The 65,800-nt window shown below is 37.9% G+C and overlaps 1 long non-coding RNA gene across 1 annotated transcript; it reads right to left on the bottom strand.

The window, feature by feature from the left end:
- Positions 1-9,364: 9,364 nt before the first annotated feature.
- LOC108012258 (uncharacterized) lies at positions 9,365-39,714 on the bottom strand. Its single transcript, XR_005014247.3, has 3 exons — positions 39,258-39,714; positions 22,717-22,751; positions 9,365-11,244 (listed from the first exon to the last, which is right to left on the bottom strand). It is a non-coding gene; the product is annotated as an uncharacterized lncRNA (long non-coding RNA).
- Positions 39,715-65,800: the final 26,086 nt, after the last annotated feature.

The following is a 65,800-nucleotide window of genomic DNA, read 5'->3' on the forward strand; positions in this document are numbered from 1 at the left end:
GGCTGGATGATTATAGCCACCTCCACAGACTGGAATATCGGAATAAAATGGGAACTGCGGGCCCGAACCTTTTGGCCCATTAGCCCAGCCTTGACCGCCGGCGATGTGGAGTGCTTCAACTGGTTGACAGACTGACTAGAGATAGTCGTATATCTATGGCGGCCCAGTGTTCGCCCCCCAGATAATTAGCATATTTTGCGCCGATATGGGTCAGCCTTAGCCGTGCCTCACTGTGCCCGCTCTGAAAACTGGGTTGGGCCGTCAAACAAAGCTCTTTTTTCTGGGCGGGGGTGCAGGGGAATCGCCACTCGAATCGGACAACTTAAACTGAACGATACGATAAATTCGCTTAGAGAGTAGTACATTAAATGGTAGATTTTTGTGTGAAATGAATACAAATTTGGCACTAAAACTAAACCAAAGGTAAGGAATTTTTATTTGAAATATATAAATATTTGACCTAAAAATTATACAATAAATATCTAACATGTGAAAATTATACTAATCTGAAATTTTTATTCCATAAGCTTCATATATATTAAATAAATCTCTTTTAATATATATATATCTCGGACATATTCAAGAAAAAAGACATTCAACCCTCATTTATTAATCTTTTAAACACATTTTATTTTCCATAGAAAGCATATAAGGAAAGTCTATAAGGTCTATAAGGTCTATAATGATAAACGATTGATTGAAAACAATTTATTGACATATCTCACACCAGGAAATTTTTTTATCCGTTGTTGTTATAGAAATAAAATAGTAGCTTTGTTTTACAAGCTGTATGATCATTTTTAGGGGAAGAACAATAGATGTAAGATTATAAAGAGTCCGTTAACGCTTTAACTATTGTTAAAATGCTTACTACATTTTTCTTTCTTTTATTTTATTTTCACCGACATCGTAATATCAATGATTTCACTACAATAATCCCAGAGAATAAGTTAAAATTCATTTTGTAGTCACAAACCAAAAATAGAAACCCATTTAAATTAAGATCTAAAGATTAAGAAATGTATACCTAGACCAGGTTATAATGAATTCACTAGCCACTTTTCCAATAGATGGATCTGACCTGTCCGGCGGATTACTGGAGTAGTTGCTATACGTGTTTTATCCCCGACTTAGTCAGCCGCTTGGGTCGTGTCAATGCGATTGGCATTTAACGAGCTTCATTGCTTATAGGGCTAACATTTTGGCATAAGTACACACCCAGTTTCTATTTTTTCTCCACGTATTTCACTACGTTTTTTCAGTATTTCTGCCAGCACATATATCTGTGTCGCCCATCTCTGCTCTGGTCCCAACTATCCAACTATCCCGGGCTATCTATCTAACTATTGTGAGTACTTGTCATTTAGTTTACTATTTACTGTCACGCTTTTGAGTGCCCCCTCGAATGGAAATGGGAATGGGTCTGCGGCTGAAGGGGCTTGGTTAACTGGGAAGGGCCGTCCGAGAGATATAAGTAGGGGATTGTAGGGAGTTCGGGAGGCTAGAGACGGAGACTGACCTGCGATAAAGCCAAAGCCAGTTGTTTGGCCAGTGAATCAGAGAGTAAAGCTTAGCTTCTGTTGGAGGTTAATCAAAATCCATTAACTTTACATTCAGTCAATATTTGAAAATATCAAAATTCCAATAATGAAATAAGAGAAACAAGGGATATATGTTCAGATATATATAGTATTTATTTAAAAAATTGGTTTTACAAAAAAGTATTTATACTTAATATCTACAATATACATATTTGTATCAAATAAAACTTAGTAAAGATTAGGGTTCTACTTATAAGTACCATATTCTTCTTATTTTAAAACTTTTTTAAATATATAAATTTTAAATTTTACATATATAAACAAAGTAAACAGTTCCTAAAATATTTATATATTATTATTACATTTTAAGGCTATATATTTTAGGAATACATCGATTTTTAATCAAGACAAATAATTTAAGAAGTTGTTTTTTTACATTCAAATGTCAGAACTAAATGTATTTAATAGTAAACTGTTTTGCTATTTTTCTGTTAATTGACTAGAGCTATTATTTTATTAACTTTTCCTTGGCTAGCTTGAAAATTGTCCCATTATTATTCCCCTGGCAATTGCGGCTCCAATCGGAGATGTTTGTCAAACATCAGGCGGCTGTGAAGTGGACTTGGCCCGGGGGCCACCTCCTTCCGTTGGCCAACTACAGTTCCTCCGCCTCCTGGTCCTCCAGCTGCTGTCCCGTCCTACATGTCCGTTCCAGTTGTCCAATGGCCAGTGTCCACTGTCCAATGTCCAGCGATGTCGGTAGTCTGGCGACAAAAACGGCGCGTCAAAAGCAAGCATTTTGCGCGGCACAGTTTTGATTTATGAGCTGAAATTAAATTAACTGCTGCAACAGCAGTGCAGAAGTGAAGGAATTTAAAGCGTTGAAATCAGCAGTGCAATGTTGTTGCTGTTATTATTATTTTTGTTGGCCCGGTCGACATCCTTTTGGCCAACTGACAGTGGCAAATATGCTGCGAAAATTGCGAAAGCAACAAGGAAACCGTTTGCTCGTTTCATTCCCATTTTGCACGATAAAGCAAATATATATATATTTTATTTTATTTTCCCTCCTCCACATTTTTTTTTCGCTTTTTTGAGTTGATAAAATTATCATTGTGGCCTTTGGTGTGTCATTGCAAATTGTGTGTGCTGGCAATATTATTTTTTATTTCTCTGCTTATCGGGCATAGCGAAAAAAAAAGTACAATAAAAATGGCATGCATTTCTCCTATCAGTTTGGTTCAGTTTGGTCAGTCATATCTTCTTTTTTTCCCAGTCATATCGTGTTAAATGATTTTTGTAAATGGTCTTTATAAATTTCTTTTTTTTTTGAGGGTTTAAAAATTCTTTCAGCAAAATTGCACAGGAAGTGCATATTTTTTTTAGAGGTTTTTAGATTATTCCCATCCGATTTTAATGGTTTTTGCAACCTTATCTAACCTTTACTAATGCAGCTGCAATCTTTTCCTTCATTCACCTCTCAAATTGCAATCAAGCAATTCTCCCCGTACTAACCAATCAACAACAAACAATTTCCATTAGCCGGGAGACAACTTTAGCAATTAGCAAATCCAAAGTGGAAATAATTTAGCCGGTGAAAGAGAGGGGTATACCCATATGTAGAGCGTGACAGCAAATCCATCGTTATCTATACTTGGAAATTAATTGAAATTAGAAATAATGCTTGTTAATTTATGACAAGTACTTTCAAGTGTCTCGGATCAGCCGCACCTCAATCGCCCTTTACTTGGTATTAGTCATTCGAAATCGCTTTTCCATATCTTATCGCTGGCAGTGTTTTAGTGCCCTTAACAGCTTCCAATGCTTTTGAATTTTTGAATTTCATTTTTAAGTGTAACCTTACTTTTTAATTTTGTAGATTTCTTTGGGTCTTTTTCTCAAAGATACTTTACAAGTAGTGCAAAAGTCGCTAGCGGTTTGCGCGCGTTTCTTTGGCGTTTTTAGCCGCACTTCTCATGAGTAAAAACCTTATTCAGCTTAAAAATCTTTAACTTAAGTTACCAAGAAATTGTGAATACTTTAAATGAACTTATACTGAAAGCTTAGAAATTTTCAAGTAATTATTTTAATTCTAGTCAATATATTAATATTTTAAAGACGTCCTGGAACTTCTAACTTCTACTTAACTTTTAGAAGTGTAAAGTAAATTATGTTATAAAATAAATATTTCTCCAAATAACTTTTATATGTTTGAAGTAAATTAATTGATGATGATAATGTTATAAAATAAATATTAGTTTTCTTACCAACCAAACAAAAGTGTAATTTCTCTACTTCGAAAACCTGCACTTTGGTAAGGAACTTTCGATTGGGGTCTTCCATTTAATTATTATAATACATTTGGGTAAACATCACTACTGAATTCTGCTCAACATAATCATGATCATTAATAGTAACTCTTACTTTCCCATCGTTTGCAACTTCCTTTTCGTTTCTCCAGCGTTTTCTCATCGTTTTAAAACGCACTTTTTGTTTGTCTTCGCCTTACTTTTTGGGATTTTTGCATTTACTTCGTTGTTTTTTGGTCTTCCAAGAGCACGGTATGAAGTTCCTACGAGTTTATAATGAACGTAGGAACTCTATACCTCGCTGATGGCAAAAACCAGGTAAAAAATATCTCGGAGCGTTTCCCTTTTTCTTTTTCACAAAACTCGAACCGTAAAGAGGCGAACAACGACTCACATACCAGCTTACAAAAATTCCAACTCTTTTTTCTGTAGTATTTCAGTTGTTGTTATTCTGCTGATGGGATTCTCTTCATGGGATTTGTGCTGGGGGAATTTCTAGCTTGATGATGATGACGACGACGGTTATATATGGTTATATATGGTGTGGTCCTCCGTCGTTTCTCGCTTGGCAGCTTTTTCAGTGTTGTTTTTTCGAGGGTTCGGTGTTTTTTTGCTGGATCAACTTTTTGTTTGATTGAATTTAAATAATTTTCAAATCATTATTAATAATCTGGAATTGTGTGTGTTGGGGTTTTATTACTAGTTAAAAATATAATAGCTTCTTTATGCAAAATATGATTTTTGTGGAAAGTTTTGGGTAATTTCCAGGAAATCTATGCAAAGTATAAAAGTGTGTTTACTTGGGATTACTTGGGCTTTTAAGAGGTAATTTGTATATGAAGGAAAGCTCTTCCGCTTTAAGTTCTCTAGTTTCTTTAACTAATTTAGTCTAGTTGTTTATTTCCACTTTTTATAAAAGGAAGTAAAGCAAATATGATATTTTTTCTAGCTGAACAGGATGCCAATAAACTTAGAAGGCTTTTTCTTTAAACAAAAGAATGGTGCCATATTATGCATATTATTTATACTTTTGTTATTAGGAAGGAAGTTTATTTTCTGTTGTTTTCAAAGAAAACCTCCTTTAGTATTTTTTTTTTACATGTTTAAAAATTTGTTTTTCGTTTTTTATCCGCATTTCGTTGATATCATTTTTAAATTTTGAAATTTGTAACCCCTTATTTTTTTTAAATTTATTTAGCGTTGAATTTAGTCGAGTTTCCGTTGATATTTTATATATTTTTTCAAACATATTTGTATTTGGGTTTAACTTTCGGTTTGTTCTTAGTTCAATTTTAATTTGTTCCAAACTCATTTCTAGCAATACTCAATGTGTTTTTTATAGTTGTCGGTTTTGTTTTTACTTTTAAATGCCAAAATTGTTTAACGTTTATTTATGCTTAATTTTCCGTTAGTTATTTCTGTACATTTATTTTTTTCTTTTATTCTTCTTCAACACTTTGTAGGCTTTTTTATTTTTACGAATTTTTTGACAAGTCACGAGAATGCGAAAACACGAAGCGGTTTGCGAGCGTTTGATGCGCGACTTTGGAGGCTCCGAAACCAAATGAAAAAAACGCAGCGAAGTCGCGCAGAAAATAACTCGAAATGCGACGATGTTCGACGCCGACGCCGACGCAGGCAGAGGGCAGCGACTGCGACTGCGGCAGAGACGGCTGACAGCGACGTCGACGGCGGCAGAGCGTAGGTTTTTGATCGCGCGACTTTAAACGCGCGCAGAAACTTCTGCTAAAGTCGCGCGCAGCTAGGTTGGTATGTGTTTTTTTTAAAGTGTATTTGTATGTTTTTTGCCTTGGTGTGAGTGTTGCAGTCGCTGCCCGCGTCGACGCCGACTGCGGCTTATCGCTATCAATCGATAATCGCCAGATTAGAAAACGCGTCGACGTTCACTTGTGCACGTAAGCAGCGCTACAAGTGCAGCACACACACACATAAACGACTGTATCTGACCGATCAAGTAATTCCAGTTTTTTCGTTTTTATAAACTGATGGGTTTTACTGTTAGAAATGCCACAAAAAACATGGTTTATTATGGTTGTTTTTAATAAATCAACAGAGGGTTTTAAAAATTTAAGGAAAGTTGTACTGTTAAATTTCGTATTTTTATACCCGTTTTTTTTTTTAGAGAGCGAAAATCGATTGCGATTCGTCCGCGCTTTACAACCTTCGTTTTTGAAAATCGCTTGGCGACTAAAACAGCAAACTGAAAACAGAAAAGCACGCGGTTTCGTGGTTGGTCGCTGTCGACGTCGCTGCCGTGGTGGGTTTCTTAGGTGGGTGGTGGTTTTCCGCAGTGGTGAATTGCCACTTGTGGCGGCTGCATTGCACACACACACACCAAGGCACCGAATGCATATTTCTGTTGCTTTGTGGCCCTGTCGCTTTGTAGCCCAACATGACGCAAGCAGCGGTGAAAGCCGCTCTGCCGACGTCGACGTCGCTGCTTGCTGCGTGGGCGCCGCACGCGTTTTCAACTCAATTAATATCACCAAAAAGGCAAAAAAAACGAAGAAAAATAAGTTAATAGAAAAAAAAAACGTCTTTTAATTAATGAAACAATTAAAAAGTTTTTGAGCCAAAAAAGGCTTACACCGGAAAAAAATGTGTATTTTAAGGGGCATTTCAAGGCCAACGGCAGCCAGCCAGCAACAACAACAAAGCCACGGAGTTCGATGATCTGTTACGATTGTTTTTGCTTGGCGTCGTCATCGCTTGTTGTTGCTGCTTTCTTGTTGTTTTTGTTGGTCGTTGCCTTCGCTGGAGAACCAGCAACAAAAATAACAGCAAAGGGCAGATTACTGAGAGCTTTCACAAGAATTTGAGACTTAGATGCAGAGAATCGTAAAATAAATAGTAACAGGGTTTGGTATATTTGCTCTTCCAATTTTTAGGGTGGAAAATAAATTAACAATACTTCAGTAAAAAAATGTCTGTATATAAAAAAATTTTATAGTACAGTAACACAAAAACGGGTTAGTTTTGAAATTCTTTTAAGGACTTCAACAGAAAGCGTTTGTACCATTGTTTTTTTTAATTGGTTTTCCAGAACTATTACTGAGCAAAATCAAAAATTCGTATGCAAAAACGATTGTATAAAGAAACTTCTTAGATGAGAACTATTTTCATGGTGCCCACTGTGCCTATGCCTTTCGCAGTAGGCGTCGCTGCCGGCGTCGCAGTCGCCGTGCGTATGTACAGTAGCTTGGCCTCAAGTGTATTTTCACAGATATTTATCTAGATACGCGCGACGAGCTCGCGCTTTTTTGTAGTCCTCGTTGTCGTTGTTGTTGTTTTTCGTATTTACCGTAAAAGTAAACAAGCTATATCCAACAACAACAACAAGAACAACTCGCACACGACTTTGAAGTGCCCACAACAAAAGCAACAAAAGCTATGGCAAATAAAGATCTACAATAGGCAAACTCTTCGTCATCTCGGCAAACGTCCATTTATGATCAGAATACATACTTCCCGTATAGAGTATATGGGGAATGTATCTTTCTATCAGAAGTTCAAAACTATCTTAAAGATACATTTTCGATCTTAGGTTTTAGATGCACTAAGTTGTTGAAAAATAGTTGTCTTTGAATTTAAAGGTAAACATTTTAAATTTTTCTACACTCTAGATAAACATATCTTATGCTATAGTAGTTTTTGAAATTTGAAAAATGTTGTAAGTTTAATACAAGCTTGGTAACTAAAATTATAAGTAAGTATTCAGTTATATAATTTTGTTAGGATCGTAAGGGTGTATAAAGTTCGATTTTTTAAACCAACTTCTTCTTTAGTTATTGGTTTTTTTTGTCGTCGAAGTATTTTTGGCGCCTTTTTAGGCTGTTTTTTTCAGCTGGCTTTATCTGCCTTTTTTCGCATGTTTTTTATAGCTCGGCAGTGTGATTAACACCTAAAAACGCGCTCTTTCATTATCAATTTCTGGCACGTGTTAAGTGCAACAACTGCAAGGTCAAAAATCGCCAGAGAAATGAATTTCGATCGTAAATAATCGTAAAAATGCAAGAGTTTCGGGGCTTTTGTTGCTTTCCGCTTGAAAAAAGCGTAATAAAATGTTAACAATAGAGAGAGCGAAACAACAACCTGTTTCCAAGCAGCTCTGACTTTTGTTATTTTTCGTATTATGTATTTTTATTTTTTATTTCTTTTTGCCATTTTCGCTTGGTTGCGTTGCGTTTTTGAAGGTCAACTTTTGGCTTTATTCCACCTTTTTTCCCTGGCTGTTTAATGAGCTTGAAAGAGTTGATTTTGATGTTTAACGGATCTCTGGCTAAAAATCTTCCGCACTTGCGTGTAGTTTGTATGTTCCCAAAAAACCGAACCAAAGTAAAAAAACATGTCCAACAAATGTTGGACAAGCAATTTTGGCGGCCAGAACAAACACGCCACGAAAAATTAGTGAGAGGGGGAAAAATACAGAAAATTCATAAGAAAAATGTGTCAAAGCCAGCAAAGCCGAAAAATAAAGACAAAGACAAATGCGGCATGTCTTGAGGTACATGAGCAGCGATTAGCGACAATTTCTGTCCAGTCATAGCTGGAAAAAATGGGATAGAGATACGGACAGCTACGTTAAAAAATGTAGGAGTGTAACAAAAAAAAATTGCCTTTTAATTTAATTTTTTCTTTATAAAAAAAACTGTTGTAATATGATGTTTATATAAATTTATAATAATATATTTGGTATCCTAAACCTTGTTCAACATTTCTTTTGAAACCTTTTTTGAGTACAACTATTATTTCAACCTCGATTGTGAACATGAAGATGGACAGCTGAAAGATGCGATGATGCAATCGCATTTAATTAACAAGCGAAGAAAGAACTTTGCTTTGTGGCAGGTTCTCTTGACCAAAACCGAAAATTGGTAAATGGGAAAAAAAACTACGAAATCCAAACGAGAGATGAACATAAATTTCAAATTTATGACTGCCACTTGAGCACAAACACACAGACGCCCAAGAAAAACGTATTGGACACCTTGACAGGGCCCCTAGATTTATGAGAGGCCCATACAATTCATACATCAACAGCTCTTTTCATAATCTCCCCACAGAATTGTATTTCTTTTTATTTCTTTTATATATCTCTTTCGATAATAGAAGTTGGAAAATATTATAATTTCCCTTCGTTCCATTGAAATAAATCTTTTGGGGGCATTGCGTAGGCGCAGCAATACACACACACACACATCATTTAGGCCACGCCCTGCTTTTTTTTATAGGTTTTTGAGGTTCATCCAAGAGCCTCATGAATTTCAATGAAATTTATGACAATAAATCAGCTGGGCCTAAACTAAAAACGAACCCAAAGTATAAACAAATTTTTCAAATTTGTTTTTCGGTAACTCTTTGGCAATCCAAAAAAGGTTTCTTACACTTAACGAAACCTATTGAAAGTGATTTATCAGCAAACAAACAACCGACAAATTTTTTAAACAACGTTTTTGGAAAGAAATATTTTTAAAAAATTAAGCCACACTTAAATAATATAAAAAATGTGCCCGTTGTTATTAATTGTATATTTTAAAAAACATTTAAATATTGAAGTTTAAAAATTGAGATTAATTGCTGTTTTCAAGAAGAATAGTTGTCCTATAGGATTTCGGAATTTACCAAGAGTTACTTAAGTTTGTTTCATGTGTATGGTTAGAGTGAATGAAAGGGGTAGAGTCTGGAAAATTTGCAAATGCTTCTTATCTCACTCATTCACACGCAGATCTGTGTCAGCAGACAAACTTTTTTTTGGGCCAAAAGTTTGTGGCACACTTTTCCACAACACTTTTCTTTTTTCTTAATTTTTTTCGTATTTTTTGGGGGTGTCACAAGGCGACGCCTACAATCGTGTGTGAGTGTGTGTATGTGCGAAGGACAAACATGGCTGTCAAACGCCCGAAGTCCTGGCCAAGAACCAAGAAAACCACCACAGACACACATGAGGGAAAAGTTATGAACTACCCAGGCAAAAGGCAGGAGAAATTGTAACACATATGACAGAGAGGGAGGAAATATGGATAAATCGGGGGTGACTTTCGCCCACAGTTGTTGGCCGGGTATTACTTATTGATTATTGTTTTACTTCGTTAAGGAAAAGCCAGGAAAATGGGGAGAGTGACGCATTTTCTGGCCATCCCTTTCGCACATTGCGTGCCCGTTTAACATTTACATGTTTTTCCTTTTTCCCTTTTTCTTTTCCTCGATTTCCTCCAGGGGAAATGTCTCATAAATATGATTTATATAGGCACACATATACCCCGAATATGAGTACATATAATTGCGTGTACAAATCTGATATAAAAAGTGTGTACTTGTTTTTTTTTGCGCCAGCTTATTAAGAGCCGAAGATCTCGTTTTCAAGAGCCCTCGGATTTTGGCCCGGCTGAGGAGGTGTCTCGGGCATTTTCGAGTGCAGTATTAACAAAACTGCAAACCGAAGGCAAACACTTGCTGCCAAAAATAAACGATATGTGTATCGTTCCACTCCCTCACTCGTTTGCCTGTTCAATCGACCATGTCAATCATATGACGGACGAAAAGCAGATTGAAAATAAAATTGAAATGAAATTCATTTGCGCTTGCCTTTTGTCTTCAAGGAGCACTGCGAAAAATCTTTTAAATATAGATTCTATTAAAAACTAATATTTGAAGTATCCATTTTCTGTTACACAAAAATTGCAACAAAGATTGTCATTCGAAAAAAAATTTGTCAGCTTTTAAAAGTACCTATAATAATTCTTTAATAATCCGGCTCGAATGACCAAAGTTACTTGTTATTTTAAGAACCTTTCAAAACCAAACTCTTTTTAAAATAAATCTGTTTTGATATGCCATTTTCCCCGAGTGTATTATGTTTGTTTTGTAATTGAAAGTCAATTGAGCAGACTTCGCTTTTTTATTCAGTTTCCTTGTGAGACTGAATTTGGGTAACTTTTTGAGATCCTTTTTCCTGTCCTGCGGTTCCTTGATGTAAATGCAAATTCACGCAGCTGCCCGAAAGTCTCCCCACTATCCATCCTGTCATGCATTTTAGCAATTTGCAAATTTACAAGTTGCACACATGAGAGAAAAAGAGAAGGAGACACGCGTGCATGTTTAATATCAAATTATGAAGCGGCTTTTACCCTTTTCCGCTGCACCATCCTACCCCCTCCCCCCTAAAAAAAACCCCTGTGATTGTGCAGTTTTTGAAGTGCGTTGGCAACATTTGTATGCAAATTGCTTTTGGCGAGTGCATGTGCAACATGTTGCCTTTGTGGTTCCACAGAGTTCTCCAGTTCTCCAGTTCTTCGGGTCTTCGGTTCGGTTCTCCGGGGTTTGGGGCTCTAAAAAAAAAGAGTACTGGTACGACTTTGCCGACTGCCGTCTGCCTGCAAATAAAGAACGCATTGAGTTTTTATTAGTTTTTGATGATGCTCATAAAACGACGCGACGGCAGCGATGATAAAAATCAGTTTGCTTAAGTAAAGTGAGGCATTTAGAGGGTAGGAAGAGTTGAATTGATTGTTCGAAAGTAAGCGTTGCTAAAATGCAATAAAAATAAAGTGAGCTCACTCCTTTGCCTCTTGCCATTTGATGGCGTTGACAAGTGGCCAAAGTGGCGTTGAGGGAACTGAAGGGCTTGGCTTGTTTTCCCTGGTAAATGGTGATTCAAACGATATGTTCGAGGTCGTATCTGTTTCTGGTAATTTTTTGTCTGTGAGTCGATGAACCTGTAACTACGCAGTGGAGAGATACGCCTCCACTTGTGGAAAGCCACCATAAAACTAACCCACCGATGCAATAGTTCCCTAAACTTTTATGGAGCCTCCATTATGATGCCCTGCCTATTGGAATTTTATGCAATAAAAGATGGAATAGACTCAAACTTAAGATCGAAAAACTTTTCCATTGTAAAGTTTTTATTGGTGATTTTATTAGCCTTGTAAATGTGCTGTAATGGTAACCTTATAAGATTTTAGCCAAGGAAAATCTATAAAAATATTTTTATTGGCTAATATACGAAACACTATAATTTTGTTCGTATCCAATATGGCATTCATTGATAATAGCCTGAAATTAGGTAGGTAGATATCATTCATAAAGATTTTCCGGCTTACCAATAAATTTTAAAAAAGCTCTCAAATCGTTAGAACTTTTTCAAAAATCCATGTACTTTAAGCTTAAAGACCGAACCCCAGCGAGACACTTTGGTTGTTCTCAACTTCTCACTGGAGGCCAAATCAGGTTGCCCCATCATCATCAAGGACAGTTCACTGTCCCTGAACATAATGATAATGACTGCCGGCCGTGCAGGCTGCATGTCACACATCATAATAATTACGGCTATTGATGTGGCTCCTCTACCTTTCGGCCACAAGCCATAAGGTGTAAAGCCGAGGTCCCCGAGTGCCTTATAAACAATTACGTTAATAGTTCCATCGGCCATAAGAACTATATCGTTTAATGGACTTTCAGCTAAATTAACAGAGCCAACAAAGGGAAAGCTAATCGCTGACCAGACGCGCCCCTCTTTCGCCTAATGACACAACATTTCATTAAAAATAATTTCACAAAACCTTTGACGTATTACGTGCAATTGGCATTTCTAATGACAAAACAGCTGTCTATGGTCTAGTATAGTCTAGTCTGGTCTATCATGCCCATCTCCCTCGCGGGGTTTTTTGTAATAATTTTGTTTGTTTTGTTGCCGCGCTTGTTACACATTTGTTTAGCTCGCTTTAGTTTATTTTTACTGAGACTATCTTATCTCTGCGAAATCGCTGTTAAAACGTTTTTAATTTTCCAATCACCGCGGCACAATCGCTTAATTATAGTACCTGGTGTATTAAAAATATTGACTTACTAGTAGATCTCTTATCAGGCTTTTTGAGCATACAACGATTTTCCCAGCATTTTACAGAATAAACCCGTTTGGCTTAAACAAATCTGTGGACTCCATTAGGCATTAATTTTTTGTTTTTTTTTCGCCAGATGCTGTCAATCAAGTGTCAGATGCAAAGCCATCAACAATATCGAATTTCTGGCCTCAGCTAACTAATTAAATTACGAGGGAAAATCGTGATCATAATGATGTTGTTGCATTTTGCAGTGGCTAATTTTAAACAAGTTGAAGTTGCCGTTTCTGCTCGTAATATATTTTAATTTATGCTCGGTTGGCAATACTTTTGGCCAGCCTGCTGGCATGCTGTAAAATGGCGCGTAAATAAACATTAATTTTAATTTAATGAATTAAATTCCAACAGCGAGAGAGAGATAGGAAAAATAGACGGAGCCCATCACTTGAAGTCCATTTTCATCAGGGTGACTCAGTATGTATCTCTATATATCCATAGTTTCCTCGCTTTTGCCGGCGAGTTAGTCGCCTTGGCACAATAAATAAATATGTAAGGTTTCGCTGGTCGATTATGCGCATAGTGCAAGTGTTTGCCACACATTGTTTATACCAACACCTCGGGTTTATACATATACTTTTAGATATATCTGCGTATAAATAGTACAGCTGATGCATTGCACAAATGCAAATCGCACAGAAAGTTGTTGTCATTCATAGAAAGTGTCATTGCAGTTCATTCAGGAATTGAGTAATAGCATTATCGATACAAATTCCAATCGATCGAAATTAGAAAGGTTTTATTTTTTGGAAAAGCTCATTACATTATACCCATGTACATAGGTTTAAGAAAAATACATGTATCTAAAATTTTATAAATTGAATTTTGAGATACACATGCACCACACTTTATAATTAATTACTATTAATTTAATTTGTATCCGCCTATCAGGCATAAATTGCAGATTTATTTATCTTCGTTCCGTAAAAATCAATAGGTGACTCCCCTTTTAATTGGGATTATCAGTTGATTGGCCCTCTCAATAAATTAACAGGCACTTGCTCATTAAATCAAAGCAACCACAACACTGCAGCATAATTAACAATGCAACCAAAAACTATGTACAATTAAATTAAGCCTGGCTTTTTTGCTACTGTTGCAGTTGCTGTTGTTTATGTTGCTCATGTTGCTGTTGGGCTTATCAGGCCATGCATCGCCTGTTGCAGGTTGCTGGTTGCAGGTTGCTAGTTGCTCGTTGGCAGTTGCCAGTTGCAGGTATTTCCTGTCAGAGATTTTGCATAAATAATTTTTGATAATCAAAGTTTGCGACGGGCACATAAATTTAATTAGCGGCATATGTTGCATTTAATTAAGCAGTAAGCTCGCTGACTTAGTGCGTCTAACTTTTTCCGCTGCTGGCGGTGGTGGTGCTTTAATTAAAATTCACACGATGTGAAATGCTCATTTCGTAGGCCAACTGCGTGCCTCGGTTCGTTTGCCATTATTGCAACGCTCTCGTATTTGTATCTCTTTTTTTATTTGTATCTTTATTTTCCTGCCTCCCCTTCATGATTTTGTTGCCGCTGCATTATTATTATAATTTTTTGCTGTTGTTTTGTATTTTATTTTTTTATTTTCCTCCTTGTCGGTTTGCATTGCATTGGATTGCATAAGCAGCCTGTTGCTGCCGTTTTTCTAATGCAAACGCATATATGCGGCATGCATAATTAGCAGCCTCACAGCTACACTCGCATTTGAATTTTCATTTTTATTCATATTACCCACAATAAATTCGTAATCAAAAGAAGGGGAAAAACGCATCCGAGGCCGCCCGCTCAGCTCTTCTCGCTTTAATGAGCCATTAAGCTTTAGATTTCTGTGTTTAGATACGCCCCAATGTGAATGAGAATACTCGCTGCCCATTTCCTCGAATCGAATTAAGTTATTAGTGATGCTTCAGCTGGAAAACTGTGTGCCAGGGCACAGAAATGTTCTCGTAGATACGGAGAAAATTCTTTGGGAAATATGGATCAGATATGGAAGATACAGTTAGCGGGTTCTGTGGGCCACGCATCTAAATGAGGAAAGATATTGCAGTTCGATCGGAAAGATACATTTTTATGCGACTTGGTTTTGGGGCTTGAATTGTTCTTTGGCTTGTAATTAGATTTAATAGAATATTTTTAATATTATTGGGTAAATTTTGATTAAACATTTGTATTAATATTTTGATATTACTTTATTTTACTTTTCTAGCTACCTACCCATACAAAATCCTATTTAACACTATATTTTGCCAAATACTAAACTCTCTTTCCAGCTTGTCAACCAACTGACAGCCATTTAATCCAATGCAATCAGGCTGACAGCCCAGAGAACTTCATTAAATATTTCGCCACAATTACAAACGGCCAAAAAAAAATGTGGCAAATATTTTAGCGCTTGATTTTCGACTGTCAAAACTTTGTTGATACCCCCCCCGCTTCCCGCCCACTCGGCACTTTCTGTGTTTGTTTTAGTTAATTTTAGGTTGAAAAAATGTTGCATGTGAAGATTTCTGCTCAAACAGGGACTGGAAAAAGAAATAATAATAAAATAATCAACAACAGAACATGAATAGTTTTACAAATAGCAGTTAGACAAAGTAAACAAACGCGGGGAGGCGGTGAAAAAAATACCAGGCAGACGGTCTGACGACAACTGACATGTGAGTGTAAAAAGTATCTGTGTGAGCGATTCGAAATGCGAGTGTGGGTATCTGTGAAAGTCGTGCAAACTAACTGTCAGACTGATAGATAGACGTTCTGAGCCAGAGCAGCAGCAGCTACACAGGGATAGCGATAGGGAGAGGTGCTGAGAGGGCACTTTCAGACAACAGACAAACAAATAATAATAAAATAATAATTGTTTGTCAACATTCGTTTAGCATGTGGTCTGGTCTCCGGGCCATACGAATATGTACACTGCGAAAACAGATGTTTGGATGGAACGAAAGTTGTTAACTTTAGAGTGATTTATATCTTGATAAAGAAATATAATCGGATAATATTAAGCGTGCCCTATCCAGATAAAATTACTATAACTGGGTTAAACATGCTTTCTTATATCTGAAAATGAATAATACAAGAAAAAGTATCTTAAGGATAAAAGTATTCATATTAGTTTCTTAAAATAATAATATATTCATATTGTGCTCTTTTATCTTATCAAAATCAACAAAAATATATGTCATAATTTTTAAACTCATCTTACGTTGGTATTATTCCCAGTGCATTTATAAAAAAGCTGTTGAAAAAAAGCAAGAGAACCCAACTGAGCATGTGGAAAAAGGGGTGTAGTTGTTACAATTGACAATTGTCTGCATTTTGGCATGAAATGTCATATATAGAGTTGAGGTAGATGGCATGCTTTCCATTTAAACTGCGTTTTGTGGTCGGGAAAAAGGTGAATGCCACATGGAATGGGCAGTGGACGTGCAATCGTCATGTTGGAAATTCCAGTTTCAACTGGCAGTCAGCACGTCATTTGCTTATTCAATTTCATGACACATGAATGAATGTTGCGTGTGCCTCGAACCTAGAATAATCATTCTCCCACCAACGACAAAAATAAAAAAAAAAAAAACGAATGCGACACCAGCAACTCTGCGATAATTGATGATAAATGTTGTATAATTTGACAAACCCAACTAACAAAAACTATATGTACACAGCTAGTCCAACAAAGCCGAAAGAAAACCCCGAGGAGAAAAAGTGTAGTGCCACCGGCAATTATCGCTTAAAAAGCATTTCCAAATAATTACACCACCAAACGGAAATTCTAACACAAAATAGCCAAGAAATGGTATGACAGAAAGAATTATTATAATAATATGCAGTTTAAAGCATATTTCACCTCGGCCTTTTAGATGGATGGGCGTGGCTGGCGCGTAATGATGGGAATATTATGCATATGGAATATGGGATGGGTGGCGCCTACAGTGCGTTTCGAATATATCAGATGTCGATTTGTATTTGTTATAAAGGTAAACACACAAAATATAACTGTATACCCAAAGTTCCTAAAAAGGCACTTATTCTTTTTATAAAAATGTAGAAGCTTATAAATATGACTTGCGCTGTACAAGGGGATCGAAAATGCTTGGGTCACTTGGGTCAGTTGACCTGTTTCAAGCAGGGTTCGAGGGGCTTGGGTGCGGCCACCATGCTTATAGGTATACCTTCTATCAATGAGCTATTATTAAAATTACGCATACGCCATGTTCCATTGATTCTTTTCGCTTCGGTGTTTATTTTCCCTTATTTTATATCGCAATTTAAAAATAAATTTTAAGGCACGAATCGAGAGCAGAGTGAGAGAGAGTGTCGATGAGTAATTGCCTCATAAAAATTATGTGGAAATTAATTTTTTGTGTTTCTTTTTCCTATGCATTGCATCTTTCTTCTCTTTTCGATCGGTGGCCATAGCTCTCTATGTATTTTGCCTCTGTTCTTGGTGGCTATTTTTAAACGTGGCCAACCGAAAATATTGAAATATGAATGCAGTCACTGCATCTTGCTCCCCGTTTTCACCGCCGCTGCAGCAGGCACTTGTCGTTCGTTCCACCTGCCAAAAAATTTATGAAAAAGCCCCACAACTTGCCTGACACTTTTAGCCCTAACCGCCTGGATCCCCTAAATACACGAAGAAAAATGCTGGAATACTACCTGAGCCCTATATCTTGACAAAAAATATTTTGAAATTTTTGATAAACGAAAAATCGAATATTATAGTCAGAATATTATATTTTAGATAATTTTATTTCAACCAGGCTTACAAATATTGGCAGAGTGATATGATATGATTTTATGAGATATTTTGAAAAGTTTAGAATATAAGTTTTATGGATTCTGAACTGTTTTCATAAATATCGGCATGGTGAATTTAAATTTATATATTTTTTCAAGGTCTTAAGTTTCCCATAGTTATATTTAGTCAATGGCAAATCATTTTTAATTATTTTTTAACCAATTGTTGATTTTTCTCAGTGCACTCGTGCTGATATTTTTGGCCGCCTTCAAAGTCGTCCGCGTGTTACGTATTAAAATTAGTATGCAATATTTTTGTTTCAAATGAGGGCCTGAGCGAGAAGGAGAAAGAGAGAGGGAACGGTAGCGGGAGCGGTACAGAAGTTCATGTTGCGCTTTCCCCCTTTCACCCATCCACCGCCCCCCAAACTTTCCCTTCCACGTACCGCCTGCGTTTATTTTTGAAGTGTTGAAAATAAACCGTAAATAATCGCGTCGCTCGGTCGGTCGGGCAGCTTTACAATCAATTCACTTGCACACACGTCCGTCTATATATACCGATGGATATGAGTATGCACGTCTATATGGGCCTTCATAAGTATCTGTGTTTATATTTATAACAAGTTGCTTGCACCCGTCCAACAAAGCAGAAGCAAAAAAATAAAAAAAAAAACAAACCAAAAAAAAGCACAAAAATAAAAATAAAGCACAAGCAGAAGCAGAAAGGCAACAAATTTAAAAATTATTGGTAATAAAAATCCACCTTCACTACCCTCCGCGCATTATGCATCGTAAAATCTGGATATTTAATATATGTTTTGAGTGCGCCATGCTTTTGTGTGACTTTAAATATTTAAAAATGAATTATATAAATATGCATAAGTTGGCGTTTAAATGATCACAAATCTGACATTTAGCCGCCCCGCCTCCATATGGTTATTTTCGCAGCATGGGGTGCTGTTGACCCCCTATATGGTCCAGATGATTTACCCAAAGATGGGTTTTATATTCATGCAATTAGCTTTTTATTGGGTTGTTTAATGGGGGCAAAATATGTGTATCATACGATACAGGATTTCAGGTGCCAGATGGCAACACTGATTGGCACTAATGAGGGTTATAAACTTTTTTGGGGAGTGCCATAGATTTTTATGGGTATTTCGGTTATTAAAAGATAGAACTTCATCTAGACTTTGTTTTTTTTGTGTTTTTTCCAAAAGAATAGAACCTAATTTGAAGACATCAACACAATCTTTATAATGCAAATGCGATGAATTTTAATTAAGGAGTATATATTTTATACTCGCTTGAGAAATCATAATAATATCTCTAAGAACTTTTACAACATTCCCCCCAGTTTGGCTTTCGGTTTTATTGAATTAAATTGGGAGTTCCGCCAACAGATGGGTAGCTTCCAAGGAACCATCACACAATTCCACCCAACCCATCTCTCCTCTGGCCAGTTGGCCTTTTCTGGTTGGGCATTCGGCTCTCCTTTTTTTATGACAAATTGTCACGAGTGCATTGATGCAAAAAACTTAAATGAAGCGACATGCTGTTGAAATGTCCGAACCGCCTTTTGGCCCTAGACATTGCATGGGCTGCAGATACGGATACACAGATACCGGGAATACAGAACCAGAACAACTACAGGCTACAGAGTTGCGTGCACTTGCAGATACTCGTACTCGAGCGGTGTGTGTATGCTTTGTATCTTTCGGGTTGTGTGCTGTGCTGTTTTCTGCTCGTCATATCAACACAAGAGCACAACAATGCGACCGGGGACTCTTGAAAACTAATATGGGCCGGGCCGGGCTGGAGGACATTACCCAGAAGTGACTAAGCCCGCAGCATGGCCTAATATCCCCACCGATCCCTCATCCAAAGCGTCTGGGACATGCTCTCGGATTACAGGGCCAGAAGCAATTGAAAACTGAGCTTGACAGTTTTTCGCTTTCTGCTGTGTTTTATTTTCGGTTTATGAATTGCCCAAAAAACGAGAAGAAATTGAACTTGGGTCGGTCTGTGCACTGGGAAAAATAGATCTAGTATTTACATTTTTTTGGAAATAAACAAGTTAATACTTTAAGATAGTAAAGATATAATGATCTAAGGCTGATTCAATTTATATACATCTTTTAAACCCCAAAAAACAGACAAATTTAAAAGAAACAAAAAAAAATTTAATGGATGTTGGGACTTGAACATAGAACATAGTCAAGCAACAGTTAGGGAGTTAGCTTTAGTAGCGTTATAGATACCATCAGCAACAAATTAATTCTGATAAGCCACTTTTATAAATATCTTTTTCCTTCCCAGCCTAAAAATGATAATCAGATATATATAGCAATGAACAATATTTTTCCATAATTCTTTTAATACCAATTTTTTTCTCAGTGCTTGTGGCCCCATCTCCCTATATTTTTTCGGGTTATTTTGGGTTTTGTTATATAGCTGCTTACCGTTAGAACGGAGTCTGGCTTTGTCTGGGCATTTGTGGGTCTTCCTGGAACTGTAAGCAATATGCTCGAAAGGGTTTTTCTTGGGGGGGGGGGGGGGGGGGGGTAGATGGAGATTCGGGGATCGGTGGAGTGACGGTGACGGTGGAGTGGCGCAATTAAATGTGCAACCAGAAATGGCAACAAACGAAGCGAACTCTTTGTTGCAATAATTCAATTAGCACTCTTTCGGTTTCGTTTCGTTTCATAAATGTATTAGCTGGGATCTGTAATTTCCCCCACGTTCGTTCGCCTCTTTCTTTATTTTTTTAATTAATGTGCAGTTATCATGCAACCCGATTAACAGTCGAGTGCTGCCGCTGCCGCTTCCACTGCCGCTCGGTAATTGCAACTTGTTTGTTATTTGTTATTTTGTAGTCCAAGTCAGCAGTCGGCAGTCAGCAGTCGCCTGCCTGTCACTGACTCTGTTCTTGTTGTTGTTATCTGCCAGGAATGCTAATTATAAGATTAGCGCCGTAGCCCATTCTATGCTCCACTCTCGCATGGCATATATTATTTATATATATGTGCACCATACTTATTCCCCCGTCTTTTGGCCGCTGGCATGGTGTGTATCTGGCCGCCTGCCTATCTCTGTATCTTTGTATCTCCATCTGCGGCACTTGGGTGATAGCGAACACGCACATGACACTTGACAATGTCGCTGGAGGATTCTGGCGGTGATTGTTGCCGAAGGTTGTTCGCGGTGTAGGTTTTCTTGTTTTAGTTGTACGTTTTCTAGAAGTTGTCTTAGTTTTATGTTTTTCGTGTGCCTGGATGTTAATAGATCTTGGGGTCTTAGAAACGGAATTGTTGTACTGTTGTTGAAATTGTTGGTGTAAAAATGTAATTTTGTGTTTTGTGTAATTAAAATCGTTAATTATTTTCCTACTTTTCTACCTTTACTTGTTTTGTATGTTATGTATCGTTTAATTGTATTGGATGTTAGTGTTTTATAACCATATGTGTTGTAATGTTGTTGAAATTGTATGTAAATAAATTTCTTATTTAATAGTGTGCCTAGTGTTGGTGAAATCCTAAGTACCACTGCTATTGATTTTTGAACACTGTTTCAGTGTTGATAAAAATTGTTGAAAATAAAAGTTTTAAAAATTGTTTAGCCAATGCCTAAGAATTCTTATTTTTACATCAAGAATTCCTGCTCTTTTCCTAAAATCATCAGATCATTGTGGTTTTAAGTCAAAGATTGCTCAGCACTTCCTCAGTTTTATCGCAGTTGGTATAACTGATTTTCTAATTTAATTTCAAATAAAGCTATTCATTGTGGTTTTATGTTTTAGATTCCTGGCTTTGTCTTGACCCCGTTCTGACACTCAAAAAGTTTCCCATCATCTGCTGGTAGTCCAACCGCACTTCGTATGCGGTTAATCATAATAATAATATTTTCAGAATTCTTGGCTTGGCAGTTGGGTTTCTTTTTTCAGCGCCTTTTGTTATCAGCATCAGTTGGCTCCACATCATCAGCAGCTCTGGCATATGCATTCCCATCATGTGCAGAGTACAGAGTACATAGACGTAGATACAGATACTTATGGATGGACTCGTTCGTATCCGAGGGTATGTATGCGCGGGGCCTCGGCTGCTCTCCCTGTTTCGTATCTGTCGTGTGCATCTCTTGAACTATCAATTTAAATGTCAGTTTAAATTGTAGAATTTTTCATTTCGTGGACTTCGTGCATGAAAACTATAAAAATGTTTTCATTGTTTTTTCTCTGCCTCTCTCTTTGTGTTTTGAGAACTTGCTTAGAGAAGGTTAAGGAATATAGCCGGGCCATAAGGTGTGCTTACAGCGGGGGTTAAAACAGTAGTTACACCAAACTTAACTTAAGTTTATGCAAAATTTTTAGGGCTGCCATAAATAAAAGTCATTCTACAGACTTACTAGAACTACTGGTTTTTTTAATAGGTTCTGAACACGATGCAATGCCATAATATTAATATGTGAATTTATAAAACATTTGTAGGAGTGGCGTTAATAAAAGTTATTCTACCGAATAATTAAAGCTACTGCCATTTGTTTTTATAGGTTCCATGAAGGTTTTTTTTGTTCGCTTATATTATTATTATCTTTTATTTGTAATTATTTCGGTAATAATTTGAAATTTTAAACAATTAATTTTTTTATTTTCATCTAAAATGAACTGTCTTGCAATCAAGACTGACAATAGGATTGGTTAACATTTTAATTTCCAATTAATATAAAAAAAGAAATAGGTTAATAAGCATATAGAATTATTTATTTCATAAAATGTGTGGAAACCTACAACAAAATATTCTAACATATTTCTAAGCTCCTATTTCTTTAGGCCCTGCTGTCCATGCCCATATGTGTGTTGGTATAGAGATGTTTTGGCGATATGCCCCGGGCCCAGAGACTCGAAGACCGAGACTGCAGCCTGGTTCTGATTCAACTCCGAGACTCGGAGACTCAGAGACTCGGAGACTCCTACTCCAAACTCAAAACTCCGACTCTTTTCGTGTGTGACTTGTTTTAGATTTCTGCTCGAATGGGAGCTGGGGCTGCCTTTCAGCATTTGACAGCAGCTGTCAAAAAACGAAACTTGAAAGCGAACCGACCTCGGGGGCCCAAAAGACTGAGCCCTCAGATCCAAAGTAAAAGTTGCAATATGTTTGTTTTGTTTCGTAAGTTTCTGCCTGGCCTTTTTTGGCCAAGTTTCTCCGTTGGCTGGCTGTTTTCTTACCTTTTGGGGGCCCCAGAAGTCGTTGTGATTTCGCCCTGTAAATAGAAGAAGGAGAGAAGAAGACGTTTGTTAGGAATTTCTGAATACACTGGCTGTAAACTTGTAACTTCTACCCTCCAAACGAGATATATCTGGTGTGAATGGACACATCTATCAAAAAACGAACGAAATACTTTTATCGAGCTCCAGCAACTTGGAAATTGTTTAAACGAATCGAAAACATTTGCCAGACAGACATGGCCCATTAATTTCACATCTCATCTCGCGGCAAAGAGGAGTTCGTCTTGAATTTATGAGCAACGAATCTGGTTTCCATTGCGACGATAATTATAATTTGGCTTTGTTTTGCCAATTTTAATATCTGACACTAATTGCCGCCACCGTTTTTGGCTCGAATCGATGCGATAATTGGTTGTGACTGGCCATCAATGGCCCGAATTAACTTGTTTACAATTAAAGTGTCATTAAGTCATTATCTATTGTGCGAAGTCTTGTTTCCCTGTTATTGTTATTTCGTTCCTTTTTTTTATTTTGGCAATTTTTGCAATGCGCCCTTGACACGAGGCCCGGGTCTTAGGGTCCCGAATCCGGGGTTCTCATCGAGAGTGCCAAAGTCAATATGCTCTCATGTGTCGAAAGGCGAAAGCAACCCCTGTCCTTCGTGTTGTTGCCATTTCAAATTGCCAATTATCGATGAATTTGCAAAAACACAAACAGACAGACAGACAGTCGAAAGGGGCGCGGCTGCCTTTGCAGCTTAAGCGGCTCTATAGCCCCTTTCCTTCCCATTTTCCTTTCACAATCCCCAGGTCCTGTCAATATTTTGCTAGTTCATTTTTTCGCATTAGGGTTGGGTCTTCCTTTCTGTTTGTGTGCTGAATTATGCAAATCAAATGGCACATATCGATGTCGGTTGCAATATTATTGCTGCAATTCAGCAGTTTAACCCCCTTTCAAAATGCAATCAACGTTTCGATTCGAGGCGGGGCTGCCTGGCTGTCCATTCAATTCAAGGAAGGCAAATAGAAAAGTTGCAAATAAATCCTGCCAAAGGATTACAGCTTGATTTGGTGAGTTTCAAATTGAATTTTGGTTGACAGGTTGCTTTGAGATACTTATGTTGGGGATCCTTTTTAAAATATTTTCATTTTATTTCAATAACAAGGATTAAAACTTTAATTGGTGATGAGAACTCTAAGCTTTTAAGACCTTCAGATACTTAACAGAAAGATGGAACATTTTAAAATTTTATTATATTGTTGCAAATAATACTAGAAATAAGATCCCAAATTTAGGCTTCAAAATATATAATAATTACAACTTGAGATTTTATTTTCCCATGAAAGAGTCTTCCTAATTTAAATGTACTTTTGGTAAATCTTATGTTGACATTTTGGGGTACAATTTTTTTTGGGTTATTTATTTACCCATTTCACCCGAATTTCCATAATATTATTCCCATATTTTCCCTTGACGAAAACCGTTAGAAAACCGTGAAAAACATGTCTGGCCTTCGCCCTATTTAATCTCCTCCTTGGCCATCCAACTGATTTTGAAATCGGAGACCAACGGCAGCTGGTTGAACGGCGATACCGCCACGCCCTGAGATTTACATATGACTGCGCCTGTCAATTGCCATTAGGCAGCCAGCGAAACTTTGGAGAAGAAATCAGAAGAATACAAAAAAAATCGGTTTTCTTAATAGATTTTTTTTTATAGATTTTTCTCGGGGACTTGAAAGGCGGCGCGGCGAATCGAACTGAATGGAAATGAAAGGAAACCCTAAGCAAACGGGGCAAGTCCTTTCGCTTTTAATTTTTTCAAGAAGAGAGTAAGAATTAATTCAGCATGGGGAGGGAATAAGAGTTGCGGCTGCTGCTATTTAACATTCAAATTACAAATCCTTTATTTTTTATGACGAGCTGAGATGAAGAAGGGTTCGGGCAGAACAAATCGTTTTTGCCCCTGAAAACCCTCCTTTGCTCATTGACTTCAGCCGCTCGAGCTGATGTCAGCATCCTCATCATGATGATGACGATGATGATGATTATAATGATGAACCCTCGTCCTGGGGTCCTTGTCTGTATTTGGGATGCAACTCATTTGAATATCTATCTCTGTGCGTATCTTTCGAATCTTGGCGAATGCGTGAGAAAATTGTCAGCATATTGATTCGATGATTATCAACAGTTATGCGCATATTTAATTGTCCTGTCCCCGCGGAATTTATTTGAATTTGTTGCATTTGCATTTGCATGCGCAGTTTGAGCTAAGTTGAAGTGCAAATACCTACCTTTTGTTTAAATATTTGAACAGCTTTCGGCTGATTGACAAGCCGCAAAAATTTTCACTAACTGCCATTTAGGCAGATGTTTCCTTAACTGGCAGCTCGTGTTTTGGGGTCACCTCTCCTGATTAGATGCGTAATTAGGCGAGGCGCGGTTCTGACCTTAAAAAAGGATCAAATGGTCGCCCTGCACACGCTGCTATCTAATTTGGTTTTTTCTCCACTCACTCTTAGCCTTTCTCCGCCTTTCCCTGGGTTTTTTCGATGCTTTTCCCACCCGCTGGTAGGTTTTTGGCACCAAACAAATTGGGGAGTTGCTCTCCATGCGGAGAAAAGACAACGTGATGGATGTGGTCCCCCTAGAACGCAACAAAACATGGGAAACCTCAGCACAGGGCACTGGGAAAAATATAATACAGTTATTAAAATATTTAAAACTACCAGATATTGTAGCTTTGCATTCATGAAATTTTCAGAAATTTATTTAGTTTGGCAGAAATATTTTTTATATTACTAAAATACTTTAGCAATATCTACAAATATATTGTAATTTTACGAGAATATTAGAGGCGTTTAAACCTGTGTGTTTATATATTTATATTTTTAATAATTTAAATATGATAGCATCTTCATATTCAGAATTTAATTTAATATTTTTAGATATTTTTTCCCAGTGCACTTCTAAAATTCCTAAACCAGACCGAAAGTTTCTCGTTTGGCTGCTTGTGGCATGCTCGCTTGTTCGGCTCTTTTAGCCCCGGCATTAATCAGTCGGTGGTGCGTCTGACATTGTCAGAGAAAGGAGAGAAATAGAGAAATAGACACCCGAGAAACGGAGAAAAGTGGTGGAGAAACGGAAGGGTGCCCGTCGGAGGGATCTACTTATTATTTCACTGTAATTAATAAAGATTAAACGCTGTGACACGGCTAGACTGACTAGAAGGGAAAACTCTCTAGTTGCCCTGCTCTGTAATTTTCAGCATTTTCTCGTTAGTATTTGCCTGATTTGTCCTGCTCGTGACAGTTGCCATATTTAAGCGAATAACAAGCGGCCAAAGATTAATGGCCAGAAGTCTGCTCAAAAGTTATAAGAAATACATTAAAAGATCCAAAAAGTTTAGAGTTTCTAAAAAAACGCTTTTTCCATTTAAAAAAATATACCCTCAACCATAAATATCGACTGATCCCATAAAAGCAACATAAAATCGTATTATGTTGATCATAAATTTTCAGTTGAAAGATCACAGCTCTGATCTTTTATGCATTTCATGACGGGATCAGCTTTCAGTTTCTTAGCCACAGTTTCTGTTTTTTTTTCAGCTTGCATAAAATTTGATAAACAAACTAATAAACATAAACTAAGATTAATGCATTCATATATCACTCAATGAACTCAAATTTGGGTCATCAAGTGCAGTCGGTCTGTTATTTTCCCTCTGTCTATGTAGGGGTTTGAGTTTCTATCTATGTTGGCGAGGGTGCCCCAATCGTACTTATGCTTAATTGCACTGGTAATTAATAATGTTATTTATTAGACAAACATGGGTTGCTCCTCTTTGCCTGGATGACCTCACCAGAAAAAAGTGTGTGTGCATGCACGGTGAGAAAAATTATAGGTAGTTATACGAAACTATATAGAGATAGTATTTAGTAAGAAATTTTGGGAAACTGTTTCCATAGCTGGTAATTAAGATCCTACATGATGCTAATCCATGAAAATTGATTTTAAAAAAGGTTAAGGTACTTTTAAAAAAAATTTAGCTCTATATTCAAATATTTTTTTTTAATAGTACTCCTAGAACATAGCTATTAAAAACCACTGAATTAATGAGCACCTTTGGTAATATATTTTCTCCGGGTGCCTTTGTGTGACTCGTGCTCCTCTCTAGATGTGTGTCATTAAGTAAATTAAGTAAATAAACATATGCCCGCGACCAGAAAGAGGGGGGGGCGAGTGGTGCAGAGGGAGAGGGCAGATCGAGTGAGTGAGAATGAGCGACTTTGGGCATAATTAATTGCCAGTCAGCCGTTGGCCTCGTTGAAGTTGAAGTTGAATTTTACCCCCGCCGAGGCAGACATCTGCCACCGACTGACCCCCCAAACTACCCGCCACTGTCCGGTTTTATCTTTTCCGAAACGCGTTAGTTTTTGCGCCCTTTAACTTTCGGCTAAATGAAGTGACCAGCACCGAAACTCCTTTTTGGCCTTATGCGCATTTCAACGCCTTCATTTGCATGCGTTTTATGGCTTAATAGTGCCCCGCCTTATCTGTTGCAAATTTTCAGTCAATAGATTACCGATAAGCCCCCCGTACAACATTTGCATTTCACTTGCGCCCCCTCTGAAAAAAGGGTCCCAAGAGTAAAAAAACGAAAAACGAGTTGGAAATTCCTTGGGGGCTTTGCCAAAAAGTAAAGGTAGAAAGTTGTGTTCTTTTTCAGCTCTTGTTGCTTTTTCAGCTTGTTTTTCTGGCCGTATTGCTTTGGGGTTTTTGTATTTTTATTTTTTTTTGAGACAGCTTCCGCGTAGTCTTTTCTCAACCTTTCCTCGGGCCATGTCTGCATCACCTCATCAAGGGCAGCTGGAATCTTATGGATTCGCATCGGCACCTCCAATTCCAGTTTTCAGTTTGTAGGGCCAAGCAAATTGAGACACAGCCCGACTTTCGTCTGAAAAGACGTTTAATTTACTTTTATTGCACTTGCACGATTTAAAGGAATTATTTTCGGATCGCTTCTGTTCTTTTCCCTGAATTTTTAGGTAGGATGGCAAACGATATCTTTTTTTAGACTTATTGAAACCACTAGAAAATTGAATTTAAATTCGTTGTTACCAAGAGTTAAACTTATAAAAAAAACCCATTTCCTATGTGTTTACGACTTTAATAATTTTATGAAACTGGTTTTTGGGCTACCTAAGCTGCAACATAAATTTAAAAAATATAGATTTAATAAAGGGTAATCTTTACCATTTCAAGTCATGGCCATAAACAATGAGATTTGATTCGCGGCAGTCATAAACAGACTAGTTCTGGCTGCATTCAACAGGCTTTCGGTTTTTATGGGCTCCGTGGCATTTCACAAAATGAAAACTCATTACCGATTATGCAAATAAAAGTCAGTTCACTTTGATTTTTCGTTGGAGGAGGGGGGTGACAAATGCAAAATGTTTGTCGCTCGTGCCGTGGCCCATAAAACCATAAAACCCTCTTGCGATCGATCAAGTATGAAGTGGAACTATTCGCGTTACTTAGATATATAGATAGCCGCTGATTTGTATCTGCAATATCTGCAATGCCAAACGAAGGAGTTGCTGTAATCGAAACTGTTTTGCATATTTATAAGCCTTTTTCTATATGGCTGCGATCTGTTTCTCTGTCCAGTTTATGTTAATTGCATGGGGTCTATGAAATTAATACTTTTTATCGCTTGCTCAATCGCCGCGAACTTGTAGCTCACATGTTAGCTGTAAATTAAGTTGACAACTTGGCGCTGCCGCTGACTTGGCTCTAAAAACTTGCCCCGGGCCACAATTGAAGTTGGCCAGGCAAATCAATTGAAAGTGTCCAAGAAGTGAGTGTATATATATTTTGCACAAAATATTATGCATTAATCTTGCTGAAACTTGTAGACTTTATTCTTAATGTGACTTAAAAAATCGATTTTCATTATCTCTATTAATCTAGATTTATATATCGATTTTTTCCAAATTACCATACTGTAACACTAAACTTTACGATTTTAATTAATCTCTATGCCACTAAGTCAGAATGAAAGTAGATAGAGGATTTTTAAGTAGGAATATTAGCTAACAATATATATAAAATATATTTTATATTTATATTTTAAATACATCTGACACTGTTTTAAAAAAAATATGAATTTTTTTGTCTTTCATTTTCAGATACTTTTCCACAAAAGACGCACCTGAAACTGGCTCATTCCTTTTGATTGCAGGAATGAAAAGTTGTCAAATATTTTTTCTGATCAAGCACTATTTAACGTATCCCCATCTATGACGACAGTAAAGTGCTGGAAATTTGTAGCCCTGCTTGGGCTTTATTTTCCCATTGAAGTCGCAGCTGGGGCCGCTCACAATGGCGACCCATCAATGCCCATCAAGTGGACATACGGGCACCGATATCCAGGGGGTATTCGAGTATATAGACTGTCCGTCAGTTGGTCTTCGTACACTTTGCTACGCAAATAGCCGTGGCTATTCAAACGCCAAAAGCAAAGCCACTGCCATTAGCTCGGACTCCGTTTGTTCGCTGGTTTCGCCAATGTTTGTCTACGCCTGGCTGCCTACACACTAAAGACAAGTCCCCATTCCCATTCACAGTACCAGTCCCAGTCCCATATCCAATCCCACTGCCAATGCCCCGCTGTCTTCTCTATTATTTAGCAAATATTTAGAATATTTGAGCAACAGCTAACGGAGACTGGCCACTTGACCACTTGGGCTACTGCACGCGCTTCGGCAAACAAATCATGTTTTTCTAGGGGGTATGAGTTGGAGGGACTTTGGGGCACTTCGAGGGGCCAGAGAACTGCATGTCAAAGTTTTTTGTTCGACCGTGTGTGTGCTAAACTTTCTATAAATATGGACATGACTTTGGCTAGTTTCAGCCAACAATATCAGCGTCATCGCCCACTGAGGCCAAGAAAAAGAAAGGCTTTCCTATATTGATTTTGAGGGTTTTATGAACGTGGAATATATCTAGAAATAATAATTATTATTCCAAAAAAAAACTTTTTAATTTAATCAACCTTTTATTTTATTGTTGAGGGTTTTATTAGCAAAATATAGATCTATAAATAATTTTTATAAAATAATTTGGTTTATATAACATATTATTATATCGTTTGTAAACTTTTATTTTGTTTATGTGGTATTTAATTATTAAATACGTTTTTTTTTAATTTGGAAATATTTTAACATATGTTTCTGCTATGGGTTACTGATTAAGATCATTTCAAAATTTTTAAGGCTAAGAAATGTCAGCTTTTTACTATCGCGATCACATGTTCTTCCCTAATGTGACCTGAAATTATTTATATAGGTTCGTTAAAGATCGAGACAGCTGGAGTTATCTGCTTTCCCTTCCTGACTATGCATAATTTAAGCGATGTTGCGTCCTCTAAATGACTTTTCTCCCAGTGTGGCCATCATCATTATCAACATCATGGACACATCGGCATGATTGCGGTCGTTAAAACCACCTGCTGTCTGGTATGCAGCGTCTAGCTGCCGTATTTTGGCCTTTAACCTTTTCGTCTTTCGTCTGGTTTCGGTTTTTTGGCCAAGCCAAAAGCGCAGGCTTGTAGCTTTCGGCTGGTCGAGCTGGCCATCTGCATATTGGCCGGGACTTTTGGGCTTGGGCCGGGCCCAAAAGCCGATGCGCCGAGCGGACTGTTGTTAACAAGCTTGTTAATAAATTACCAACAAAATGGCCATAAAATGTGCCAAGCATAAATCATGGCGCGCAATCTGTTCCTCCGCATACATAAATAAATAATAGCAAGTGTGGACACTACAACGAGACAACGCGACAATCCGACAACCCGACCAGGCAAAATTAGCGACAAGAAATACTATATATATAAATTCGAAATTGAAATTGATAGCGAAAACCAACAAAGCCACAGGCACCAAAAACAAAAGAAAAAATTACAAAAAAGAAAAAACAATATAGAAATCTAAGCGTAGCACACAGAAATTATGAAAAACTAAATAAATTCAAATGAATCAAATTGAATGGGCTAAAGCAACAGCGGCAGCTGCATAAATCAACTCAATTAGCGAGGTATTATAAGCTGATCACAGATTCGAAAATAAATGGAAGCCAGAAGTCACAAGGAGTTGTCTTGTGAAGTGGCAAAAAATACATTTCAATGGTTTCAATAATATGCTAAAGACTTTAGATATAGATTTTTTTTAAATATTTTTTTTTATGGAAATTAAAACCAATAAATAAGACTTTATTAGACAGCGGTATAAATTGTAACTAGTTTAATGTTTCTAGTATCTTAAAGAACTAAAGTATAAAATATAATTACCAAGCTACCGATATCAATTTTAAATTCAAATTTGTGCACTATAAAACTTTTTATATGATACTTAATGAACCAATTTTAGTTATTAGAGCTAAACTGTTGGTATATTAAAAGAAATTGAAGAAATTTTAATTGTTGTACATTTCCATAAAACCCCGATTCCGTATAAAATAAACCATCTTTTGGCCAGGTGGCAAGACCCTAATGCATTTTTTTTCGGAGCCCCCGAAGGCATCTCATCATCATTGTGCGGTGCTTTGGGTTTTGTCTCAATTTTATGGCTGCGGCTCATTTCGTGTCATAAAAAAGCGTTTTCAACACATTTTTTAACGACAAGTGCCGTCCAACAACGGCAACAATGGAGAATGTGGCCAGCATTTGCAGCTTTTTGTGGCCCAAAGGCGTTGGCGTTCGCCATGGCAACTGCAGCTATAAAGAGGGGTTCATAATGAACAAATTATAATAATGATATGGGGGGCGCTGGGGATATACATATGTCACTGAAACGATCGCCGGCAATTCAAATGCCATGCAGTCAACGCTTTCATTTAGCCAAATATACTGGCATCTGCTTGTTTTGGGGTGTATCTGATTTGGCTAGTTGGTTGTGCTTAAATTAGTGGAAATCGGTTTGAATTTATAATGCCAGGCGATGTGAGGCAACCAAAAGAGACAAACACAAAACAGACGCCATGTCATGTCAGATCATTAAGAAAATATGGTCAAAAATGTTTCAATTAAAAGCAGAGGAAAAAAAATACTCAAGCTGAAAGGAAACTCACAATCAGAAATTGTAGGCGGACAAGTTTCGTTTCTGTTTCTATTTTTTTCTTGTGTTTTTTTTTTGCTATAAATTGTGTAGGCTACTTTACTGTCAAGTCATTAATGACAGCAACAACAATAGTGATCGCACGGCGGCAAGTGAATCATTAGGAACAAAAGCCAAGGGTATAAACTATAGAAAATGAGTATTTCTAAACAGCTTTTTGTGGGTTTTTTATGGCCTCAGATCCCGCCTCCTTGCCGGATTGATCTGTTGGGAAATTTGTTCCACGACTTTCTATCATAAACAATTTCCATTTGGCATATTTTTATAGCGTGTCGTTAATTAGTTGACTTAAATATAAAGTATACCTACACTTCAAGAGATTTTCAACTAATTTGAATATCATGTATTTTAATTAATTCGTTATTTTTTATTTGATCTGGTTTTTATTAGAGAAACTGTGGAGTATAATTAAAAGTGTTTAAATAAAATACGGTTTATTATTGCTATTGATTTAAAATATGTTATACTGCTTTATAGGATAGCAGAAAATGTAGACATACAAACGTATAAAATTGAAATAAAAAGCCAACTTTAGAGACTCTTAAAATACCTTTGAGCTTGGGTATCATTAGACGCTTGGCCCGGGGTAAAAGTTGCGTTGGCCCGACTTTATTCAAGGTTAAATCTGTAATTGACTTATCAACCCACTCATTTTATTTTCAATTTTGTGTTCAACCGCAACGCTGGCTAACGATTTTATAAGCGCTTTTAAAACCGCTTAAGTCAAAGCCCGAACGAAACTAGCAAATGAAACTATTTTATTTAACTTATTTTGCACATGCTTTTAAGACCGACTAAGCCGAAAAACGCTGTGCTGTTAAAACCGCCAAAAAGTCTGATCATCGCGCTGTTTAAACCGCTTAAAACCCCCGAAAACTTTTTGTTTGACTACGGTTTTTTTTTGGGTTTTTACTTGTTTTTGGCCCGTCATGCCCCAATGGTTTGTGTCGGGGCATCCGACACCCACAACGATGCCGGCGGGCCATAATGGAAAAATAAATCTTCGATATTGTTGGTACGGTAACAACGCGGCAGAAGTTAAGAGCCGTGTATCTCCAAAAAGCCAAAGCTGAGAACCGAGTTTGAAAAGGCGTTAGATTCGTTGCGGGCGCGCGCGTTCGTCGTATTTTTTTCCTCATCTCCCTTATTTTTTTTTCTTTTTCACTTGCTCACATCAAAGCGTCAAAAGCCGCTAAGCAAAATGCCCACACTTGGCCAACAGCACAACATAACAAATGCCTAATTGTCTTGGCGGCACTCGTAAAACCTACAAAATTATTACGGCTGCAAGAGAAGACGGCGGAAAAAATACAGAGGTAAAGAACCCAAAAAAAATAAAATAAAAACAACATATAGCCGGCTGAAACAAACGCGCCACTTCACATGTTCTGACCAGGCCTAAAGCCCCCCTTAAAAAAAAGTGACAAAAATGCCAAAGGGTAAACTAATGACAGTTTAATTTACTCCCATTGCGATGAAGTGTAACGACTCTCAAAACTCAATTAGGCATAGGCCATAGTCCCCATCTCTATTTTGCGATTAATGTATTCTGGACAGCACAGGTCAATGAAATGATGACAGAGTAGGATGCTTGTTTGAGGTTCAAGATTCTTATAACCCATAACTTTTTCATTGAGGATTAAAATATTTACTAAAAATATTTCAATAAACTGCAACTCCTTATTTAATTCAAAATTTCTAGTTAAGATATTTTTAAAAGTTTTTTAAGGCAATTTTTTCTTTTAATTTTTATTGTTTTTTTAACAATTGAAGTCTAACGAAGTGAGTTCCTTTGGTCTTTTTTAGGTTAATAATATTTTTATCTATCCTATCCCAATATGAACTGCCATATTTTTCCCCTCGGCTGTAAGTGTGTCTCAGGTAGTATTTGGCACTTTGGCCAAATGCCGCTCTAATGTTCGATGGTCTACATATATAGTATGTAGTCCGGTTTGAGTTCTCCTCTTGCGGGGCAGGTGCAATCCAATGCATGGGTCTGGGGATGGGTCACGACTTAAAAACGCATAATTTCCGGGCTTTATGAGCCGCTCTATTGGTATCTGCCTGCAGCCATCTCTCTCTGTCTCAATTAATTCGCCTAGTTTATGTTTATGACATTGGCTCTACGCATATTTCTGGGTCATAATTTATGATAAGCGCGGCTACGATGGGTTGGCAAACTCCTTTTCGGTGCCGCATTCTTTATTATAATGAACTTTTACGCAGTGCGTATCTCATAGATACAAAACTGCATAAAGGTTAGTCCTTCTCCCTTCCCTTGCATGAATTTATGTTATTAGCCTCGTAATTTCGTTGGATATTATTATTGCATTTATGTTTCGTAGGCGCTGGTCCTAATGAGTTTTTCGCTCTACGTAGCCGCATCTTCAACGTCCCAAAAGTTGCCGTGTTTGGGTTGTTGTTCTTGAAATTTATGCATTGCCATTGTTTTCCCTGGCCAAAGTTGTTTTGCCGGTGGGCGGTTGTTGCACTACAGTTTCCGTTGCGGTTGCCCCCAGTTGGCCGCCTTTAGTGGCCCAACTCGATGGCTTCAGAACGCCCATCACCCGGCAGTTTGTCAATTGTGTGGGTTGTCCGGGCAAGTGCCACAAGTCGTCTCAGTTTCGCTCCAAGGAGGCTGGCACATCCGAAGGATGCCCCTCGACTGGCAGCGGGCTAATTGGGCTGCGGCGAGCATTCGAGATACAGTTTAAGATGCAGACTGGCGCAGGAGAGATACTACCTTGAGTAGTGAAATATACGCTTTGGCAAGGAATGAGGAGTGAAATAATCTCTTTTGAGAAACATATAAGATGCTTTTTAGGATGGTATAGGTAGAAAAATATATTCTTTCCGAGCTGAGAAGTAACATATACAATTTAGGTGGAAGTTAGAGGAAACAGATACCTTACTTAGAGAATTACATAAGTTGGTGATAAAATAATGAGTAAAACAGTTTGCAGATATTATATTTAGAAAGCTAAGATATGTTGAATTAAATTTTATTGAGCATGTGGCCTAAAAGTAGTATAGAAAATATATCCTAAGCTTTAGGTTGCCTTTTATTAAACATTTATCCTGATATTCGAATAAAAATAGATTTTCCCTTTGGTAGGATGGAATATATAAGTTTCGAAGAAACGATTAAATAGTTATTAAACACCGCATTCCACCCTGGTGCTTGCAGGAGACTTCTAAGACACCTCCATTTTATCATCTTATAATATAGAATAAATATTCCACCGACCATGGTTATAAATCTCTTGGTGATCATATTAAAACATTTGAATATCTAAAAAGAGGTCCCCTTTCACAGCGTGAACTTCGAAGAGAGCCAACCGCAAGATATGGGAGGCCCCAGATGCCCTTTCCCAGCGATCCCTAACTATCCTTTCACTATCCATCAAACGTCTGAGTTCACCGTCAACCGCAGAGCAACGGCAATCCATCAATCGACCGAAACTTGTCATGCTCCAATTTGGAATGCTTTTCAATGGCACCTTTTAAAGCGGTCGGCGGCTGGCTACTCCCTACCGCCAGGGAAATTCAATTAGAAGACAAAGAGGTCCCGATACGATCCGCTCGGCATTCTAACTAAATAGCATTCACCTGTCCGGCAGAATAACTTCACACACCGAAAAAGAATAAGAAGATACAGATACAGATACAGAGATACCCTAACCGCGAGCAGCTGTCAATATCTGTTGGCGCCAAACGAGAATTCTTTTCGTGGTGGAGTCAAAGATCCATGGCCATCCATTAAATGCCTACCGTCAAATCATAATTCATTTTTCCCCTGTCTGGCCAGCTCTCTAGGCCCCCGATGATGATACTCCTCGGCTATTAGGCACCGACCACTCCTAGACACGCAGCCTTGGGGCACAGACCATAAAGCCATTTTTCCAGGTGAGAGTGGGGCAGGGGCAGGGGCAGGGGCAGTTGAACAGGTACACGGGTTACTACAGGTACTATTCTCCTAGGTAGAGAGTGAGATATACCTACGATGCTGCGGCAATCTGGGCTTGGGAATTTGCACCTTGCTCTGTGCGGATCCTCACTTATTCGGTTGCACAGCCCGAGGCGCTGGGAAAAACTCTCGAGTTCATTGATACTCTGTTGCAGCTCAGGTGCTCAATCAAATGCAATTAACAGCGACTAGAAAGGAGTGGGTATACGGGCAGCGAATATAGCGTATAGCCAGCAGAACGGAAGTTCGGCTCTTTGGCTGGATGTTGTTGCTATTGAAATGTCAGCTTGGGTTAGTCAGTCGACGAGCTCTACGTCTCATATCATTTGCATGGGCAAATTGGCTGGCCAGCGAAAAAAAAATGGCACTGCGAAAAAACTACAAGGAAATCAGAGGGGTTACAAGAAATCAAAAATGAGATTGGAAAAAAAAAACCCAACAAAAATGTATTATAGAAAATGGTATATTTGAAGCTAGTATAGTATAATATTGGACAAAACATCTCAGTAATATAATACATTTATAGTCTCATATATAATGGCAATGATTTGGATTCGAATTTATATAAAAGATTTTTGGTAAGATGATTATAATATGGAAGTATACTTGCACATAAATTGTTATACTTTATTATAGATTTTTTTAGATCATTAATAAAAAAATGGATGGCGGAAAATATAAAGTTCTGAATTAATGATAATAAAAAAGGATTCATAAATAAATTATAAATTTTTATGTGATTAATAAATAAGATAAATGGAAGAAGCATTCTTATCAAATTTTAAAATAACCAACTTTATAGTTTTTTTATTTCCTAGTGTACCTTGTGCAGACAGAGCCAATCATATAGAAACAGATATAGCTAGAGCAACTTTGTCGTGTTTGCCAAATGCCAAAATCAAAATTTTAAAAAAAATAAAAAAGGTATAGAGGAAAACGAGAGAAAAAAGAGCTAAACACACAAATGCCAAAACTTTATTAGCCCGTTGACGCAAATTAACGGCGACCGCTTCCATTTCGCATTTCAAAGCGTCAAATCGCTCGTCGCTGATGTGGTGCAGAGTGGTTCAGGGTGGTGCAGGGTGGTGCCGGGTGGTGCTGCGGTGGTGCAAATGCTCTGCACTCAGACCAGTTCGCTGCCAGCAAAATAATTTGTAAATGTCAGAGCATTTTGACAGTTTGCGGTGATGTTTTTCAAATTACAATTTACAACAGCAAACGACAACAACAACGGCAACGACAACGCCAACAAGCCAAACGGCAAAAAGTTAAGCCCGAAAAAAGTGGTATATAAAATAATCAGGATATTTTTTGGGAATTTTTCCCCCATTTGCGTTCTTTTTGGTCAGGGGTTTTAATTCCACAAAAACATAGAAAGGCTGCAGGGTACTCCACATGGTATTTTTATAACCAGGCTTATGTGTCCTGTAATTAAACGACATTTTTTCCACGCCCAAAATCCCCGGACGAAACTTTATTCCTTTGGGTTATTTACACCAAATGTTTTCATAAATAACCGAAAACCAAAAAAAAAAAAACATCTCTATTTGTGTGCCGGACTCTAAAGCGAAACCAAATCTCGTAGGTCAACTTTTATTTATATTTTATGATCGGACTTTATGCATCAGGCCCCCCAACTCCCATGCATGGACTTTTTCATAGTTATAAACAAAACGTCGAACTGTTAACGACTCGCAGGCCCATAACTCAGACCATAAATTTGATGTTTGATTTTCATGGCCCGGTCAACAACTTGAGAAAAACTTTAAACTTCAACCAGGCGGGGCTTTGGTTTTTAACGACTCCTCAATGGCTGGGCAGATGGCTAATCTGTTAATGCGAGAAGAGCCCTGACTAGTGAAAGGTAAGCCACACTTTCACCCGATCAAAAAAAAAATAAAGAAGAAAGAAATGAAAAAGAGTCGCAAGTTGTCGGGCTTTTAATTTAATTAGCCGACCAGCATGTGACCCAAACTAATCAAACTTGGTTCGGGGTGTGGTCGTTGGTCAGTATTCTGTATTCAGTATTCAGTAGTAGTTTGAAATGGAGAACAAAAGTAAAGGTATAAGACTAGACTTGGCCGGGGGGGAAATTAACTTCCAGGTGGATTAGGGGCAAAAACGGAGAAGGGTTGCTGGCAAATGGCAAACAAATGCGATAATAGTTGGCAAACTCAATGGCTAGACAGCCAGCAAAAACCAACAGCACAACAACAATGAAATTGAAGAAAATTACACTAAATTGGCTTCAATTATTGTATTAATTTGGGTTCCGTGTTGCTTTCCGGCTTATCCCTTTTGGCCCGTTTTTCCTGGCCTTTTTTTTCTTTCTGTTTGCTCTATAGAGACCATCTCGGTGTGGCCCTGATCTGCAAGCAAACATTTTGTTTTCCTAACTTGACTCTGGCATCTTGATGAGGCACTTCTTCTTTGCCCGGCTTAGTTGAGTTATTCCAAGGCGAAATTATATTAGACAGTCCGCAAAAGTTTGCCATTGTCCATTGACGTTGCAATGGGAATGCTGCTGGTGTTGCACAGTGGAAAAATTGCCCCAAAAGTGGACAATAATTGGGGATATTTTCCATATGAAGTGGCATATAGAATTGACTTTTTTATTAATTTATTTAAAAGGTATTTTAAATGGTATATCATTATTCACAGAATATACCATGTGATCAAAAAACACAGTTAACTTTAAAGTTATATTTTTTAATTAAAGATTCCATGTTTAAGTGCATAGATACGCATTATATAACGTCTTAATATTTTTTCTCTCTGTATTACTGCAACTGCAGTTGTTGCTGTCGTGCAGGAAGCCTCTTCTTGACTTGGCCAAGAGGAAACTGGCGATTATAGTTCGTAAACCCGTAGATGCAAGTATGTGACTGGCTGGAGCCAAGTCTTATTTTTTTTTTGAGAAATAAAAAAGGCAGCCGGAAGAACTTCATTGCTTGACATCTGCTAGGAGTGTGTTTTTCTTACTCCACCCTTTTGTTTTTCCCTCAGGTAAATTGTGATTCTGGTTGGTTGGCTTTAAAGAGTATGGGATATGCTAAATAAGTATCTCATTTTATTTTGGGATAATAGGTTTTTAAACGACCCATTTACTATGAACAAAGTTTATGTAATTATCCCAACTAATTGCTTGAAAACTATTCACGAAACACTTTTCCACCCAAATTAACCCAGAAATATATATGGCTAAAAAACGTTCGGCTTGTTAAAGAATTTATTTGTCTCTCCCGAGTTCATCCCATGAATTTTCATTTGAATTTTATTTATTTGCCAGCCAACTTTTATCATTTGGCATGCAAAAAACTCTTTTGCCCACAACCCATATAAAATTCATTTAAATGAAAACTTTTCTCTCGAGCGTTTTTCAATTAAAAATCCACAACTCACCAAGAAATTGAAGCTGAGAGGCCACAAAAAACATTGGCAATCACACAGACACTCGAGGGCACAAGCACAAGCACACAAGTACACTGACGGAAAATGTTTAGCTTTCTTTTGGCCAAAATATAAATTTTCTCTGGAACTCAAAACGTTTGTTTTTCTTGACACACAGAAAAAACACTCAGTTAGCGTGGAAAATGTTTTTGTAAACTTATAAGCGGCATTAGGAAACTACGTAGGACACGTGGGCGGGCACGAGTTCGTTTCCCAGGAGAATCGCTTCCCGATTCTCCGGAGAATTGCTGGCTAACTGTTCTTTTGGCAACCCGAGCGGCTTCAAAGCCGAATAGCGAATGCGGCAATTGGCAACTGGCGGCTAAAAAAGCCACTCGCACCGCAGCAACATTCGCAACGTCGACGTCGACGGCAACTTTTGGTAGGCAGAAAAAAAAATATCGTATAATCGTCTATATACATATATATTCGCCCTCTCCCTCTGACCCCATATAGACCTCTCTTTCTTCAGTGCTGTTTGCGTGTGAATGTGTTTTTGCGAAATGCAATTCTGCAGCAGCTGCAGTCAACATGTTGCTGGTGTGCTTTTGTGGCTTTGTAGCCCACCACAAGTCTGAGAACCCACCACACTCGTTTGTAGCACTCGCATTCGTATCTTTGAGTTATTGTATCCGTGAGTTTGGCCAGTATCTGTATCTGTGTGTGGGCTTGCACGTGTTTCGCCAAAGGATTACCACTCAGCCCTAGAACCGAAAACTCAGCTGTTGTTGTTGGTTAAGTGCACAGGAAAAAATTATATTATATATACAGCAAAAAATGATATATATATATTAGCAATATAATAAATATCAGAACATTTCCAATTTAAACTAATATTTTTTTTAAATCCCAAAACATGTAATATGCTTAATAAAGTGAAGTATACAAATTTCAAAGTCTTTGGGCGGTGGATGGAATTTGATTTTTGAATTATTAGTACGCATGCTGTGTCGTTTAACACTTTTGCGCAAGCAACCCCTTCTTTCCGATTTATTTAATTTAATTACTTAAGAATCGATACTAACTTTGTTTTCAGTGTGATGTTGCCCGTGTTGCTTTTGCCGTTGTGGGCTTGTCGCCTGACTGACATTTCCTTTTGATGCGCCTACGTGCCCGCTTTGGCATATGCATTAGTTGGCCCCCAGAGGGGCGGTCGAAGGGAGTGGGGGGCGGGGCAACTTCAATGATCGAACGTGACATTTTAGCCCCACACAACACAGTAAGCCCAGAACTCTTGGCTCAGAACTCAAAACTCAAAAACCTTGCGCATGACGGAGCTGCCAAGAGGGCCGAAAAGGGAAAAGCGGGCAAAAACAACCGGCTTGAGTGAGTTTTTCCCGCCTCGAGTCTGTTTTTTCTCACAGTCAATTGCATTGTTTTTGCTCAGCCGCTAATTGTGGGTGTTGTTCTTGTTTCGGTGATGCAACCATTAGACGAACAATTTGCGGGGCTATCATGGCTGAAAATGCATGTCAGAAGTGTCTATCAAGCGGGGAATATGCATAATGAAATGAATATATTTGGAAAATATTCTGAATATAATCCCAAGCTAATAAACCATTTGAAAGAACATTGCATCCCAAGACAAACTAGCAGTTTATAGAAAATAAAATAAACCTCTAGAAAGGTCAATTAAAAGAAATCCCATAAATACTTAAAGTTAAGACCTTCTTAACAAGACCTTAATTGTTTCCTATTGCACATCAGGTAAATGCACATCCCTCCAAATAATCCTCAATGACTGACATCTCCTGAGGAGTAGGGCCACGCCCTCTAACCTGAAACCCCGGGCTAATTACGATGCACACACCTCGGGTCACAAAGGCAACACTTGTTGTTCCCCTTTTATCTTTATGACATAATCTCTGCGCCCAGATGACCACAAAATACGGCCAGGAATTCTATTCTCTGCCGCTCATCGGTTGGCCTTTCGATTTTTCCCACTAATCAACAGATTTTCCCTCAACTCAGCGGCAATTTATGGCCAACGAGGGGCGCAAGCACATGTTCCATTCGGATGCGAACAAAGAGACAGATGCAGATACACAGATACGGATCGGTTTAGGGATCGCCGCGTATTTATTACATCACAGTCAGTCGAGACACAGAGAACCAGAAGAACAGAAGGGGTGAAGCAATCACAGAACGCTCGGCGGTAAAAACCGAAAGTGCCATGAGGTAGTAGCCTATAGACCTACATAACGCAGGGTCAACCGATAACAACAGGATAAGGAACGAGGAGGGGCCCCGAACCCCGGCATTGTTTCGCTTTCATTCAGATTCAGATTCAGAGTCGGATCCCAATCCCTATCCCGATCCCGATCCCCCGAGAAAGGAAGCCAAAGGCAGCCAGCAATAAATCAAAGACATAAAGTTGAATGCACCGGGAAAAAGCAGAGAGGCACAGGCGGATGCAAAGTCGTCACCAGCTCGTTGGGAACCTGAAGACGCGGACCTTGAGAACCTTTAACGACTGCTCAGACGGTCCTACCTCAATGAGGGATCTTGAAAAACAAATCTGAATGGGGATAGGATACAAGAAAAAAAGTCGAAAAGGAAGCGCGACCATGTGACGTTTGTTTTGAGAAACGTCAGCTGAGCGAAGAAGGGAGCTCTTGGCAATCTGGGGTTACTTTTGGCCAAAAAAGGGTTCTGCTGCGGACATCGTTTATTTTTTCGGGGGACAGGGAAGGAATGGCATAATTTGCTTAAGGAAACTTTTCCAATTTATAAATGACAAACACAAAAAGCGGGCATAATGAGGAAAACTTGGAAGTGAACGGCATCTCCATCCTTCTAAAAGGACATTTTCTCGATTCTAATTAAAGTGCCTGGAGATTTGCATAAAAGGAGTCCGGAGCAGTCCGGAGTCCAGCGGAAAAAGGAGCAAACGTTTAAGCATTAATCAAAAAATCAGCTGAAAATTAAAAACCAAGCCCAAAGAAGCGGGGGTTCAAGAGTGGTAGAACAAAGCAAAAGGTACGAGGGCAAAGGAAAAGGATAAAAATGTGCTGATGAAGCGATGGTTAAAAGTCCGAAGTCCAAAGAGTACGGGTAAAAAGAAAGGATTGTCTGGCGCTGCTGGGTTTTCATGGGGCAGTAGGGGTTGAACAGTGGGTGGTGGGGCTTAAAGTTGGCAAAGAAAGATTTAAAAATAAGAACGTAAGAGTGTTTCCCACTAATGGCTAAAGTTTAAGCCGAAAAACAGGGATTATTCACGCGAAGTCTGATGTTAAATGCTCTTTTGCCCACTAAGAAATTCCAGATAAGTGGAACTAATTAAAAATGTTTTTTAGTTTTCATGGAGGTCTCTTGAATTAACTCAAAATATTTCTTTGGTACATTTTGTTAAAGCAATTCCAAGACATCTTAAGATTTGGAAAGTATAAATTAATTTTGAGCTTCTGCAGCATGGGTTTCTTAATTTGGGTCACCTTTGGCTACATGTATCCCCACATGCATCGCCTGGAAAAGATGCAGATCCAGATACATATGATGCAGAAACGCCCAGACACGTGTAAGCCCTCCTTTACCCCCTCCACCGAGAACCGCCTTTATAAATATACCCACATGACCATACATATATAAAAACACATTTCACTTGCTATTATTTGGGTTGGTTTTTGTTGCTGCCGTGCTGTCGTTGTTGTTTATGTACGAGATATTTCGTTTTCTTCTTATTTTCGGTTGTTTTTAATGATGAGACTGGGAGTGGGTTTTTCGGTTCCCGTCAGTCCAGTTCTGAATCAACGGCGATGAAGCTGCCAATCTGCACTTCAATGCGCTCCACATCCCCGCCCCTTTTTCCACCCAAGTCAACCGCAAGTACACGGTGAGAATGTGATATTACAAGTGGAGTCTTTAGCAAATATAATTGTACAATATTTGGATACCATCTTAAAATATGTTATGAAGTATATATTTATAATATAAGGCATATATGTATCTTGTACTAAACAGGTAATTGTTGGATTAAAATATATTGAATGTATTTAATTTTGAACTTTTTTATCAAATCGGTAGTCAGTTACGTCAGTTTATAATATTCAAACCTTTTTTATTATAAATGTTTTTCATATTCTAACCATTTATTTTTCTCTATGCAAATTCCCAATAAAAACAATAACTGAGAAAAGGAGGAAAGTCGAGGAGGCTGGGGATGCTGAATGATGTGGATGTGAATGCGAAATTCTCGCAGTGGGTCGGCGGTTGTTTAAGTGGTCCTTGATAAGCGGCTGCCAGCTTAAAACCGTAATGCGCTTTACCAACTTCACTTCACTTCAGCCTGTGTACAGTGCATATATTTTGTATGTGCACCGATACATATCAATGTTCGTATGTGTACTTAAAATAAACTCTTCGAGCTGCTGATGAAATATCAATATTGAAGCAGTGGCAGTGGAAATTTTAATTCGATAGTCGTGAGAGACAAGCTGGCGAAAAAATAAAAAATATAAAAAACAAGGAAGAGGCATACGGAGAGATTGCATTCGCTGTTGTTCAGTTAGTGGAAGCGTTAAAAATGCCACTGATTTCCCCGATTTTTGTTGCTGTCTTTTCATTATTTATTAAATGGCGTACAGGTGCAGATTCAACTCGATTCGACTGTTTTCCCATTAAGAAATGAAGAGAAATATATATATATTCACGAGTGGTATTTTACACACATGGGTAAACTGGTCTTTGTAAATGTCAAATAATGTTTATTGTAATGAGAAATATTATTTTGCATTTATCAATTAAGTGCTATTCTATATACAATTAAACAGCATTCATGAACCATAAACGCAATCTCGATTTAATTAAAATAAATGCAATTAAAATGGAAATGCTGTTTTTTACCATCGTCATAAAACTTGTGATTTCGAGGGGTTTTTTATTTTACCATTTAATATGTAACTGTTACAGTTATTAGCCGTAATTAGATAACATTTTTAATGAAATATGTGATGAAGGCATTCGGTTCGTTTCACTTAGACTATTGTAAATTAATTAAATATTTTAATTTAAGCTGATTATGAAAATAAATTGAAAGGAATATATTGCTATAGATAAAAAACCAAAACTGAAAAAAATAAAACGATTTTTGGTTAAAGAATATTAAATAAATTAAAATCACTATCCTAAAATATTAAGTTAGAACAAAAAGTGTCAAAGCTTTTAAAGTTAGTTGACAAATATAAATATAACAAATTATTTAATGTAGTAAATTAAGTTCTTTGTTTGATTTTCTCTACAAAAACTAATTCAAAAATGTTATGCCCAAGTGGCGAACTCAAAAACATTTTGTTTACTTAACAATTTGCCAGAAATAAACGTGTCGCTTAAAACTTACTTGTTGTTGACCCAACAAATGCATGGCAAACTTTGTCCAGCGCGTGATTCTCTTTTTGCGGTCCAAAGCGAAAGTTGTTACAGTTTGTTAAGTTGCAATTTATGTTTCAGTTTTATAATATAATTTATACACAAAGTTGTACGCGTTGGATGGATGGATATACATGTATGTAGGTGGGGAGGGGAAAAACTTCACCCGGCTGAAAAGTCAATGTCACATGACACGCGCACGATTCACCAACACTGAGGCACTTTCGAGGCTTTACAGTTAGTAGTGGCCAACAAGTTAAGAGCTATAAGCCAAGAGCCAACTGGTCAGGAGTTCCAGTTCCCGGCCAGACAATAAAATTTGCGCCATAAATCAATTCAGCTCTCTGCAAGTTTGCTGGCCGTCGTCTCGTCGTGGTTCCGCTGCAAAAAGTCTGCAAGTGTCACACAACTGGATTTTGATTCTGATTCTGATTCAGATTCTGAAGCTGGCTGGTTGGATTTTGGCCGGGCTGATCTTGGCCAGTCCAGTCTGCTGATGACTAAGATTTATTTGTGGCAACTGGCCATTGGGAACTGCTGACTGCTAACTGCTAACAGGCAACTGGCAACTGGCGACATCGGCTGCTGGCGGGTAACTGCACAAGGCCGACTGGCAGGATGAACCACGGAGCCTGTCCCGGCGATTTCATGGCACTGCCCTCCTCATCTCATCCCACCCAAAAAACTGGAAAAGGGGGTGGCATTGGCCGTGGCCGTGGTCGTGGCGAAAAGCACACAAAAAACAACTGAAAAATAAATAAAAATCAGCGGGAATATATGTATATATATGCATATATAGTACACAGTACCACCACAACACCCATACATGTGCGTTGGTTATGCAAATTAAAAGGGAGTTGGAAATAAAAATGGAGCAGCAGCCATCAACCGCAGGATGTCGACTGCGCTGCCCTCTGCAATTTTTTCTAATGAACCGCGTTTTGCGCTCAGCGAAAAAAGCGGGGAAATCCGAAGGATTTTAATGCCCACTTCTTTGGTATTTTCCCGCTCTAAATGGAGTTACATTTTGAGTAAAAACAGCGAGGATCGAGCACAACAATTGTATTTTATGATATAATAATATTTTTTGATTTTCAGATTTTAGATCTCTATAGTTTTTTATTTTTGACGTAACAAATATTTTGAATTGAAGCAAAACTAATTATATTTATAATCTTAAGTTCTTAAACAAAGCATTTTTCATTTAAAAATATTTTTTAATATTTAAAAAAAATATTTTTTAATATATATTGTTGCTAATGATTTTTCTGCACTCAGTTTGAGAAAAATTTTTATTAATATTTATAGAGGTTACCCACTTTTCTAATAAAGCGCGCCTTGCACTCAAAAAATCGGGGAAATACTTTCCACGTTCCCATATATTTATCCACTTTTTTTTCCCTTCATCAGTTGGAGTTTAATTTTGAGCCAAAACGCAAGTAAATCAAAGCCGCAGTGAAAAAATTTACCTAGCAACAAAACTCACCAATGCCAACCACCCACCCTTCGCCCAAAAACAGCCCATACGAACCCATACCACCCCCTATTTTATGTACAATTTATGTGCGCGCAAAGTAAAAAAAAAGGAAAATAGAGAAATCAACTTTTGAGCCACCCTGCAAAATGAGGGTGAAAATACGGCCCACAGAAACCGCCGGCATTTGGCCAAGAAGAAGAAGAAGAAGAGCCGGCCCAAGAAGAAGAAGAAGCAGCGGCGTTGGCGGCAGCGGAAAAAAGTGCTAAAAATCCAATATGGCCACAATTTGCCAAGAGAGAGAAAAAGCGAATGAGAAAAAATTGTACATGAAAATGTGCTCGGGAGGTTTTGCTTTTTTCTTTTTACCTCCCCCAACCCTCTTAATTTTTTCCCTATTTTTTTCGTTTTAATATTATTTGCCCTGGCAACGCAGCGAGACGAACTAAGTAAGTGGGTGGTGGGTGTTTTTTGAGGGGGTAAAGTGGGTGGTGGGCGGGTGTTTGGGCGGTTGGGTGTGTGGGTGTCGCGCCGGCAAGTGTATGGAAAAAAAAAACTCCGCCCCCTTTTCAAGACGAGCGTCTGCGCGAAGGTGAAGCCAAAACGCTGGCAGAACGCCAGCAGAATCAGCGAGAGCGATAGAGAGAGCTCTCACTCACACAGATACCACCGAGCACACACAGATACAGCACAACAAACACACACAGATACAAACACTCAAAAGGGCCACCCACACACCCCCACCCTTCCACTCAGGAATGAGTAATTAAATGCTTATTAACGGCTCGCTGAGTTTTTTCGCTAGTCGCGCGCTATAATTAAACTCAGCACTGAGTGGAAGTATCTGGCAGTATTTTGTAATTGCAACCCCCTTATATGATACTATATTGAGCCGCTCTCTAGAGAACCCAACCCCCTAACACCGCCAGATGCAGTTTTGCGGCTTTTTGCAGTTCCCTTCGCCAAAGATACCGCCTTCATCTTGCTGCCATTTTGAAAAAAGTAATTGAGTCAGAGGTAGTGGATAAATATATGGGATAGTTGGGGTAGATTTATAAGAAATCTGTATATAATTTGAGTACTAAGTAAACAAAATTTTAAGATCATCGAATGAAAGTCTATTAAACAGACCAGTTTTTGAAAGTCATCGTTGGTTTATTACAAATAATAAGAATTTCTTTACTTCGATATTATATTTTACTCAAAAATAAAATAATGGTTTTAATATTACCTCATTATATTTATATATATACCTCAATATATTTAAAAATATAAAATATATCTTAATATAAGGTAGTAAATAATATTCTGTCGTTGTTTCGCCACTTCAGCTTCGCAAGAAATAAATCAATAAATATCACAAAGGCATTCCAAAGCTAAAAAACCAAAAAGTCATATAAGTCAACTGATTATAATTAAATCAGCTAGAGAGTTCAATGACCCCAATTTTTATCAAGCCGCCAATGCGACAAACCACTAAAATAATCTCTCTACTATACACAACACAATTAATCTAAACTCGCCCATTTGATTTCAATCGAATTTTTCATTTTAGTTTTTTATATGGCACATCTTTAACGAGGGTTCCATTCCACACACTCGCACGAAACGTAATAATTATCCGGCCTATCGATTTCGAATAGTTTTTGGCGGCAATTAAAATCGTTTTAAAATGGAAACGTATAAATAAATGCATAAAATGTATTTAATTAAGTTAATTGATTTTGGCCGAAATTGAACGCTTATTTTGCGGCTCATTAAAATGCCATTAAAATTAGTTTTTCGTTTAAATTAGTTTTGGACAGGGGTCAAAGGGCTCTGAGGGTCATGTTTAGTATGCGGAATACTAAATCAATTAGAAATATTGTAATGTAGATTTATACTTTTTGATAAGAGAATTAAGGAATAATTTATGATGGAATTTATTGTATCGAGAAAATATATTTTGTGATTTAAAATGTGGCAGTGCTTTTTCGTTTGTGGAAATACATTTTAAATCAATTATCCGCTTTCCCCACTCACCTCTTAAATTCCAGTCAAAAGCCATTAAATTTTTTCCCTCTCAATTAAGCAGCAATGTGAGCACTTAATTTGCCTTTTGGCCCTGTGCCACTAAAATGCCATTCGAATTCCTTTCGAATGACTCATTATCAATTGTCCTTTTTGGCCCAGAACGAATTTACACAGATTTGCATTAAATTTGAAACACTCAAGGAGTTACACAAACGCACAACGATACGGGAATTAAGGAAAATTTATCCTTTCATCCAGGAAAAACCCTTTTTCTCAAGCACCGGCGAACTCTTTCCATTTATGTATTATTTTTTTTACGCATTTCTCTGGCCGATTTCCTCTCAGTTCTCTGGGTTTTTCTCTCACTGTTCGAGGCGAGCGACGCGGGCAAACTGTCGCTGAAAATTGTGGAAAGTTGGCATCAATTTTCGGAGGACTAAAACAAGACAAAGGCCGAAAGCTGCGTGCCATAATTCTCCCTTCGCCGCTCAAAACTTGTTCAATTTGGCTAGGCGAAAGGGTTGAGGGCTCTATTATAGAGTGAGTGAGAGAGCCTTGTTTGCGGGGGGTTGGTTGGTTGGTAGCCACTTCCAAACACCAAAACGCGAAAAACAATAACACAAAATGCGTCACGCACAACAAAAACAGGACTCAGGAGTCCGGAGTCCTTTGGAAAAGTGCGTCATGGCCTGAAGAGCACTCGCGATGGTTGAAATTGTGTGTGTGTGCCAGGCCAAGGAGTGTGGTCAGCGGGGAAGTGTCAAGCGTTTAAAGGGTTAGAGGACAGGGGTTGACATTCCCGTTGGGGGTGCAGCAGGGGGATGCAAAGTGCCGCAGGAAGCGACTAAGTGCCAGGCAGATGCACAAAAGGTGGGCTGGGTTAATGTCCACGTACAGTGGTCGCGTTCGAAACGAGTTTCTAATACGAGAAATTCCAGGAAAATTTAAACGAGAATAAGAACCTTAAATATATATACATAACTAAGTAAAATGGTTGTCAAAAATAAACAAAGTTATGAATATTGATTTTAAAGTTAAGTAAGAAAAAACTTGTTTTATAAAACATTGTATAAACTAAAGCAAAAAAATTCTGTTAAATTTGCAACAGAGATCATAATAAATATTGCCTTTCTTATTATTATTTTTAATCCTACTTTTAATATGATATTTTTATCAACATTTAACTATTTTATAGATAGCATTTTCTATATATGAACATTCTATTTACAAGATATTCGCAAATAAAATGTTACACTTTGTGGAGCTAAAAACATTTGTGAAGGTAAAATACCTACAATATATTAAAATAAATATTTAACTCAATATTAACTGACAAACGAATTATTTAAAGTGTATGATTTTATATTTTAAAGACAAAAGACTTTTAACAAAACCCCATTTTATATCCACCAGAACTAGCGCTCCTATGAAAACAAGAACATTTAATTGTATCACACTTTGTAAAGTCCAAACACGTTGCTGCAATAAAACCGTCTAATATCGCATAGTTCAATTTAAAAACTGCTTTGTAATTGCTGCCTTAAATTAACATAATTGATGTGCGCCCCCAGAGATATTCTGTGTCTCTGCTGGATTTTGCCCCCATGAATGGTTCACAAAAGACCAGCAGGTGGTCGTCGATTCATCCCGTTCGAAGACGAAACAGCAGGAGCAAATTCGCATTGATTCTCATTTGCCTTGTTTACTCCCGACTGCCAAATCCAATAAGCATTGAGCAAATTTCCAATATGCGAATCTGCAGCATCATTCCCGGTTAATTGATTTTATTTGCCTCGTGTTTTCTCCTTCTCAGGAAATAAATATAAAATCCACTTTAATACAAATTCATTGAAAAGATCCAGCTTTTATTTACCCAGTGAATCTGCTTAAGCTTGTTAAAAATAAAAAACAACTTTGGTGAATTTACAGCCCGAGGCGAAATATATTTCGGTGAGGATAGCAGTGATCATTGATCATCTGCTGTATTTTTCTACCTATCGCAATATAATGAGAAACCAGTTCTACAATCGCAGATAAATAAAGGGTTAACTAAGGGTTGGGTTTTTGGGTATTAAACTAGAAAGGTGGTCGCGGTCAGGTCAGAAATTTTAAATTTGAATTGCGTGAAAAAACAGTGGCGTATGGCGGGATTTGTTGGGGGTACTTTTATTATTATATAGAGGGTATTACATTTGGTACTTTATTTTATAATATTTAGTGATATTTATATTATATTTTAATTCATTTACAATGACATTTTTAAGTTAACATATTGTCATAGCAAGAAAAACTCACTCAACGACTGAGAGGGGAAATTAATATTATAATCCACTCGCTCGGCGATGTTTTCGATGTGTTCGTGTCGAGTGACTTGCTCGTTTTTCAGACTCCGCCCACTTTTTGTATTGTTTTGCGGGCGACTCAGTTGTCATGCGATGTTTTCATTTGAGTGAAAAGTGTGGGGGCGATGTTTTGAGTGAAAAAAGAGGGGAAACCTACGCTTCGACGTTTTGAAACTGCACAGATTTCACATTCTATGTTATTTTATTGCCTGTGTAAACTGTTCCCATTGGAGGGGAACTGTTCTCAGGTCCTTGAATCCTTGTTAGAGAACATCGCTTGGTGCCTTTGGGGATAAAATCTCGGCTAAGAACTGCAGGGATTTTGGTTGGTGTCGGGGATAAAATGTATTCTGATAAAATGTATCTTCGAAAAGAGAGATGTGAAAGGTTGTTGCTATGCAGAAAGGGGGTCAAAGGGAAAGAATATCTTCGTGCTACCAGATCGGAATAAAATTAAAATCATATTCATGAGGAAGGGCGCCTTGATTCCAGAACTAGCGCTCCTATGAAAACAAGAACATTTAATTGTATCACACTTTGTAAAGTCCAAACACGTTGCTGCAATAAAACCGTCTAATATCGCATAGTTCAATTTAAAAACTGCTTTGTAATTGCTGCCTTAAATTAACATAATTGATGTGCGCCCCCAGAGATATTCTGTGTCTCTGCTGGATTTTGCCCCCATGAATGGTTCACAAAAGACCAGCAGGTGGTCGTCGATTCATCCCGTTCGAAGACGAAACAGCAGGAGCAAATTCGCATTGATTCTCATTTGCCTTGTTTACTCCCGACTGCCAAATCCAATAAGCATTGAGCAAATTTCCAATATGCGAATTTTTGCCATTTTAAATTAAAAATTTTGTTAGGTATACGATATTTTATATCACTTATGTACATACTTTATATTATACTAAAAAAAAAGGTTTTTGTGCATTTTTTTAGTTAAATATGGTGCAGTTTTACCCAAATCGTATTCCATCTCTTACTCAGTAATTTCATGTTGAGATACACTAACAAAAAAACATTAGTATCTTAATTTGGGATAAATCTTTCACCAGTTGTGATATTAGAAATAGATGAATCCTTAATGGCGACATCTATTGGTTTTTTGGGAATGGAGGGTAGTCCTCTGGTGGCGGATGATAACATTAATAATCCTATTTGAAGGACATTAGAATTTGGTGGGGAACTTGGCTAAAGAGCACAGTGGTGTGTAATCTAATTTGTTATTTGTTTAGCGGATGAAACATTTAACATTTTAACCAATATTTATGGTGATGTTAATTTTTAATTCTAGGCTCAGTAAAAAATATATATTTTACCTTTTTCCACCATCTAATAAAAAATTCATCGAAATGTTTTTCTAACACAATATTTATTTTCCGATTATTATAAACATTTGTAAAAATTTGGATTGGACTTTATATCTTAAAACTCCTAAGTTAAATTAAATTGTATAAGTATAGTATAGTATAAGTATTGAAACGTTTAAGTATAAACAAATCGGCAGACTTTTATTAGAAGACGGAGATAGAATATGGCTTAGTTTTTATGCCTATTGTATAATAGTATATTTTTTTATTTAAGATATATAATTTTTAAAAAGCTGAATAAAAAAATAGGTTTTTTAGTTTTAAAGCATAATACAAAAGTTGATTGATCTACATCATGATATTACATCAACCCGTTATAAAAATATTGATATGCATACCCATAATGTAACGCTTCATTGACTAGAATTTCGCACACTTAATCCCTAAGTTTTCCCTTCTGTATCCTGTATAGTAACCCTATCAGCCTTTACCTTTGCCGTTAATCAACTTGATATGAAAATCCGCAATAAGCAAATGAACCGTTATCAAATGCGTAACGGTTGCTCGTCCTTGCAAAATTTTCGCAATTAAACATGACCAGGCAAATGCAAGAATAAAGATATAAACGCAGCGATAGGACCTAAAAGGGTTGAAGGTCCTTGCCGTATCTCAAAGATGCGGCCAAAAGGTTGTTGAACTCTGCGGGTCGTAGGATATCCGAAACGGTTCTTTATCTTTAAGGAAAGTGTTCGATGCGATCCGATCTCAACCTCTTTTTTAAGGTGCAAGCTAAGGGGTTAAAGAAATATTTGATGAGTGGTTTTCTGTGGGGTGGTAAGGGAAATATTCTAGATCATACGATATGAAGATACGCTTTAAGGATGCACTTTTAACATTCACAAGTTATAGGAATAACTGATCATATTACTTCGCTAAAGAACTGATTTATATTTCCAAGTTTGTAAGAAAGTTGTCCTTATTTTGTGGCAAGGAAAAACAAATTAATAGAAAATATCTAGTTAGACTTTTTTTGAGTCGAATGTCTCTTCAATATCAATATCTCTGTTAATATCAATTTATTTTTTAGACAAAACTCTTCTATAAGCACTTCTTAATTCACTTTCTTAATCACTTTAATCACTTTATTTGTTTCAAGTTTTGGATGGTCGACAGCCCTCCAAGAGCACGGTATTAAGTTCCTACGACTGAATAGGAACGTAGGAACTCTATACCTCGCTGATGGTAAAAAGACTTCGTTTGTTTTCTTTCGACGGTCACAATTCACAATTCGGTTACACTGCACTTCAAGTGTCTACTTAGCTGTGTTTGACTTGCGTCATCTTAAGCTGCAATTAGAGTCATAAACGGATTATGTTTGCCAGATATTGGCTGGGCTCAATAATGAAATTGGCTGCCAATACTTTCGGCAAATATCAAAGTCCCAAAAGAGTCTGCCAGACTCATCGAACTTCCCATCCTTTTCGTCCGTTGGCTTTCCTTTCGGCGGCGTCTTAAAATTTTATGTTTGCACATTAGCTGGCGCCGTTTTCTCTGCAAAAAAACGATGTAAAAAACAGGAAAGGCGAAAAAATAAGGGAATGTAAGTAAAGTTGTAGATACTTAGGCTAATGCATTAGCCGCAATAAGTGTGTGGGTATTCCCAAGATACAGATACCGCATATATGCCTTGGCGTTGGCACTTATTTGATTTGCACTCGAGTCTCGAGCCAATGGGAAACTGAAATTAAGACAATTTCAATGGCTGAATTAACCTTGGAGAATTTTCCACCCGCATTAGATACTTGTTCCTATATAAAGAGTCACACCCCACACGCTAATTACCGACTGCAAAGCTGAAAAACTAATCAACTTGATTGATTTATCTGACAGAACTGCACAAGTTGACATTTCGAGAAGGCGACTCTTTAACGCCCACCACAACAGCAAAAGCAAAGGCAGCTACAAAAGCACTTGACTGCACACAAATTATCATTTGAATTATATGCAAAATAAATGCATTTGATTGCCAGCCCAGCCATGTTGTATCTGTATCCGTAGTCGGGTATCCAAGTATCCAAGTATCCAACTACCCAAGTATCCGCTGGATACGTTAGCTCTGCAGTGGTAACCACCATGATTTGCATTTAGTTGCTGCCATTTCAGATTTGACTGTTTGTTCCCTGGCCCCTCTGCCATTTGTCTGCCAGCGACGTAAATCAATTTGGTTTTGGCTTTGACTCTGGCTTCAGCTTTTGGTCTAAGGTAGCCGAGCAAATGTTTAGCCGCCCGCTGAGCCAACACAGCAGACATTCGATATGTGCTCCCTGGGATGTCACGGTCTCGCCAGGCGAAAGCTTCACTGTCGCAAAAGGTGACACCTCTACAGTCGGTAGCTGAGTTGTGCTGAATTTTTAAGCCTGAAATAAAAGAAGTGGATCACAATTAATATAAAATCAAAAAGATATTTTAAGTGATTCCAATAACTACTCCAGAAATGAAAATCCTTTAAAAATCGTTCTCATAATTTAATCAAAATGTACAACAATGTTGTATTCTTACTTTAAATGTATCAATTATAAATGTTATTTTATGAAGTTGATCAATTCACAAGGGCCTTTTTAACTTTGTATACATCTGTTTATAAATTCATTTTTTATATTAGGTACATTATCTAATAATTTAATATATAACTGAGCAATAAAAATATTTTAAAAACAAGTTTTGAGATCTGCAAATGTAAATTATTCATTTTAGCTTTTTAAAATACGGTCAAAAAATGATGTCGAACTTTGTAAGAGGTTGGTAATTTTAAATGTAATTTGTCCACAATTTGAAAGTGTTTTTTTTTTTGTTAAGGACCCTCTTTTCTCCCAGTGCTGAGCCCGGGATGCCTCCCAAACCTCAGTGGCAGCTGCTACTGTTCCTTGTGGGCCAGGCCATAACGGCGCCATAACTTTGGCCCGGCCAGTACATAAACTGCCAAAGTCTGGGCTGATTAGCATCGCTGGCGGTGCTGCCGTCTTTGATTGACAGTTTGCATACAAAAAGCCAAGACAGAGCAAACAAAACTCGCACATAAATCGCACCGAATGCTTGGCAAACTTTCGGATGCATCTGCAGGACCGACTTCACTGACTCTGACTTTAGCTGACGAACTGCTGGAGCTGAGGTTTATATGAGCCCCGGATTGACACTTTTATCGCCGGGCCTGAAGTGTTGACGTTTGCCTCGCCTAATGATCACCGATCTTGATTAGCCGGATGTTTATGAGCTGTTTAAATAGTGAGAGGTTATACCCATAAGTTTTACATTAATGAGCCTGAGAACCTATTCAGATACGAATACGAATGGTTAGATATACATACGAATGTGCTCTTTTTTAATCCCAGCAGAGATTTAAAACTGCCCACTGACTGACCCGGCATGCTTGAAATCCATTTCAACAATCACTTTGATTGATGCCAACGCGCACCGACAACCACATCCCACCCACTGGCAGCCAAGCAATTTCTCACTTAGCAAGGAATTAATTAAACCACCAAAATACCATATCTGGGCGAAAAAATCTCAACTAAATAACTGAGCAAAAAAAATTAATTAAAGCAACTAAATTAAAATGTATAAAGTTGGATACACGCCCAGACAGCGGCAAATGTGCCACGCCCCCTTGGCGAGGGCAAAAAACGTGCAACGAAATTTTGATGAAATTTTACAAAGTATCTGACTGGGTTAGTAGATGGTCAGATGATGGATTTTTGCACGGAAAGATTAAAGAGCTTGAGTCTCGTTATTAAATGTGATTAATCTATTTCGTGCTAAATTAAGTTATTTTTTAAAAATAATAAAAATAATATGATAATGATATACAAAATGGTATTAATGTTTTCTTGTGATCTTGTGACTTGTTACTAAAAATTTTATAAGATAAAGAAGAAAAACCTAATGTTGTTACAATAATATTATATATTTTCTTCTAAAAATATATTTTAAAAAATACCTCACAACTTGAGGTAAATAATTCACTTTCCAATTTTCGATGACAAAAAAAAAGTATTGAAGCAATTAGTTTGTTGTTTAAAATACAAATTTAGCGCGTTGATTAAGTGCTTTTAGCATGCAGATGTAACGGTTTCCCCCTTTTGTTTATCGTTTTTAATTGTTATTGCTTCGGCTGTTGGGTCTTAGTGTTGGACCAGTTTTGTAGCCCATTTGTCCAGTTTCCTTTGGCGACTTTGTTGCCGTGCCATTTTTACTGAGGAAGCGCTGCCCACATTGGGCCAGAAAACTGGAACTGGCACTGAAAACTGGACGGGATGATGGATGTGCCCGGCTCGCGAGCGTTACCGATAAGCTTTGAGAGCGCGAAAGGTGTACGAAAAAAAAAGAAAAAACTTAATTAATTCATATGCATTGAACTTTAATCAAGCGCCGGGCAGCGCAAAAGTGAAGGCCTGACCATGGCGACGACCAGTCCAGCTTCAGATACAGATACTCGAGCACTGAGATACTCAGATACTCGGATACGTGGATACTTGGATACCCAGAGCTCACCTGCTGCGCGCTTTAGATACCTGTGCTATTAGTGTAAACGTGCAGTTTTATGTTATGGCAAATTGCCGTTGACAGGGCCGGCGAACATAGAATGCCAGTGCCATAACTCTCGGTGTGTGCAGGCACAATCCAATCTGCACAATCTGCGATATGCACTCGGCAATCTGCGAGATACATTCTATAATTGTTTTTCTTTTATTTTTTTTTTTCGGCACTCTCTGTTGCAATCTGCATCCATCTAGCAGATACGTTTGTTGCACAACAAAACACACAGCTGCATCCCAGGCCGCACTCTAGTGTATCTTTCAGCTCGCACATCTCTCAAAATCGTAGACATTTTCATTACGTGGTCATTACGCTGCTGCCGCTATTACTATTATGCTGCATTTTATTGCTTTATAAGCGCATTTTAATTTTTGCCTTTCGCCGGGCCACAAAATTTATGTAGCTCAGCGCTCTGTGCAGCGCATCTGCGGCCACAAAAGCGAGGCAAATGCTCGTAAAAAATGCACAGCACATACGGCCCGATGATGACCAACTGTCGGCAACAACAACCACAGCCAGGGAACAACAACCGAACGAACAACCAAACCAACAACCAAACCAACAACCCAGAGAGCCACGTATCATGTGCCATGTCCGTTGTCAACGCCGACGTCGATGTGTCTTGTGTCTTGTGTGTCTGTCTGGCTGTCTGCATCTTGGCCACGTCAAGTGTCTTTTGTGAAAGGCAACCAAATTACGGGCGCACACTGATGCAGCCACACACGGGCACTGAGAGAAAAAGAGGGGAACAAGCTTAATATTAGTAATAATAATCGTTTTTAATAAGATAGATACTAGTAAAATCTTTCTCAAAATAAATTCATTATTGATCGAATAAGAGAGAAAATATATTTTGAATTAAACATACAATAATTTAAAAGCAATCAGTGGGTATTGAATATCAACCTACAATTTACTTTTGTATTTCAAAAGAACCAATTTCAAAATATTTGAGTTCAATTAGTAAAAAATTATAAATTATATTAACTTTAAAAGACATACTACTTCTACTTAGCAATTAAATACTTTTGATGTTAGTTCTAATAAAATAAAAATTTTTTTTAAATTTCAGACTCATAAAATAATATTTGAAGTTTGTAAAGACTTGGAACAAAATCTATATCAACCAATTTTAAAGGATTAGGATGCCTCTAGAAAATATTTAAAAATAATTTCAGATCTATTGAATTTATTTTTTTTTTTGTAGAACCCTTTTTTTTCTTTGTGCAGATGGTCAGTGAGTGCCACGTCTGCATTTTGGTCGAATCGAAAGGCTGGCTCTTTGTTGCACTTGCGGTTCCTCTTGTTGTTGTTGCAATTATTAGCAAGTCTGACAATTTAGTGCGGCTCGCCTTTGACGCTGATTGATTGCGTCTGTAACTAATCTGTACATTTATTGAGTTATCTGCCTGGCATTTTTAATTTAGCCCCCCTTCACTATCTGCCCCCCACCCCCCTCTTCCTCGGTGGCCAATTAAAAGCAAACGGTTTCTGCAGCGCAATTAAACGGGGCCTAAAACCGGCAGATGCAGATTCAGATGCAGATGCTGATGCAAAATCGGCCAAATCGCTTCCTCATGGTCAGTGCGGTGCGCCCATTAAAATACCCAGCCCGCTGTTGGAAAAACATAAATATTCGCACTGATTTCGACCCATTCCCGATTCGCGACCAGTTTTCGCAGTGCGAAACATGTTGTGGCAGCGTTTGGACACCGAACATGGCCACGCAGCACGCAGCTTATCAATCGCGCCACTGAAACACAGCATTCAGGTCCTACAAGTTTGCTATTAATTTGCACTGGTACTGGTCGAGCCCCCCTCGCAGCCGAGAAAAGCCCCTCGCGATGGCCGCCCCCTCAGCTGGCAGGCTCGCCCATCTGCTTTGCATTTCAGCAGCTGCCTTGTTGAGCTGTCAGCCGGGCTAAAAGAATGCACTGAAAGAAATTAGATAGCTGTTGCTAATTAATATATATTTTATACTGATTAAGTAAGGGTATCTAAGACTCGAAGAAATTCTACTGATTAAAGCTAATTTACTGAGTAATATTTTAGAGAACTTAATCATCAAAAGATCTATTCTGATATTAATCCCAAATTCTAATTTTTCATCATTTATATTTTTTATATTTATGTAGCTGTGTGTTTCAGAAATAAAATACTCCATCCCAAATCTTATAATCAAAATCTTATCAGAATTTAAGATATTACTTTTAAGATCAATAAATTTTAAATTTATTGTAATATATTTTGTTATATATCTATAGTTTCCTAAATTATATTTTTTTAAACCTTTTAAAACACTTACATGCTATTTTAAAATGTCGTAAGCAACCCCTAGTATTTCTCCCAGTGCACCTAGCTGACTGGCTGGCTGCCTGGGCGCGTGGTTATTAATGAAGTCAATCAGCAATTTTGACAGAAATTTATCTATAAGCGTCGGCATTCTGCCAGGCAACATGTTGCACGGTCTCTCATTCACTTTGCTAATTTTGTGCGGCACTCAGACATGTTTGCCGAGTCGGCTAACTGTAGTTGCTTATCTTATTTATTTAATTTTTGTTTAATGCTAATATGGAACCAGTTTAATTACCAACGGCTACCCGCTGGTGAGCAACTGCCAAAGAGTGCCTAGCAATTTCAATTAAAGTGCACTGTAGTTGGGCATAGGTAAGCTACCGGTGCATGACGTATCTGAGAGATACTTCACATTTCATGCCCTATTATTTTTAATGCATCCTTTTAGAGCTTTAAATTCCCTCGGTTCACCATGAAATTACATATTTTCTGGCTGGCCAAATAAAGAAGTTATACTCCCCTATTATTATTACAGATTTTTTTCTGCTACCGCCTGGCAATTTGTATCTTAAGATTTGTATCTCCGTAACCGACGGCTACTTCTTCCTACTAACGGTTTATTTAACTGCTGCCATTTGTTTGCTCACGCCGCCTAATGAGCTAAATCAATTTACAGTTCAATTTTTTCTTGTTTGCTAAATTAATTTTGATATCTCTAAAGGAAGTTGTTTGGCCAACGAATCGAGTTTGAATAATTAATGGCTACGAGCTTACAAAGTTGCCGGTCCGAATAAGTGGAATTATCAGCCGTAAATTAATGGCAAAATGGATTCAAGCGGAGTTTTCTGATAAGTGAGATGGGTCAATAAAGTAATTAAGTTATTTTCGGAATCTATCTTTGGGCTTATATATCTTTTGTAAAAAAGTGAATACTAATTGATTTTATTTGTTTAATTTAATAAAACTAAGAAGCTTATTAAGTGGCTCTTTAAAATATAAAAATCGTTAGAAATTAAAAAGTTAAATAGTTTGTCTGGTTCATTGACATGGCGTTGGGATTCCCGACTTTGACCTTGCTCATTTTTCTGCCACTAATTTCCCTGCACTTCCTTTTTTTCGCATTGTACGGGAAAACTTTTCTCCCTCCTTTCTTTTCATTTTAATTTCACTTTTCACGGCGAATTTTCTTTGCATTTTCTTTTTATTTTTTCGCGCCAGACGCGAAGGAACCCGGCAAACTTTTTAATGTCGCGCGGCTGCTGCAGCTAATTTAGCCCGCGGGGGCGGTGGAGGGTGGGAAAATCAGGGGAGGGGGCGGTGGTGAAAGGCGGTGAAAGCCGGGAAAACTTGGCGCTCAGACTTTGGATGGCAGTGTCTTTGGCTTCATTTTCGCGGCGCTCCTTGAGGTTTTCTCTCTTTCCCGGCTCTCAATTTCGCCCGCCTTCGTTCATTTCCTTTTGCAATGAAATTAAAAACAGCAAGGAGTCGTCCTTGCACACACAGATACTCACCCATACACCCGCACACACACTGCCTGTGTGTGGGAGGGAGAAAAGTTTGCTCCTCGGGAACCTAAATGAAAATGAGTAAAGTTCGCACCCACAATTTTGCTCTCTTGTTGATTATGCACTTCGTTGCCATCATCATCATTTCCATCCTCATCATCGTCGTCTGCGTTTTGCTTATTAACCCAGTTCTGCCTGCTTTTCCCGCTTTTCTTTTTGGCCTGGCCCACAGCTGCCGGCTGTTGCTATTTCTCTGCCCCCCTCCCTCGACTTTCTTCCTTGGCCGAGGACGATGACGCTTTTTTTTGTGTCCTTGTTTTAATTTTAATTTTTGTTTGGTTCGCTTTCTTTTCCTCGTGTCTTGGCCTTTTTGGTGACGTCGTCTTGGTTTTCCTCCTCATTTTCCCGGTCTGGTGTCGTCATCGTTCTGTGCCTGTGCCTTTGTTTCTAGGTCAAGAACAAATTTTTCCTTTCCGCCGGCATCTTGAGGTTTTTTTTTCCTGAAGCCAGAACAAAAGTTGACATTGAAATTTTAATTGGATTGGGAATGAAAATAAAAGGGAAAGCAGTGCGGGAATAAGTATTTAAGTAGGGCAACAAAGGAACACGTTAAGATTTCGAATATGAATAAATTTGCATGTCATTAATTATTTGTATTTCATTTTAAGATAGGATTATGATTCAATTTTGACAATTTAAGACAAATGAAATTTTGAATTTTTATATAGGCAATTTTTCAAAAAATACCTTTAAGTTCTTCTAAGACTTTTTTTGCTCTACTAAAATTCTAATATTCTTACTTAAAAAATAAATATATATAAAATGTGTAGGTACAAATACAAAATATAAAACCACATAGGAATTACATTATAACAAACGTACTTAAGGCTTCTGTTTGTTAGTTAAATCTTCTTCAAAGTTTTTAAATTTAAAGGAAGTCATAGCCCCAAACTAGACTTACACAATGTCAACCGGCACATTAGGTGCAGATATATAAGACTTCTGAGACAGCAGTTACATATATACCTATATACACTATAAAGCCAGCATAACCACCTCGAATCGCTTAGAGATGTAGATACTTTTCGCTTAGCTTCTTGTGCCGTGGATGCGCAACTGTCATGCAAATGACATCACGCACTATAGTCATCAATTTTGCGAGGCATCAGTGTCGCTGGCAGAAAGCTGAAAGCAAATCCCCCAAGCCGAAAAAAGCCAAAGTCGAGGAGCGAGAATGTCGTGTGTTTGAGTTTGAAATATTTGCAATTGCGAATCCTGTCGTATTTGTCACAGGATGAACGTATATACGTATTTCAAATATTCCTATATACGTATATATATAATATATATACCAAGGGAACATTATTATGATGGAATCCTATTTGTTACAAGCCCTGTGGCCGCAGTGCCAATGACAGAGCGCCAGGATGTCTGGGGATGAGTCCCAGGATACAAGGATACACCTACTCATCCTGCCCCTTTTCCTTTTTCCTGGGCCGCAGAGTAAATTATGCTAATGTCAAAATAATGCATATTCGATGATGTGGGTGTGTCTTGCCTTCGTTTCGACGATCCCTATACCAATACATACATACATACTCAAGATTGATTTTTCGCGGTGTTTGTGTGTATGGGTGTGGAAAAATCTTTATAAATCACATTTATGTTCAGCTTCAAGTGCCAAAACTAATGATGGAAATAAATTCACGAGAGCGCAGGACCAGAACAAGGACAATGCTGACTGCCAGAACCAGTCGCAGCCAGAAATGCTGTTTCTGTACACGGGGAAAAATGCTGAGCTGGGGGGGGGGGGGGAAAAGTCAGCGGAAAAACCTCGGGAGGGGGTGGCACTTCTGGGGGATAGCAACGCACTCAACTGTGCGCCCGTCGCCTCGCGCAATTTTTGGCTGCTTTTGACGCCGGGCCAATATGCAGTAAATCTGCCAGAATGTGCCTCTAGATTTGGCATCGCCCAACCATCAGTCGAGAAGTATCCACCCATTTTCCCCGGCTTTTCCTTCGTTTTCCCTGCCATTTTCCCTTTGAAATGGGTTACATATTTTATGCTTAATATTTCGCATTTTATTCAGGAAGAGCGGAATGGGCAAACTGTTAACTGTACTTGAGCTCGACTTGGCTGGGGATCGTAACGTTTGCTTTGTGCAGAAATTGAAAATGTTTTTCCTTAACAGCACAATTGTTTGTTATAGTTTCTTCCTTTCGCGGCCATAAGAATGCGGCAAATTGTTTGTGCAAAGCTTTTCGGCCATCAGATGAGAATGAGTTGGGATGTCGAGAGGTTACGGAAATGTCTGGATTAGAGGTCTAAACTTGAGATGAGATTGTAAGAATGTTTATGATTTTAGCATTATTGATATAGTTTTACTTAAAAAAACTTAAGTTAGAAATCTTACTTCAAATTATAAGCATTTATTCGAGATTATATCCAATTATTTATCTTTCTATATACGAGTATATAAAGCATTACATACGAAACTAAGAATCAAACTGTTAAAACTTGTAATCATTTAAATTGGGCATCCCCTAGTAATTTATATAATTGTATAAAATTATTTGATTAGATTACTATCTACCAAAAATTATATAATCTCTCCAGATCTTTTAGACTCCCTAGTTCAATAGCTTTATCTTCTTGATATATCAACTAGATCCCAAGTAAATTGCTAGCTTTTCAAAAACTATAAAATAAAAATCAATATTCAGATTTCTCTCTAGTTTCAGCTGATCATCCCTCGAACCCCTCAGGTCATATGCAACCCTAACAACTTGAGCTTCATTTGCATATTTTGCCAACTCGCCTCGCCTCGAATCCTCCCTCTTTCGAATGCAGAAGAATAAAAATTGCAAAATTGCAGAATGTAAAAATTGTAAAATGTCGAATGCGTTCGCTGCAAAACTAATAAAGGCAAAAAAGGAATTTCCCGCTGTCCGCGGAGGTGAAAGCCGAGTGGGGAGTGTGGAAATTTTATGCAAATTTACTTTTCGCCTAACACGATGCTTGTTATTGATTTGCGAAAAATAAAAACTTGTTCGCCGTTAATTTGCATAATCTGTCCCGTCTGTCTCGTTAAAGGATATTCTCGGCGCGAAACCTTTCACTCTCGCCCCATACAACACCATCCATCGCCCATCAGCCCATGGCCAAAAATTGATTTGCCAGCACTGCATTGTTGACTTTGACAGACGCATTCGGTTGTCTGTCTGACTGGCTGTCTGACTGGCTGTGTATACATACCATATACATCTCTGTTTAGTCAAGCAAATATTTTGCCAATGAGTGGCCTGACAGCCAAGAAAAAACCAAGTGAAAATATTTGAAAATTGGTTTTGTCGGCGCACCTGACAAAGGCAAACATTCAACGAACTCGGAGGCTGGGAAAATGGAAAATCGAATGGGAAATACTCTTACAATTTTGGGTAAATATAATTTAGTTCAGTTACAGTTTAAATTGTATACAATGTTATATTACAATATTTTAAGGCTGCAAATAAATTAATAATTTAGAAAAATTAAAAAATATTGAATAAATACTGAAAAGTATCTTAAAGATTGTTTTAAATATCATTTTATAGATACATTTTAATATGGTTTCTTACAATTTTAAGCCATATGTATGTCCTTTTCTAATACTTTTTTTATATTTCTACATTTTTTTAGGTGTAGACCCTGTGCACTTCTGCTAAAGGAAACTTCATGTATGTCTGGCTATAATTCAATTCCCTTCAAAACCCGCGACAGTTGGACAGAGAAATAGATGGCGACGGAGTTACAGAGAAAGGATATAGACATCCACTGGCGTGGGTAGAAGGGGGCAGTGCTGCTGCTTGTCGTCCTGTCAGTTATTTTCAACATTTTGATATGTATTTTCCTCTCGTAGTTTATTTTTTTCATGCAGCGTTCGCTTTTTGCTAAAAAGGATTACTCTAACACAAAGCAGAAAGCAAGGCAAGGAGCCACAAAGGAGGGCAGAGGCGCTGTTGAATGGGGGTTTTCGGGGGGGCCAAAGAGACTCGGCAGCCGCAGATACAATATTTGGTTTATTTCGCTGGCGCTGTCTCTCAATTTTTTCCACGATTTTATACTTTTTGCACATGCCAATATGGAAACACGAAGCACTCAACCACCCCACTTTGGAAAAGCAGCCACCCCCCGAACTTGATGTGTGTGTCCCACGCTTTTCTATTTTCTTTTTCTTTTTTTTTACCCTGCCTTGTTCACCCTCACAATTTTCGTGTGTCTGTGGTTGTTGTTTGTATTTGTATTGGTACAGCAACCATCAAACATTTACTCATGTGTCGGGATGAAGAAAACGCTCCAAATTCGAACATGTGTGCGTGTGTGCTTGCCAAAAGCCAAAAGAAAATGGCAGTCTTCCTCCTGACATGTGTGTGTGTGTGTGTGTATTTGGTGGGTGGCAATTTCCCATTTAGTTTCAGCGGGTGGAAAACGTTTTAGATTTGAACTATGGGTGTGTTGTCATAAATGGCCAACGCATCGCCGTTTCGGGCCTTATCTAAAACGATTTCGCATCGCGATTGATGGCGAAACGAAATCGCGAAAGGCATCAGACAAAGCCGAGCAAAAGGATATCGATTTGTGGGGTGGAGTTCATTTTAAGGGGGGCTTAAGGTCTCTTTTTGGAAACGGTTCGATATGTGTTTTCTGAAAATATGTGAGTCGGAGGGTGAGAAGGTGGGGCTATATGCAAATATATTTTTTTTATATTTTAAGATGGTTAGGAAATTTTATTTCTGTGTTCATAAATAACTGATTTACATTCTAAAATATATCTGTCATTTTTAAAATCATAAACCAAATGTGAGAATTTGTATTAGTATATTCAAAGGTGTTTTAAAGGAACATTTCTATAAAAGTCCAGAATTTCTAGAACCCATCTGATCTCTAAAAGGATATATTTACTTAGCTTGGAATACCGTTTATTATTTTCAATCATATTCTGATTAACGGTCTATAATATTTTTTTAGTTTATCCCCTTTATAGCTATCAATTCCGTTTACCCCCAAGCATTTCTTGTTAGCTTCTAAGCTCATAATTGGCAAAGTAGAAAATCCCTACCACCCAGTAAAACCCAACCCCAGTCCAAAATTCGAACCAACAACTAACGACAAGCACTCAAGCAATTCGCATCCGTCGAAATCAATTCGGTAATTGACAGCAGAGTTGCCCGCGGAACATGATTTGCAAATAATGCACTTGAATTTGCATAAAGAATTTGCGCATGCAAAAAAAAGAGCTGGCAAAAATTGCAAAAAAAATATGCAAATTAGCCGGCGAGTGTTGTGATCGATGTACTGCAATTAAATCCTGGCCAGCTGCAGCAGCCCCTAAAAAACACAAAAAATACTATACAAAAAACGAGGCCCTCAGGTAAGTCCCGAAAAAAAGCTCATTTGCATAAAAAAGGAGTATATCTATGGGGTTGTATCCTTCAGCTCATTAACATATAACGAAAAAAGCAAAATTCTGATGCTCTCCAACAGCTGCTCACGTCCTGATTTCCTGATTTTCCAGCCAGACAGCCAGGTTCAACGGCCGTTTGTCTCACTAAC

The sequence above is a fragment of the Drosophila suzukii genome, chromosome 3 (genome assembly GCF_043229965.1).
Source record: "Drosophila suzukii chromosome 3, CBGP_Dsuzu_IsoJpt1.0, whole genome shotgun sequence".
Classification (NCBI taxonomy): Eukaryota; Metazoa; Arthropoda; class Insecta; order Diptera; family Drosophilidae; genus Drosophila; species Drosophila suzukii.